Source organism: Durio zibethinus, chromosome 18, assembly GCF_047325235.1.
Source record: "Durio zibethinus cultivar Kanyao isolate XHJ-2024 chromosome 18, ASM4732523v1, whole genome shotgun sequence".
NCBI lineage: Eukaryota > Viridiplantae > Streptophyta > Magnoliopsida > Malvales > Malvaceae > Durio > Durio zibethinus.
In genome coordinates, this window is record NC_143179.1 from 12,892,514 (window position 1) to 12,946,795 (window position 54,282).

At 30.6% G+C, this 54,282-nt stretch overlaps 4 protein-coding genes and 3 pseudogenes across 17 annotated transcripts; 5 read left to right on the plus strand and 2 right to left on the minus strand.

Moving 5' to 3' along the window:
* Positions 1 to 1,172: 1,172 nt before the first annotated feature.
* Positions 1,173 to 21,397, plus strand: LOC111300961 (cyclic nucleotide-gated ion channel 2-like; annotated as a pseudogene).
* A 992-nt stretch (positions 21,398 to 22,389) lies between these two features.
* Positions 22,390 to 24,997, plus strand: LOC111299642 (RING/U-box superfamily protein). 3 transcript variants are annotated; one of them, XM_022894955.2, is made up of 3 exons: positions 22,437 to 22,518; positions 23,495 to 23,569; positions 23,654 to 24,997. In XM_022894955.2, exon 3 carries the CDS (start codon positions 23,757 to 23,759, stop codon positions 24,561 to 24,563), a length of 807 nt encoding a protein of 268 aa, XP_022750690.1. In that variant the 5' UTR covers positions 22,437 to 22,518; positions 23,495 to 23,569; positions 23,654 to 23,756; the 3' UTR covers positions 24,564 to 24,997. The 3 variants fall into 3 exon arrangements, with proteins under 3 accessions (XP_022750688.1, XP_022750689.1, XP_022750690.1); XM_022894953.2 differs by lacking the exon at positions 23,495 to 23,569 and having other exon boundaries at positions 22,390 to 22,518; positions 23,610 to 24,997; XM_022894954.2 differs by lacking the exon at positions 23,495 to 23,569 and having other exon boundaries at positions 22,390 to 22,518.
* A 6,112-nt stretch (positions 24,998 to 31,109) lies between these two features.
* LOC111299643 (uncharacterized) lies at positions 31,110 to 34,645 on the plus strand. 10 transcript variants are annotated; one of them, XM_022894958.2, is made up of 5 exons: positions 31,110 to 31,163; positions 31,304 to 31,374; positions 31,943 to 32,047; positions 32,240 to 32,303; positions 32,409 to 34,645. In XM_022894958.2, the coding sequence occupies exon 5, from the start codon at positions 32,452 to 32,454 to the stop codon at positions 34,216 to 34,218; it is 1,767 nt and encodes a 588-aa protein (XP_022750693.1). In that variant the 5' UTR covers positions 31,110 to 31,163; positions 31,304 to 31,374; positions 31,943 to 32,047; positions 32,240 to 32,303; positions 32,409 to 32,451; the 3' UTR covers positions 34,219 to 34,645. The 10 variants fall into 10 exon arrangements, with proteins under 10 accessions (XP_022750693.1, XP_022750691.1, XP_089603744.1 ...); XM_022894956.2 differs by having other exon boundaries at positions 31,110 to 31,374; XM_089747618.1 differs by lacking the exon at positions 31,943 to 32,047.
* Positions 34,646 to 38,282: 3,637 nt separating this feature from the next.
* On the plus strand, positions 38,283 to 41,544 carry LOC111299645 (EID1-like F-box protein 2). Its single transcript, XM_022894970.2, has 4 exons — positions 38,283 to 38,390; positions 38,537 to 38,575; positions 39,807 to 40,614; positions 41,193 to 41,544. Exon 3 carries the CDS (start codon positions 39,849 to 39,851, stop codon positions 40,593 to 40,595), a length of 747 nt encoding a protein of 248 aa, XP_022750705.1. The 5' UTR covers positions 38,283 to 38,390; positions 38,537 to 38,575; positions 39,807 to 39,848; the 3' UTR covers positions 40,596 to 40,614; positions 41,193 to 41,544.
* A 900-nt stretch (positions 41,545 to 42,444) lies between these two features.
* Positions 42,445 to 45,431, minus strand: LOC111299648 (uncharacterized). 2 transcript variants are annotated; one of them, XM_022894971.2, is made up of 6 exons: positions 45,303 to 45,431; positions 45,029 to 45,181; positions 43,839 to 43,912; positions 43,624 to 43,703; positions 43,241 to 43,392; positions 42,445 to 42,674 (listed from the first exon to the last, which is right to left on the minus strand). In XM_022894971.2, exons 1-6 carry the CDS (start codon positions 45,304 to 45,306, stop codon positions 42,592 to 42,594), a joined length of 546 nt encoding a protein of 181 aa, XP_022750706.2. In that variant the 5' UTR covers positions 45,307 to 45,431; the 3' UTR covers positions 42,445 to 42,591. The 2 variants fall into 2 exon arrangements, with proteins under 2 accessions (XP_022750706.2, XP_022750707.2); XM_022894972.2 differs by having other exon boundaries at positions 45,029 to 45,178; positions 45,303 to 45,336.
* Positions 45,432 to 46,102: 671 nt separating this feature from the next.
* LOC111299647 (pentatricopeptide repeat-containing protein At3g29290 pseudogene) lies at positions 46,103 to 47,351 on the plus strand (annotated as a pseudogene).
* Positions 47,352 to 47,416: 65 nt separating this feature from the next.
* LOC111299646 (chaperone protein ClpB3, chloroplastic-like) lies at positions 47,417 to 54,027 on the minus strand (annotated as a pseudogene). The gene is made up of 10 exons (XR_016329897.1): positions 53,655 to 54,027; positions 52,975 to 53,193; positions 52,408 to 52,645; positions 51,599 to 51,794; positions 51,115 to 51,169; positions 50,784 to 50,939; positions 50,220 to 50,528; positions 49,651 to 49,916; positions 48,518 to 49,435; positions 47,417 to 47,953 (listed from the first exon to the last, which is right to left on the minus strand). The product of XR_016329897.1 is annotated as a chaperone protein ClpB3, chloroplastic-like (transcript).
* Positions 54,028 to 54,282: the final 255 nt, after the last annotated feature.

Below are 54,282 nucleotides of genomic sequence, written 5' to 3' on the forward strand. Positions count from 1 at the left end.
TTAGCAGTTAGTTTAAATCTTACGCTTAAGCAACTTAAAGTTAAAACTATATTTTTGCATGGTGACTTGCAAAATGATATTTATATGAATCAGTCTAAGGGTTTTAAAGTGAAAAAAAAAAAGAGCACTTAGTTTACAAACTGAAAAAAAAATCTTATATGGCTTGAAACAAGCTCCACAATAATGGCACAAAAAGTTTGATTCTTTTATGGTGAGCTACAGCTATAAAAGAATGACAGTGGATTCTTGTGTGAATGTCAAAAAATTTTTTGATGATAACTTTATTATTCTCTTATTATATGTTGATGATATGTTAATTATAAGATAAAATGTTGGTATGATTTGTAAGTTGAAAAAATAATTGTCTAAGTCCTTTAACATAAAGGATTTAAGTCCAGTAAAGTAAATTCTTGATATAGATATTATTCAAGATAGGATAACTAAAAAGCTATGGTTATCACAGGAAAAGTATGTTGAATGGGTGCTTAGTAGATTCAGCATGCAGCATGCTAAATCAGTTAGCAATCCACTTGCCAACTATTTTCATCCGAGTAAAAAATCTTGTTCGATGACTAAATAAGAGCAACTAGCTATGTCTAGTATTTCTTATTCTTCTATAGTTAATTTTTTTATGTATCGTATGGTTTGCACATGACCTAACATTGCTCATGCAGTTAGTATGGTGAGCAAATTTCTTTTTAAATCAGAAAAAGTTCACTGGGAAGCAATAAAATAAATTTTTAGATATTTAAGAGGCATTTCAAAAATGTGCTCGAGTTATGGAGTTTCACAACTAATTCTGGAAGAATTTACCAATGTTGACATGATAAGTAATCTTGATAGTATAAAATCTACTTTAAGGTATTTATTCATTTTTGCAGGAAAAATTGTGTCTTAGTAGTCTAAGTTACAGAAGTGTATTGCCTTGTTAACTGCAGAGGCTGAGTATATTGAACAAATAAAGCAATAAAAAACTTTTTGGATAAAACGTTTTCTTCTTGAATTGGGGTTGAATTAAAAAGAGTACACGATACTATGTGATAGCTAGAGTACTTTAGATTTGAATAAAAATGTCATGTACCATATTGAAACAAAACTCATTGACGTTAGATATCACTGGTTATATTCGGTGATTGAGGAATAGTAGATGTAATTGAAAAAAATTCATACTGATGAGAATACAGCAGATACAGTTGAAGAAAATCCATACTGATGAGAATACAGTAGATATGTTGACTAAGACACTTTCTAAGGAAAAACTTGAGCTTTGCAATAAATTAACGAAAATGAGTTCCTTAGCCAAGGTAAGTTCCAAATGAAACTAATATGGTGATAAATCTCCTCATAATAAGATTGGAATGAAAGATTGTTAAGAAGTGTTGGGTTCAGCCCTATATGTTATTTGACCAATTAAAGGCCATAAGCTTCAGTTTTTTTTTTACTAAGCTCTAGATAATAAATAAAATAGTAAGAGCTTATTTAAGGTGTAAGTGTGGTAGCGCCAAAAAAAAAGCCAGAAAAGATAGAGAGAAATGAAATAGGGAGAGTTGATTGAATAGAAGTCAATCAATGGTTCGATTAAGCTGAAATTTCATCAACAGGTTTATCATTCAGAGTTTTACATTCTGAATGGTGGAGATTGAGTTTGAAGCTTTTTAGAAACAAATCCATAGTATTTTTGTTGAGTCACCTATTTGGTGAAATTTCTGCAATTGTCTTTGTAATTGTTGATTAGCTTTAGTTTTAGTTAAAAGAAAACTTTATATATCTATTATTTGATAGTAGAGATTTTTCTGGTGGTCCGTAATTTTTTTTTCTACATTGAAGGATTTTTCACATAAATCTTAGTGTACTTTATTTTTCTTATATTGTTTATTATTAATTATTGTCTATTACTATAGATTTATTGCGATATATTGCTTCTACATTTTTATGTTTATCACTTCAGACCCAACAATACATTATTAGAGAAAACTCTTTTGTAAACAAAGATTTTCGTGTGAGCTACTCTAATAAGTTCAAATTGATTAATTTGGCTTCTTTTAATCAACAATAAAAATACAAAAAAAAAGCTTAGATTGACAAATTCAATTAATGAAGGTTAGGATTGGTTGCCCGGTCAATTTCAAATCAAATGTCTTCAATAATTGCCAATTAAACAAAAATTAAAAATATAAACAAAATGAATGATTTGAGATTATGAACACATGTTTATATACTTGACAAAAAAAAAACATAATTGCATAGACAAAGAAGCCAACATGGGACGCAATATTATTTTCCTCCATCATTCATGATTAGTCTTTCCTTGCATTATGCTTGACTTACTTTTATATTTAAAATTGTCAGAATTTTATTTTTATTCATTAAAATTAAAAGTTCAATACTTTATCAAAATATCATATAATTGTTAAATATAAAGGTATAGATTGTTTTCATATAGTGGTTCATTTGTTTTCTCATCCAATTCTTCCCAAAAAAAGAAAATTATATAGAAAATGTTGTAATTGAAGTTTATTTATTAATTTAATTATCATCCTATTATAATATTAGTTTTTTTTCGTTTCAAGAGTCCAGATTCTTCAGTTGGTTAGTGTTTAAAAATTTTCGATTTGGAAGTTTCATATAAAAACTCCATGATAAAAGGAATGAGAGAAAACACTTTTGATTGTGTTTGAGCACATTTGCATAAACGATTGGTTGATCCAAATGAAAATTATGGTCTATCATCATTGTTTTTTGAAAACATAAAAAAAACCATTTATGTTAAATTCATTCATAAAAAAATAAAAGAACTAACTTATCCTATTGTAAAATCTTTCAATGCAAAAATTAAGAATATCCCAATCCTCCTCTGACTCTCAACAGCATTATCCCACTTCTAAAATTCCATGATGGCAATATTTAAAAAAAAAAAAAAGATTAAAAGTGGTGTTTTCGTGTTTTTACTTGGGCTTAATTTAAAATAAAAAAAATTAAGAATACATTTTATCATATCTAAAATAGACTCTTGATGGATAAAAAATAAAAAAAAAAGCTTTTTACTCCTTACCAATGTGAATTTTGTTAACTTATTAACTGATTTTACTCTTTGGTTGATCGAGAAAAAGACAAACTACAACATATTTTGTGTACGGTGTGGCTGGACTCCTATTAAAAGACCCCACTTTACAATAAAGATTGTTGTCTGTTTCAATTATTTGAGGAATTTAGATCAGCATTGGTGCCCATCTAGAGTTTTCTTGTCTTTTAAAGATTTTTCCTTTTTATTTTTTTTACTTCACTTCCAAAAAATCCTGGTCCCCTTACTGGGACCAAATAATTTTGTGGATTGATGTTGATAAGCTTTTTTATTGCTGTTTTTTCAAAATTTTCACGTGAAGAAGCCATGTGAAGCTTTACTCTGAGAACGCAAAAAGAATGATTTAAAAATTAATTTTGTGTATATATATTGTATTTATTTCATAATAAATATGCATAAAATATAAAAATTATGTTATTAAATTTATATCGATACATCATTTTATGAATATGTTTTTTTAATTTTATTAAATTTATATATAATTTTTGTTAAAATTTTAAATTATATTATATTTATTTTTTTTACATCATTTTTATATGATGCTATTATTTCATATTTTAAAGTATTAATATAATATTTAAAATTATCGAATCTAATTTGTAATAATAAAAAAAATACATATTTTTTAACTTTATGATAATAATTTTTTAATTCCTTCTTTGTTGACAAATTGGGAGGTATCCACGAAGTTCAAAAGTTAGCAATACAATTAATTATGGTGAGAAACTCAACCAACTAATTATGATTAAACTCGTTAAAAAATTGGGACAAAATATTTAACTCGGAAACCCATTCTTGCACAACAATTGGGGAAATGGATCATTGGGGGTCCAATTTTCCATATCAATTGGAAAAATTATGAATTTTGAAGTTAAGACTTACCCCAAATTTCTAGAGCTATGCATCTTTTTGTTCAAGTATCCAGCTGTAAGAAGTTAGAGTTTAGTTTAGAAATCTTGAGTTAGAATTATGGGAGAAGAAAATTAGTGTTTATAAGACCAAAAAAAAAAAAAATCATCTTTTGTTATATATAAATGTATTTATGAATCGGATCAAATATAATTTTTTATAAGTTTTGTTGTCAAATTAAAGAATTTTGAAAATTTTAAATTATTAATTAAATTATTAAAAATCAAATTGATTTTAATATTTTAAATATATTTTTAAATTAAACTTAAATTAAAAATACTTTTATTAGTAATTTAATATTTACCAAGTTATCAATTCAAAAATATTTGTTCAAAATTTAAGTCAAATTGGGTCAAGCCTATGTATCGGATGAATACTCCCGGCTGATAAACAAATCTAGTTATATAACTCAAAGTCCCAGAATTTTTATATATGATAAAAAAAATTTTATATTTAATATATTTTTAGTATATAAATTTTATATATTATCAATAAATTAAATAATAATATTTTATTAATAAAATAAACTATATAATATTATTTTATTAATTATTAAATTTAAAAAATATATATTTATGTTAAAAATTAATATTTATTTATTAATAAAATAATATCATTTAATTTATTAATAATTTATAAAAATTATATAATAATAATACATCAAACATAAAATTTTAAAATAATTCCTCCCTTTGATGGCACAATAGAGTAATTTGTCTGACATTCATGACGCTACGCACAAATGATAATGGAGATAATATAAAAAAATATTATGACCATTTATTTCTTATAAAAGTGAACAATCAGATATTTGGACTGTTAGACATTTCTATGTACCTCACTCTGTGCTTTAACTAACCTTTGAAGGTATAAAATTTTTAGGTTTGATTCTCATTATAATCATTTATTAAAATTATTTTAAATGCATAATTAATAATTATTTATTTTAAATTATAAAATATAATTTATTTTATTTTAATTTAAAAAATTAAATAATTTATTTATCTTAAATTTTTTATCAAAAAAAGTATAAAATTTATTGGCTCCAAATTTGATATTCTTATACAAATTTATCGCGATTATCAAAGGAAATTATCCTCTTTATTATTTTTTATGAAATAAAAATTTTTATGATTTTATCTTAAATGATAAATGTGTTTTCAATTAAATTTATGATTAATATTTATTTCAATTATATTTATTTTTATTAATCTTATATTTAATTTAAAATTATTATATTTCAATATAGATTTAAGTTAAAATTACATTATTCACAAAGTAATAGAAACTTTGGTTCCATTTGTTTTATAAAAATTAACTTTCAAAAACTATTTTTTGAAAGGTGAAAATTTTTTATTGTTTGAATGAGTTAATAAAAAAAAATTTTATTATTTGCTTGTTTTTTGGAAAAGTTGTTTCTTTTTTCAAATAATATTAATACATCTATTAAAATATTAAAAATTATTTATTATTAAAGTATATTGAAATTATTTATTTTTAAAGCTATTAATATTCAAGAATAGTTATATTTTAATAATAATATTTAATATTAAAAATTATATTAATATAAAAATTACTTAAAATAAAACTATTTATTATTCTTTATATTAATATTTCAAAATATTTAAGATAGTATTACTATTTTTAAAATATTATTTTTATTAATATAAAATAGTAATATTATTTTTAAATATTTATTCTTTTAGAATATTTCTATTTTATATTTTATATTGAAAGTGTCTAGTATTAAATCATAATAAAAAGTAAAAAATCTTTTTTATTTATATTTATTATGAAAATATTAATATAAATACCATAATAAATAAAACATAAGATTATATATTTTAAACTAAAAAATAATATAGTATAGTACTATTTATTAGTGAAATATTAAAAATATTTATGTTTAATATTATATAAGATAAAAATATTTAAAATTAAAATTTCAAAAGACTTTAAATGCTAATATTTTAAGTTTTTAGTTAAAACTTAAAAAATTATTAGTATTATAATATTTCAAGTTAAATCAAATTTAGTTCGAGTTTAAATTAATATATTTAAAGTATTACTTGTGTAGAATTATAAAAAATTTAATATTAAAATATTAAAATATTTTTAATATTAAAATATTAAAATACTTTTAATATTAATATTTTAATTTTTAAAATTAAATAAAAATATTTTTATTAATATTGTAATATCTTGGGTCAAAACAAATTAAATATGAGTAAAATTACGCTCAAACACATTAATAAATAATTATGCTCATAGATAATTATTTTCAAGAAACTATCCTCTTTTTTTGAAAAGGTAAAGAAAATTTTCAAAAAAACTATCTCATTTTTCATTGATCAACAAATTATTTTGACCAATCAATTTTTTATCAAACAAACATTTAAAAATATAAAAATCATTTTTTTTATTAAACAAGGGAGTTTTTAATTAAATGGCTAAAAACATCTTTTCCTGAATGGATAAAGTGAGAGTATCGATTGAATCAACTAGGCAGGTAGAGGAGAGGAAACTGATATTTTGGTTTTGAAGTGTTTGGGGAGTGGAGGAAGCAAGGATGGAGAAATCAAAGATGAATAGAAGAGCGCACCAACAGTCAGTAACACTGCAGTTTGCTCAAATGGTCCTAATCCATTCCCCTTTTAAGCCCACATTTACTGATCTTTCTAGCCAAAAAGTGAGAGAGTGATAGAGATGTACATGATGCAGCAGATATGAACCGAAGCAATTTTGATTGTAGAAATAGAAGGCGTGAGTACACCTGCCACTTTTGTTACGACTTAAGAGATAGTGATAGTGATGAAGACAAATTGGCCTTTGTTCCTTTGTTCTCATCTGATCCATCCCTCAACCTTTATGAAAATTCTAATATCTAGATCAGTTTGGATTTTTTTGTTTTTCGGTTCGATTTAAATTTAAATATTTTACGATTTGATTATTTGATTTGATTTGATTTTTAAATAAAATGTAAAAAAAAATCAAAAATATTTGAATGACAACATCGGTAAATATTTTTTATCCTTGAATTGCAACTTTTTTTATTAAAAAAAAAAAAAAAAACAAAACAAATAGTGTCTGAAACGTTCACAGTGGAATTTAAACTTTGACTTAGGAGATTAAACATTCAAATATTGTAGTCTAACCCCAAAAAACGAGGCTTTTGATTTGTATCAAACAATATACAATAAAATGTAGCATGCATATCATATCCAAACAGTTACAATTTAATCCCACAAAAATCTGACACAAATGTGTGGCAAGTTTGATGAGATATTATTGAAATATGAACACTAAAGAAGATATGACATGTCTTGTTTTTTTATAGAACATATAATTAATAACACGACAATGCAGTTTCTCATGGTCGAAAAGTGGAATTCAACCCCCCAAAAATAAAGGTATTATTGGAGGATTATAAGCCAGTGGTGACCCGCAGCCTTGTTCCCACATGCTTTTAGTTCTACCCATCAATTGTTTTGTTTTGTTTTCGACAAAGTACTTTGGCTGCATTTGTAATAAAATTTAAGGATTCAACACATTTTTTAAAAAAAAAAAACTATGAATAAAGGTATTGGCATTATAAAATTTTTAATATTCCGACAGCATGAGAAATATATACAACTTTTTTTTATTAAACATTTGAATCAATGTTAAATTCGGGTGCCATCCAAATTTTTGTGCATACAAATTCGAGTAAATCCTCTCATAGCAGACTCTTTTTCCAGCCCATTGGGAACAAAACTGAAGCTGATGATACTGATTTTTTTTTATCAAAAATGATTGAAAGCTTCAATTAAAAGAAAAGTTGAAGAGCAAATAATTAAGCACATGATGACACCTATTGCTGATAAGTTTCCAACTATTCCATCCCACCCGAAACCCTTCCCCCTTTTTATAGGAAAATATGAGACAAAGGCAACAAACTTGAAACAATCTTTTATGAAAATTGTTTGTTTGCTTTTAAAAATTTTCCTTTGCTTTACACCTTTATAGATTCAGTATTAGAATAAGATTCCTAATGGGTCATATATGTTTTTCTGTAAATATACATATATATATATATATGGCTGAAAACTATCACCACTACATTCCAGCTTGAAGTTAACATCTTAAGCTAAAGGATAAAGCTCAAACTTCAGGACACCCGTGACTTCTTCCACTTTATATGTCACATTTATATGGAATTATCAGTTGACATCCTCTTCATTATTTTTTATTAGAACTCTAAACATATCCATGCCTGTGTTATACAAAAAAATAAATAAATAAATAAAGTTAATTTTATCATTGTATTATGATTCAATGTTAAATTTTATCATTATAGTTGAATTTTATTATTAAATTTCAATTTCTTTCGTTTTTAATAAAAAGTAACGACGAAGTTAAAACTTTTCATAAAATATTCTGTTAATGTAAGTGAAAAAATTTCATAAATTCCGTTGCTTATCATTCAAAAGTTAACAAAATTGAAAGTACTGAAATACAATGAATAAAATTCAATAAATATCTGTAATACAGTGATAAGTTTGACTTTATTCTGTAAAAGAAAAAAAATTCAGATTGATATACTTTTAAAACTATTTTGAATCATGCACAGTTTCATTCTTGGATAATTGTAAATCGTGTATTTGCAAGAAAACAATGGATTTGTAGGGTTTGTTTAAGCTTGAAGGAACCTTCCACACTTTAAACACAAAATTAAATAAGGAAAGAAAAATAAAAACAACCCTTTGGGAATTTTACAAGTGATTAAAGACTAGCTAGCGATACGGCAATGTCTGGGTCGGACTGAAAGATGTTAAAGAAAGATTGTGAACAATATATACTGTGGTCAACGAGTGATGGTGATGGTGATGAAAATAATAATGATGACGATACTGAAAAAAGCTCGAAAGATTTTTTTTTTTTTTCACGATGGCAATTGAATTATATGATATGAACTTTTTTTCACTAACCAAGATGTTAAAAAACCAAAAACTTGAAAACAAAGCTTATAATATTTTCATTCTTCACTCAAATCCCATTTGAAGAATTAGTCGACCTTCAATTCACAAGGGATCTTAGACACATTCAAGCTGCCTCTCTAACGCCAAAAAAAATTTTAAAAAAAATTCAAAAGTCAAAAGGATGGTATGGTATGGTATTTTTTATTTACAAATGAGGATTCAAACCCTACTAAAAGGTTGAGATTAGGAGTATAAATGATATATTAATACTCACACGTTATTCGGATTCGATTCGAATAAAACTTAAATTTGGTTCAATTATTATCGAGTCGAGTTCGAGCTCAAATAGCTCTACTCATCGATCGAGTAGAGTTAGAGTATTCTTATACCTGGTTCGAATAGCTCGTGAGCCTAATCGAGCTTTTATATTTAAATATATTTTTATTATTTTAATTTATAAAATATCTCGAATTCAAATTCAAGCTCGAGCACAAATAATCAAACTCTTGTCGAGTATACAAATCAAGCTTATTTTTATATATTAATCGAGTTTAATCGAACGAACTCGAGTAGCTCGATTTCGATTAAGAATCGAGCTCGAAATAAAAAAAAAAAAATACGATCGAGTTCGAGCAACGAATTGAGAGTCGAGCTCAAGTTCGAACTTCTCACTATATTGACTCGACTCAATTACACTCCTAGTTGAGATGAATTTACAATGAAGACAGTATGAAAACTGCCATCACTAAAATCCTAAAATCCCTTATATGTATATTATAAAATTGATAAAATTTTAATATTTTATATTTTGCCCCTTCTAAATTGAAAAAGGAAAAATATAATGGGAGGATTTAGAAATATTATAGAGTACTATGGATGTACTTTAATAAAAAAAATACTCACTTTAAAACAAAAACAGAGTGTTATTTGTAACTATAAATCAATTTTGGCTTGCAAATAATTATTTTATGTAAATCTCATCTTAGCTGATCATAATCTAGCAGTGCTTTTCTTCCTTTTGTCCCATATATCAATAGTATCATCTCTCTTCATTTGCATACTTCTTTTTTAACTTGTAAGAACTCATTAATTTTACCATAAAAATTTTCAAGTATAAAAATATTTGTAAAAAGAAAAAAGCAAAGATTAAAGCTAAAAAATTTTATATAATAAAATATAAATAATGTGTGAAATGGAATTATAATCATGAACCCATGATATAAAAATATTTTTATAACATGACAAAGTACTTCCTTCTCTTGCTATTTTTCTTTTATATTGGTAATTTGATAGGGTGTTTATTTAATATTATTTAAAATTTTTAATAATATAATATTTAGTTTAAAATAATATTTTAGAAATGTAATCTAACAAAATCTAAAATTTAAAAAAAAAAGCATCAATTTTTAAATTATTTAAAAAGTTGAAAAAATATAAAGTTAATAAATTGTTGGTCTAATTTTGTATTTTCATACCTTATCTTATATTTTATAAAGTACATTAAATTAGTTAAAGACAAATATCTTAGTAAGAGAATGTGAATTTTAAAGGAAATATCCAAAAATGAATAAATTTATATATATATTAATATTGACAATGAAAAAATTCCTACATTTTCAAATTATTAAAACTATTGAACCCAATTATAGAGTATTATTTTCAATTACAAAATGAAAATATATATTGTTGTGATTGTATTTATTTGATATTTAAATTTTTGGTGTATTCAATATTATAAGTTTTTGTTATATTTGTGTTAATTTATATTTAAATTTTTTATATATTTGATATTGCAATAAATATTTCGAATTCTTTCGTTGAAAGTTTTTTTACATTTACAAAACATTATTTTTGCATTGAATAAAAAATTTTAAATAAATATATTATATAGTAAGTTGTCCCTCATTGAAAAAAAAAATTATAAATCTGACCCTATTAAAAGAAATACATAACAATTATCATTGAGTTAAATATTCAGGTGAAAGGGATAGTGTAGTTTTAATTCTTGATCTATATACCAATATATAGGGTTTTTTTTTTTTAATTTAAAGCTGTAAAGGTTTGATCTCTTAATGATTAAAATTAAGAATCTAGTATTCATGCTACCAAAATTCTCCAAAAAAAAAAAAAAAAATACAAAGTAGAGCAAGTTTCCTTCCTTTTACTAATATGAATTTCTCCTTCCGAAGGCCGAAAACTAAAGATTCACTTGTATTTTAATACCTACTCCAACTATATGTTTTGAATTTTTAGTAACTATCATTAACGATTGGTAATAAAAAATCCAACTTGATTTTATATAAGATAAACAAAAAAAAAAAGGAATAACTTGAAATCGGTCTAACACTCTATCATGACTTGACTCGAAATTTATAAAATAAAATGTGATAAAATTTTACTCAAACAAACATATATATATATATATCAAATTCGAGATTTAATTCAATTCATTCATATAATTTTTTTTAAATGATGATATTTAACTTATTTGATATTCAAATTACAATTTTTTTATATAAAAAAATTATATTTAAAGGATGAATTTGAATTGATTGAAAAAGATTAATTTAATCTTAATTTTACTATTTCAAATCTAAAATGACATGAAAATCAAATTTGAAAACAGAATCATATATGAACATACATAAAAAGAGAAAAGGAAACTTCCTTAGAAAGAAATAAAAAGAAAAAAACAAAGAAAATTTCATGATTTATGAAGGGTGGTCCTTGTTAAATTCCTAATTATGGCATAAGGGAAGTGTGGCTTCTCTTCTTATAGCCAAGACACCCCTCTTCATGCACTACCCGACACCACCTTTTCTATAGTACTCCTTTTATAATCCCACCAAAAACACCCCAAAATCCCATCTCCTCCAGCATGCCTTCTGTTCCCCTCCTCAGTTGGCCTCCCGTTTCCTGAAACCATGTTATTCTACGCACAGAAACACACACGGACATATATCCACAAACATATATATTTATATTTATATGATGTCAAAATAATATTACATGCTAGCTTAAAATTTAATTTAGTTAATTTATATAATCACCCCTAAAAAGTGACATTTAATAAATTTTTAATATTTACAATCATTTCTCTTATTCTTATATACATAAACATAATCACAGACACACACAAACATACACAAACGTATAAGATGACATATATTTATGACTAGCAGGAACCTGGGACTTGAATGATAGCAGGACTGCAGGAGCAGCAGTGAACAAGATGGACCTGTTTCCAGCTCTTTTGAATCCTATTCTTACACTCGAGTTGGAGTTCCAGTTTTCCATTCCACCAGTTGTGACTGTTGATAGTTTAGAATGTGATATATTCCATGTTAGATAGAAAATTTTAATTATTGATGAATAAAATTAATTTTTATATTAATTTTATTCATGTTTTAAATAATTATCATATGACAAATAATCATAAATATATTATTATTTATAAAGGTCATAATTATATAGAAAGTCATAACCATCTAAATAGAAGTTTATATCTATTCATTCATTATAAATAAGTCTTTTAATATAATTATTTCATTGCTTTTGATTGAAGAGTTTGAGGTTTTATTATATCTTAAAGACATAATTGCTTTTAAAAAATATTTTTTATGCCTCAAAACCAAAATTATTTTTTATTATTTTTCTTCTTTTATATTTCGCATGAGGAAGATATAAGAAAAAAAAATTGATATAATTTGGAGATTAATATTAGAAAAGGCTCAATATCTCAAAGGATTAATATTTTTATAGACCAAACTATTAATTTTCATAAAGATCTTCATTATGGGTATATATTTTATTTTTTACATAATTACTAATAAAAAATTGACTGAATGAGATAAACACGTTAACAATTTATTTCATTAGTGAGTAAAGTTAAAACATAATATACAAAATATTGATTACATTGCATAAATCAATGCATATACTGAAATTGACTTCATAGTTGGGTTTAAAGAATTGTATTCTATTTATTTGAAAAATAGATACCTATAAAGACTAAAATGGGAAATAACCTAAAAACATAAAAAAGAAAGACATGAATTGATTTATGACTAAAAAAATTATCATTTGTTATCAAGTAATAAATTAAATTTGATTATAATGGAATGGTCGATTGTTTAATTATTATGTCTTGGTTATATATAGAACAGGTAAATTGTCCTATAGTTTCTATGAAAATAATCAAAAATGGATAAAGGAATTTACTATGAGAAATTAAATATAAGTAGAGAATATATACATAGAAAATAAAATTTGGCTACAAGATTAGTTTTATTATTAAATCATAGCACCAAAATTAAGATAATAAGTTGAGTTAAGCTTTTGTATGGTTCTATCTTTGTTGGTTATTTATAAATCCAATGTTGATATATATATATATATATATTTTAAATTTATTATTGGTTCAAATTATGACTAGTGTTCAATTTTCATAAAAATCAATTAAAATTAATTGATATATGTGAATAAATATTATTAAGATATAGTGTTTCATAGATTAATTGGTGGATAATAAATCAAATAATTGTTATTATTAGAAATATAGGCAGTGTGACACGTATTTTGCCTGCTGGGTGTATTACACTAGAACTGATTGTATAAAATAAAATTTTATTATGAACAATCATAAAGTAAAAATTATAAATAGTCATCACAAAGTTAATCAATGATTACAAAAATGTATTGTTGCTTTTTATATATAGAATATTGATTAAACAAAAAGGCATGTCATTAAAAATATTGAAACATTTGTTGGTTACTAGCATTTTGAAGGATGCTTATCAATGTCTAGCTAGCCATATTTATAAATTAGAAAAGAACATGCAAATTCAATATTTCAAAGGCACTAATACATGCATGTGATTAATTTTATTTTGTGATGGCATAAAGAACATCAGTACAGTTTGCTATATGTTACGAAAATGAACTAAATGGGATAAAATTTTCTTTCTTATACATATAAGAAAGATATGGACTATGGAGATAAAATGAGAGCATCCAATTAATACATTATTAGTTAAAGACAATAAAGATATTTTTACTTCTTATACTAAAAAAAATGGCCTTTTGGAAGTTGTTAAAATGAAAAGTGAATAAGTTTCCAAGGTTTTCAATAGTTTTATGACAATGACAAAGATGTGGCTGGTTATACACCATATTAACATATAGGCTTAGATAATAATATTAGCTTGTGAAAGCTGTAAGCTTTAAAGTTAGTCAATCAATTATTTAACCAATGCAAATTCATCACGAATTTTTGCATGAAATATAAGTAGAACTCATATTATAATTATTATTTATACCATTTTATGAAAATGATTCTTTGGATTCATGTTTCATGACTTACATTGATATGGTGATCTAGATATGAACATATTAATCATAAAATGATTGTGAAAGTATTTGAAATTGGTGTTAAATATACTATGGATTCTTATTATACATAGGCATATTGGTCCTATGAGTAAAGTTTAAATTTATTATATATCCAAAAATCCTATGACAAATTAAAATTGATAAATAACAGAGATATATAGGCTGCACAATTGTGGAGAAATAAATTTCTCATAAAATATTGAAATCAAGTTTAAAAGTTTTAATAGTCATAAACTTGCAATTGGCCATTAGGCAATTAATATATGCATTGAAAACTCATGATAACATTTGAGATAGTTGGTTTTTACTAAAAGCTATCATTACAAATGAGATAACTTCAACAGCCAAATCTACATGATTTGTAGGTATGATGTTGATTATTATGGTTGGCTTAGAATAACTACAAGCCAAAATTGATGCCACAATCGTGATCACATTGTCGTAATTTTTTGTTATGTATATGGTCTAATTCATGGATTATACAAATAATTTATCATCTATGGTTTTATATAGTGAAAATTTCAAAGTATATTTATTTTGGAAGCCATGAGTGATTCAAAAATCTTGTGAATATGAAACTTTTATAATAGCAAAAAGAATGTCATTTGATCTATTTGGGTAATGAAAATGGTTTTGTTCATGGTAATAAAAATTATTAATAGTGTCCATAATAAAATAGATTCATATAAGTATTTATGAATTGACATAAAAAGTCTTAAAAAAAGACTATCGAAACATAATTATATTTGAAATATGCTTCTTGATATAAACTCTAATATTAAGTTAAAATATAAATGTTTTAAAACTTTTATAGAAATATTAAGATATTTGCTAGTTATTTTTCATTCAAGATGATTTGGAGGCCTTCTACTTAAAAAAAATATATAAATAGTGAAAAGATAAATAAAATGGTAATTTTGAATAAGTATATATGATATCTTGACCAATTGAATGAGATATTCTTTAATAAAGAATGCATACTTACACATGATGAGGTTGATAAGAATAAAATAAAAAATAAAAATTGCCACTATAGTGTTGTAAGATTTTAGTATAATTTTATGAGCAAATTATACAAACTAATAAGTTTAGACACTTATTAAAGTAAAATCATTAAAAAGTCCTTAAAAATCTTAAAATGACTAAAATGGTTTGGTTTATTTATTGAGTTTATTCAATTGTACTAAAAGTATAATTGTTTGAAACTATATAAAAGTATGAAAATAAAATGGTTGAAATTAATGAATATAGAATTGTGGCCACAATCAATACCAACTACTTCTTAAAATGATAAAAATGAGGCAATAATGTTTGGAACTTATAAATGATATGCAAAATAAAAAGTTTGGATATATTAGCCTAAAGTAATTATATGATAAATTCAATCTCAAGTGGAAGAAATTACTATAAAGAAAATTAAATTTCAAGATATTTAGTTAGTAGTACTATAAGTAGAATAGATTTAAATCTTTACTATTAAACACCAATAATGAAAACCCAACTTTGAATTAGTAACCTCTAATTACAAAATTTAATGGATAAAAATAAGTTATTGTTATGTGTCTATTAAGTCCTAGTAAAATCTATTCAAATTTTAAAAACTAGTGTGATCCATTGTGTGAAGAGGATAAGTTTTTATACTTTTAATAGAGTTTTAAAATCTAAAGCAATGAAGATATAATAAAAACTCTACCTATATAAACATAAAAGTTGTGCCACTTCAACAAGAAAAATTAAAGTCTCTCTAGTAAATATTTATGAATAGGATAAGTACATAGGCATAATAATGCTGAAAATAGTTATAAAGCTCTGACAGAAGAATAAATAAGTATTATATGTGTTATATTTTCAATTCTAATTTAAGAGTTGAGGTTTAATTTGCAAACAGCATCAACCTTGTTAGAATTCTAAGATATATATGTTAATTGAATATTTAAATTGAAAGATATTTTCTGGTATTCATAATATTTATTTATGTGAAAGATAAAAATTAAACACCAACATCCTAAAATAATGGAAGATTGTTAGTAGTTTAGAATGTGGTGTATTCTACGCTTGATAAAAGGATTTAATTATTAATGAATAAAATTAATTTTTATATTAATTTTATTTATATTTTATATAATTATATTTGAACAAAAATAATTATCATATGACAAATGATCATAACTATTTGAATATAAATAAATTATTATTCACAAAGATTATAATTATACAAAAAATCATAATCATCTAAATAAAAATTTATATACATTCATTCATTATAAATAAATCTTTTAGTACAATCATTTTAACTATTTCTAATTAAAAATTTTGAAGTTTTATTATAGTCTAAAAATATATTATTTAAAAGAAAATTATTCACACATCAAAATCAAATTTCTTTTTTATTATTTATCTTTTCCTATTTATTTTTTCTAACAGTGACGGTGTCCACCAGCCTCAATGGGAAGCTTTTGCCGGGTCATCACTGTTCGCTGTCCATGCTCCAACCGATCAAGGTATTCCTCAGGCCCGTTCGGAATATCCTACACCCACGTAGTGTATTAATTCAGAGGTGAAACCGGGTTCTCTTGGTGGCTCGTTGCATTGCCATGGCTGTTGATCCCTTATTTTTCCATACGCTGACTTTGATCGTGAGCGATGCGAAGCACAGTGTGTCTGCTTGGATGGCGGGTTGGCAGCGATCGTGACCGTTGTTCGCACCCGTTAGGAGGCGGTGAACATGTGGTACCTATGGCTTCAGTTCAGGTTAGCATACGTGTCAGAGGAGTCATTGGTTGTCGGATGCTGGAAACTCGTGTGGCAGCACTTGCGATTGCCTCAAACTATGTGAGCTCATCAAAGGGTTTTGATTTGATGTTTTCAATCATGCACGCATTACCTCATCATAGACTAATCTAATCGTTTAATTTGGTGGACTAATGATCATGTCAGTCATAAATGTAAAGTCATTAACAAATACATGGTCGAATAGTCTTACATAAACCAACGGATGCCGACTAAAGTAACAATGAAATTTTTTTTTTTTTTAATTTAAATTCGTTCAAAGAAAGGATAATTTTTTTATTAATTTAATAAATTCAATTTAAATCAATTTATTTAAATCAATTTTTAAAGAAAGATATTTGGACAAATCTAAAAAAAACCCTCTTACCACTAAAAATATAGCTTTATATAAAATAAATGTGGATAGTTGAAAGTATGGTGCATACTTCCAACATATGTGCAGCAAAAGTTGTCATTATTTTTCTTACAAATATTTGTACATGTATTTGTCAATTTGGATAAGAAAAAGGAACATATTGCCCCAAATGTAGGGGGAAAATATAGTAGAGCTTGAGAAAGTTATTAGATTACTAGCTCTTGACATTGAAGTTTTCAACTAGTCTTGAACATCCCAAATTGCCTTAGAAAGTTCACTTTCCTAGATTGATTGTTCATTAAATGCTGAGGTTCTAACAAAAAGTGAAGGGAAAATGGCCTAGATTTTTATCTTCTTGTGTTTGCCTCCAGTGCCATTTGTAGTTGCAAATTTGCAATGATGATGAACATCTGCTGAAGTTTGCTCCTAGTGCCATGAATTGTTAACAGAGTAGCTTTTATATATCAATGGCCTTTGTTCAATTCTTCACAAGATTTAGATGGAAAGCAGGGCCACCACTGAAAATTGTTTTCATTGCTTCAACAACTTTTTTTCTTCCAGTATTGTATAGCCAACTAATCATACCTTCGATGGATTGTTTGCAACTTACTTGGGGTTGAAATCACACAGCTCTGTCAATTATCCTCTTTTGGTGGATATCTAACTCAAGGAACGAATGTCAGTCCATTTCAAATTTAGTAGCAATTCTTAAGAATTAAATACTAATAAGCAAATAGACATTGATTGTTTAGAATAGAGAACAACAACAAAAGAAGGTGTTTGGCCATTCATTTGCAATGGCAACTTCGAGTTCTTGTGGGCTATAAGAGCCACTATCTCTTACATTTTATGTTCTTCGTGCTCAAAAGTAAAAAGGAGAATCTGACTATATCATGAAAACAATACTAGAGGAATAATCATTACAAGAATATCATGCAGAAACTAATCTGATAGTAGTTGGCAGGGCCATGTAACTCTTGAAAATCAGGCTTGTAAAGAAAACAGTTAAAGATTTTTTTAGTACAAAAGAAGCCGCGAGGATAAAGGAAGAGCTTGTAGATGCTAGGATTTGAACCCCAATTAGCAGCAAACTTGGCAATCTGTTCATTGCATGTCATGTTATCAGGGGTTTAGGTTTTCGCTGAGGGGACCCTTGTCTTAGCCGCTTGTTTTGTTGAGTGGATGTTCCATAAGCTCATCAATTTAAGTCGTACATTACTTGAAACTTTCTAAAAGAAAATATTGGCTAACATATCAGCTCCCTTGTTTGCATCACAATAGCAAAACTGAATCTTTTCAACTTGGACATCAGAGAGAAGCATGAGATTTGGGGCTTAACCTCAAAGTGTTTTCCTTCTGCAAATAGCCATTACAATAACAAGAGAGTTAGATTCAATTAATATTGACTAATTAATCTATTTGTGCTGTGATAGCATTAGCCATATATCTGAGAGTTCTTACAAAGTGTGGAAGTATGAACTATAAAGTCTTACTTGTGACTGTTAAATTTGCCACAACATTGTTATTTTAAGGAAAAAGAAGGCTGCCTTGTAGCAAATGCAAACTATATTTTCATGTTTTTGAATTTTTTTCATTCTTTCTTGCGGGCAGTATTTTAGTTAATGGTGACAAAACTGCTCGGAGAGGAGCGGTATTAAGCTAATAATGATGATACTTTTATTAATTTTCTTGTTCGAATTCCTCCCTAAGGTGTACCACAGACTTTGTTTGATGAGGAGAACGAGGAAAGTTACAGGTTAAATATTTGGTTCCATTTGGTGGGATTTGGCCTTAACCTGATTGCCTACTTAATTGCATCTCATGTGAGTCTACTGCTACTTCCTTCTGCATACAATTGTGTACTAAGCTTTCTTCACATTGGACAGTACTTAGAACTTCTTGGGACAATCTCTTTTATTGCTGCAGGTTGCTGGAGGATGCTGGTATGTCCTAGGGACACAGCGCGTTGTTACATGCCTCCGGCATAGTGTGAAAGAAGTTCTTATTGTGATTCATCTTCCTCGTGCTCAAAGAGGGTTTGCGATCAATATCTGTCACCTGCAAATGTGTTCAAAAGTCAATGTGGAGGGAACTCAACAATGATGACCAAGTAATTTTGCTTTGATCCCGATGGACCATTCCATTATGGGATCTATGAACCCGTCCTCCTAGTCATTTCTAGCAATTCTATTGCAGTTAAGATCCTTCATCACATATTTTGGGGTTTATTGAACCTGAGGTAACCAACAAAAGAATCAAAACTTATGACTTCAATATTCTCACAAGATTTTCAATGCATTTCTGCATTGCTGTATGATATATCTTGACACTGCCAACAATCAAAATATATATATGACTCAAGTTGAGTTGATATTTGTTTTGGTATGCTAAGAAAAATACCTGGATTTCTGTGTTTTAGAACCAGCTTTAAATTCATCAAATGACCATGCTGTAGGATCTCATTTGGCAACAAGCTTAGCCCTACAAGTAACCCTCTAGAGGTGGTATTCAGCATTTGCACTGTCCTGGGGTGCTTACTTCTCTTGACTTTACTGATTGGGAATATTCAGGTGAAGAACTACTCTCATTACTTTGTAAAAAAGGGGGATTTTGAATTTATAGGAGAAAGTGGCATTGACAATGGCTTTGTGATTATTATACAGGTATTTCTCCATGTGGTTATGGCAAACAGGAAAAATTGCAGTTGAGGCGTCGAGATGTTGAATGGTGGAAGAGAAGAAGGCAGTTGCCTTCTGGTTTAAGACAAAGAATAGGCCATTTTGAAAGCCAAACCAAGGGAGGGGAAGAAGAGATGAAATGGATTGAAGAGCTTCCACAATGGCTCCGGAGGGACATCAAGCGCTATCTTTGCCTTGACTTGATCAGAAAGGTAACAAAAACATCGGAAACAAAATTTCAAAGAAAATTATATCTGATATACAATTTGACAGTTAACTTCATCTCAGTAATCCTTATGATTGCAACTTGTTCTCAGATACCACTTTTCCATAGCCTATATGACCTTAATGTTGACGACATCTGTGATCGTGTCAAGCCTCTTATTTACTCTAAAGATGAAAAGGTCCAGAACGAACAGATTACTTCACTGCCCTGCTATAACATCATGAAATTTGTTGAACAATTTTTTGTCCTATATTTAATGAAACAGATAATTAGAGAAGGGGATCCGGTACAAAGGATGGTGTTTATTGTTCGCGGACATGCTAAACGTAGTCAAGGCCTCAGCAAAGGGATAATAGCCACCAGTGTACTTGAACCTGGTGGATTTCTAGGTGATGAACTCCTCTCCTGGTGCCTTCGTCGCCCATTTATAGACCGTCTTCCAGCCTCATCAGCAACTTTTACCTGCAATCAACACACAGAAGCTTTTGGTTTCGATGCTGACGATCTTCGGTACATTACTGAACACTTCTGGTACAAAATTTAACTCGAGAACAGCAAGATACTACTCTTCAAGTTGAAGGACATGGGCAGCTGTGAATAAACAGTTTGCTTGGCGCTGCTATAGGATGAGGACTAGATCAGGTCCATTGATTCCTATGACAGCAAATGAAGGAATTGGAGGTCGGCTTAGAAAATATGCAGTAATGTTTTTGTCATTAAGGCCAAATGACCACCTTGAATGGAAAGCGAAAATAATGCTACAAATTTTGGTTGGTTCAATACTCCAATGCCCCCCACTCTTTCTACAATAAAGTTTAGTTTCTATGAACCTGAATCCACTCCATGACAAATATCTTCTTTGTAATAAAACTTCTTTGCCAATTATGACATGTTGTGATTTTTCCTAGTTTTCTTTTTTTTTTTAATTTTCTTTCTATCAAAATGAATTATCGGTAAAGTATTGAATTTTTAATTTAAATATACAAAAATTTTATTATCTAATCATTAGTCAAGGTAGATTAGATATAACATTTTTAAAACAAAATTTGACTCTTGCACCTATTTTGTAAACTCAATAAAAAAAATTATCACTATTATAAAAAAATAAAAAATAAAAAACTTATCACATTAAATCTTGCTGATCTAACGTATATACATGTGAAAAAAAAAAAAAATTGGTGATTTAACTAATTTTTGTAAGAGTATTCTTTCTTTTACTATACAATTCCACTTTGTTAAAGTTTAGAATTTAGAAAAAAAAAAAAAAAAAACAAAACAAAAACAAAAACAAAAAACAAAAAACAAATTTTAAACTACATTTACCAAGCATTCAAGACAACATAACAACATAATATTTGGATATTATCCCTAAATATTAGAGTGGGCATAAGCTTTAAGCAAAAAAACAAAAGACAATCATTAATAAATCATAAACATTTTATGTTGCAGTTTGCAAACATCTTTTCTTTTATTAGTTGATAAGGTTCGGTAAGAATAATATAGTCAATGGGTAATAATTTCATCTCACTTTGAAACCTAAATCAGTGAAAAAAGTCTGACCAATTAACATAGTATGAGTGTCACGGATCGAGACTTAAGCTTCGAATTTGTGCGGTTCCGGGATCCGGACATTCACCATTTCGGCTTCCCAGATCAGTTTGACCGTCACGGTTCACACCCTTGTGAGGTATTGTCCGCTCTGACCCCTCTGGCTTCACGGTTTTGTCCTACAAAAGGCGTCTCACAAGACGGAGGTGGTGTGAACCTTTTTATACCCCAGTGACCTTCTTATTATGTTCGATGTGAGATTCAGGACTCCCCTTTGAATCCGTGACACGAAGACCCAGCTGATAATGGTATGACAAAAATATTATATTTAATTAAATTAATTTATATAATTACTTTTATAATATGATATTTAATGACAAATAAAATTAAAAAGTAAAAACCCAATTTTACCCTTCTTTTCATTTTTAGAAGACAAATCAAATTCCAGAGTCAGAAAAACTATGTATATATATATAACAGAGAAAAAAAAGTAAAATGCAGACAGAAAAAAGAGAGAATGGGAGCTCGCAAACTCTCCTTTTCTCTCTTTGTTATCATTAAATCAAGATACCCAATACTCTGTAAGATCAATATTTCAAGTTTCCATCTTCTTTTTTTATTATTATTTACTGTTAAAAGATGCTTTTAATTGTAAAGATCATACCTTTTTTAATTATTTTCTTCTTTTCTGGGTTTTTTGGGGTTAAGCTTTCTTTGAGTTCATTGTTGGGTTGTTCCCTGACTTTTTTCCTTATTATTGTTTCTTTCTGGGTTTCAGTTGTTTCTTTCTGGGTTTCATGTTAAATGATTATTTTAAGTGTGTTCCTTTATTGGTTCTTTCATTTTCGTACCTAACAATTAGTGATTCAACTTGCACTTGATTGGTTCTTGTATATATCAATTGTCAATAGTAGTTTTCGAATGAAATGGCTGACGCTTAAATTGATCAAGAAGCTTTTTTTTTTTTTTTTCCTTCTGCTGTAATTTTGGAGGAGGTGTATTTATTTTTGGTTTGTCGCTTTTTTCTGACTTTAGATGATCTGTTATTCTTAGGAGTTGGGCTTTTATTTGTGATCTTTAGCATCTAAAGATTTGATATAAAATGAAGTTGTATGATAACTTATATTAGCCTGTCTTAGCTTGGATGTGTTGAACTTGAACTTGATCTTGAGTCAAGGCAAATTTGCATGGCTGCAGCTGTAAATCTAGTGTCAATAGCTTGATGAAAGACAACTGTGCATCAAGCATATGGTTTAGAGGACATTTGTTGATATCAAGTAGTCTTCTTAAAAAGAGTAGACAGAATTGGTTTTCCAATGAGATTTTTTTTAAGATGAGAATTGAGGCATATTTTGTCGAATTAGAGTTGCTTCAAACTTAGAAGGCCAACAATCATCTTAATTGGTGTAGAATTTCCACTTTGGTGCATACTAACCACCCTGGATTTTAGTTTCTTGCTTCTTTATTGAAGATCTATGACTGAGTAAATCGTAGAGTTTTCCCTTTGAATTTGTAGTGTTATACGCATGTGTACTGATAGTAGGTTAACTATAACAGATTGCTAGACTGATACGTTAGCAATAGTTGCATGCAGTCAAAATGGAAAAGCATGCTGAAGTATTTCTGTCTATGGTAGGGGATTGTCATGCTTGCTTCTTATTTTTCTATTCAGGTTGACTTTTGGTACTCAGCACTGTTGGTATATGTAATTGGCAGATGGACGCTCTCAGTTTTGACGTTACGTTGTAATTATCAAGGCTTAATTCCGCTATTAGAAAATGGTGTTCTCTGTGTAATTACTTGCGTTCCTCCTATCAACATGTGGAGTTTTGCATCCAACTGCATTGCTGGAACTGTTGGACTGAGAAATGATTCACTAAAGCAAACTCATGCTGCATCAGAATGTTCAGATGATGAAGGTTCTTCTGTAGTTAGCAGGGATGAAGGTTTAGAGTGCCCAATATGCTGTGAATCCTTCAACATCATAGAAAATGTGCCCTATGTTTTGTGGTGTGGTCATACCCTTTGTAAAAACTGCATTCTAGGACTTCAATGGGCTGTTGTGAAATTTCCAACTCTACCAGTTCAACTTCCGCTTTTTATCTCCTGCCCATGGTGCAATCTCTTGTCTTTTCGTCTGGTTTATAGGGGAAATCTCAAGTTCCCTCGTAAGAATTATTTTCTACTTTGGATGGTTGAGAGCATGAATGGTGATAGACTGAAGTCTCATTCTGCTTTCTGTGAAGATCGTCAGCCAGACTGGCCATCAAACAACAATTTAGCCTTAGGAAACCAAGTGACTCGGAGTAACCTTCAAAGGGGACAACATCCTCATCATTCCGAGTCATCAGTAGCAAGCCACAATGATACTCATCTTGCCAATTACTTCAATGCGGATAGAATACAGTCTTTCCTTCGGAAATCTCTGGTGTTTTTTATACATTTGACAGCCAAGTTCCCTCTGGTCATCATATTTCTCTTAATAATCTTGTATGCAATACCTGCCAGTGCAGCCATTTTGGCCCTGTACGTTCTTATTAGTGTTCTGTTTGCTCTCCCTTCATTTCTCATTTTGTACTTCGCATATCCTAGTCTAGACTGGCTTGTGAAAGAGATCATCACTTGAGATGATATCAGTTTCGTGGTCAGCAATCATTGTGAATGTAAGTTTGCACCTATAGCATGATGCATCTTTGCCGCCATTAAATCTCCAACTCGACGACTTTACAGTGTCAAAGTTATGGGAGTTCTGCTTCAAAGCTTCTCAACCTTTTCTTCCGTGATAGGTTTCTCCTAGTCAGAAACATTTTGGCTTGTGTTTAATGTAGCAAAGAAGCATGATTGTATTGATTCTTATTTCTGGGATTTGCTCATCTGACGGCAACCAAAGTTCCCAGATTCAGTGCGAGTGCTCTTTGTATAACAGAGCTCTTGGTTAGTATACAATTGAAATAGTTATGTAAAGTCTTTGAGAATGCTTAAGCACGCATGTACTTGTCCTTAGACTGTTAAGGCTGTTGTTATTAGATCTATTTTATAGATATGTGATTTTTCTGCTTATGCTTGTTCTTCTCCTTTCTGGTTTGGATGAAAGCAATCGACTATGGATCAACATGTCATGATTAAATCTTTGAACTTCATATGTATGGCTTTAATATTTGGGCATCGCATTCTTGCAAAGCTTGTCAGTTTGAGTGATCATGATTTAGTAGTAACTGATGTACATTTACTGAATTGCAATTTTGAGCTTTGAGCCCTTGACAGATGAATTTTGTTTTGATAATTCTTGATGTGGTTTCTCTGGGTTCTAATGTCAGTGAAGACTTTTTGTCAACAGATCACCCTCAACATTTGTTGTCACTTCATTTTGAGGATGATGTCTCTCACTTCTTCCTACTTCCTCCTTTCACTTCTAAAGATTATAAACAGTGACTAGGCCATCATGCAAACTGTGGATTTTTAGTTACAATTTATGGCTGAAAAATGAGCCAGATGGGTCTTGGTAATATTCAAATCCAAGATCACTCACCATTAAAGCTAACCAACTTTCCACTTGAGACAACCGGTTATAGCGCTATATGCGAATTAAATTACTCATTAGTTATTCGGGCCAAATTAAAAACCGAAAACAAAACTTGAGTTTAAATAGTTTATTATTGAGTTAAGCTTGAGTTATTCGCGTAACTAATTGAGCTTGATATTCGTGTAATTAGTCAAATCTATATATAAGTAAAAACAAAAATATAATGTTTAAAATCAATATTTACGATTTTATTAATCTTAGTCCGAGTCTATCAAACTGAGTTTGAGTGAGTCAATCAAGTTATAAATTAAGTTCAAACACGAAAAATGAAACTTGATCAGATTTTAATGGAGCTTTGAGCAACAAATTTTTCAATGAGTTACTTGAATCTGATAATGTATTTACTTAATTCTACTCCATTATGCCTTTGTTGATTTATAATATATGTAATTTTTTTATTTTTTGGCCAAATCCTTGCACACCATCCAAAAGAAACAATCATAAAGACCATTCAGAATAAACAACAATATTGGTTTATCTTTTCAGAATAAACATCTGGAAATCAAAATAAACAACCATATACCCCATTCAGAATAAACATCTGAAAATCAAATTTTATTTTACCTTTTCATGCTTTCTAGTCTTGGTTGTAGACAGCACTTTACTTTCAGATATATCATTTAAATTTTTAAGGACTTTTCCTGGTGTTTTATACTTATATTTTGACAATGGAAAATCAGTATTTTAAGGTCATGCCCATATAACTGTGTAAAAAGTATTTCAAGATTGATCAGCTTCAAGGGATGTCCAGTAGTTCAATTAGAAAGTACTTGCTTCAAGGGATTACTCTAGCTTCTTCTCCCGGGAGGAGGAAAGGAACGCAAACAAGAAATGATTAATTTGTTTTTCACTTTTGAATGTTATATGAGAATCAACATTTGTTTCCTTCATTATTTTCCTTTTCTCTTTATTGCAGCATTCTCTCCCCCCCTCCGGTCTTTCCTCTAAATGTTGTTTTATCGTATTGTCTTTTACATATTTTTCAACTGAAATTGCATTCTCTAATAAATTATATCTTTATTTCAAAATATTATTTTAATCTGAAAATTTTACGATTTTATCTCATAAAAAATATTTTTTAAATATAAATTTAAATATTATAATAAAATATTAAAATATCTTAATGTAGAATTAGGATGTTACATATGTCATATGCAATGTCACGATTCTTCAACATGGTTACGATTTTAAAGAGAAAAGTAAAGCATTGATTACCCCCTCTTTGACTCTTTCACAATTAAATGGAAATGAAATGCAAAAATATGAAGTGAAATAGGAATTCTCATATGCATTATTATTTCATAGAATGTTGCATGTGCAAGAAATTTCATCTCTCTAGACCTGGCCCTTCTGGTTTTCTTCATGTTTGTTTTTCTTAACAATGAAGCAAACAAAAAAAAAAAAAAAAAAGCTGCAAGCACCCTACATGAGTTAGAGTAAGGCCCTTCTCTCAATTTCATGGAAAATATATCATTCCGCCATCCAAAAAAAACATAGTCTTAACAAATTATAAGATAGGGGAAATAACAAAGAGGAGAAAATATTTCCTAAATATTTGAGAAAATAATTAAGGATAAAAAAAGCAAGTTTGGGGTCTAATTATGGAAAAATATAAGGCAAAGAGTCCAATATTTTATCCAATTGATCCACACAATCACTTTAAATATTAAAAAGTAACATATAATAAGTTTAGAGTTAAAATTTTAACACTTTCAACCCTTCTTCTCTCTTTATACTATGCAAAACTTGTCTTGTAGAACAAATTATGATCAAGAAACCTATGAAGAAGCAAATTTTCACACCAAATAGAATGAAAGTATTTGATTTTCACAAACATCATGGACCCAACTGTTTGGTAGGGTGGTCAACTTCCTCAACTAGAGCTACCAAATTTAGAGAAATTAAAATTTTGGTGTTTTTTATTTGTGGCCCTATAGTTGATTTCATATTGAATAATTAGATTTAATAAAGGAGATGCTAGATCAGAAGCATAGAGCATGGGTGGGGATATTTGGAAAGGAGAATCCAAGGTGAATTTTTCCTATTACTCAATTGTTTCTTTCTCTCTTTTGAATTTATCAGCCTTCTAATCTGGCCATAACTCTGCCAAAAGCCCTTTTATGGTGTGCTTCCAAATATTGATGCAACTTTCACTTTCTTCTTTTCTCTATCATAAAGAATTCAGCTTTTTTTTTTTTTTTTGCCTATAGCAGAAGCTAGGCTTTATCTTGGAAAAGCCAATTGTCCCTCCTTCAAGTTTGTGAGATGCCAAGGCACAAACTAATATAAAATTCCATTTGTTTTTTTTTTTTTTTCTCTTGGATGCGGTGGCCAACTCTTAGCCAAAGCTAATGCTTAAAGAAATAAAAAAAAATTATAAACAACTGTTGGACAAAAAAAATTTTATAAATTGAAACTTATAAAATTTGTGTAAACTATATTATAATTTAGTTAGATTTGGGTTGCCCACTTCCAATGACTATGATGATTAATTGAAGTTGAAATATATCCTGCATATTGTATATCATCATAAATAAATTTATTTGAATTGATTTAAAAAATAAATACGTTAAATAAAATTTAAAAAATTTTTAAATTCAAAATTTAATTAAATTACTTTATATAATTATTTTTATAAATGACATATAATAAATTTTGGATCCTAATATCTACTACTTTTTTTATATTTTTAAGCTATAACCTTTGTTGTAAAGCCTAAAACCCTTAACTAAACTATTTTAAGAGGGCCTTATCTTTATGACAAAATAAATAAATAAATACTATTTTTTAAAAATAAAAGACGTTCTTTTAGTTGTTACTAATATTTTTAAATCTTATAAATTTGTTCATTTATACAAGTGAAAATCAAGGGATGTCTCCTTTTGGTTTAAGGCACTCAATTATGGTCGTTTCAATAGACAAAAGATAGGAGTTGGGGTCCCTAGCCATTGAAATAATCCCATCAAACCGACCAAACAAAACAAAATAAAATAAATATGGTTGAGATCTTAGATTTGTATTTTATAATTAAAAATGATTGTTGAAGAAGCCCTGGGAGGATGTTTCGAATTAGTCAACAAAAATATTAAATACCCAAAATAAGAGAAAAGATGATATATTGTGTAAGATCTCATGCTTGGGTAAAATATATTATCAAAATCTGATCTTAACCAATTTTTTTATAATTTGATAAAATTTTTTATTAATTTACAATTTCATTTTTCTCATTTTTTGTTTTTTTTTTCTTTCTAATTGAGATTTTTCAAAGTTTACTAGATGGGATTTTTGGGTATCTAAGATTCAAGATGTTATGACAAAAGATCTCATAGAAACCTTAATTTTGATCTAAACTAATTTAAGTCAAAAACAAATTATCAAGATTATTGTTGAATAAAAGAATTAAATATTTTTTATTTAAAAATTTTCAGAGATTGTACATGATAAATTAGAATTCCTTATTTGACTCTAAATTTTTTATCTTATTTTTCAAACATGACTTATTTTTCACAAAATTTATGTTTACATTTGGATTTTTGAGTTTGAATTTTAGATTTTATTAAAATAAGAAATTATTAGCATATATATATATATAAAATTGAATATAATTTAAAAAAATTTATCAAATACACTGAAAGTGAAATTTTTTAACTCTACAAACAAAATTAAGATAATAAATAACATGTTCTTTATATGTTTAAAAAAAATTAAAAAAATTGGTACATATATTATCATCTAAACCTTATTTATAAAATTAAAAAACTCAACTATCACTATATCAAATAATTTTTCAAAGCTTAATAGCCAATGAATTTTCATATATTTTAAAAGATATTTAAGACCAATACTAAAATAATTTTTAGTTATTTCTTGGGCCTAAATAAATGTATCAAAATAAATTTTCCTATAGCCACCCTATATTAGGGTAATTTACCCCAATGATGGATGTTATTGAAAAATAAAAAGTACAATGATTTTGCACATTAGTCATCCACACATTGCAATTTAAGCTGTCGGCAAATGCATTGAGCTTAAGATTCACATCACCTGTATTATTCTCTTTACTATTGAATTTTTGTAATTGGTCAATTATAATTAAGAATTATTTAAAAGTATAAATTTTACATAATTTTTTATAAATCTAATATAATATTAAATTATGATTAATTAATCACATCATAATAATTATAAATGATATATTTCATGTTATTATTAATTTTCACATTGCTTTATTTATATGAAAATTAGTCAACAAAAATAAAAAATTTATATATATATATGGATGTGTCGGAAAATTATAAAATACTATGAAAAAGTAAGTTTTAGTAAAAAAAAAAAAAAATCATCAAATTCATTATATTTTATATATACATACATATTGTAACTTAAACAATAAAATATTATTTTGAAAAGGATTGTGAAATCATCAATAATAGAGATGACCATGAAATAATGAGATTTTCGTTCATTTGAAAAGGGATAGATGACGGAAATGATGAAATTCAAATCCATATCTTTTTTTTTTTTTCAAACATTCTTAGTTATTAGATAAAAATTTTCTTTTAATGAAGTGAAAATGATGAGATTGAAACTTATTCACGTGTTCAATCAATTCTACCATTGAATCTTATTTATTTTTCCAATCAATTCTCTGTTTTCCTCTCTATCTAAACCATTTATCATTTGCCATTATTTGGTAAGATGGGATTAAGAACAATTGATCTTCAAACGTAAAATACTTCAAAAAAATGAACATGTACCCAAAAAAATTGATTTTTTTTTCCAATTGTTTTCAAATGAGAATGACACCAAAGCAATAAAGACCAAAAAAAAAAAAAAACAATTGAAAAATATTTTTATTTTTGAAAACTTTCAATGACATGCAAAAGTTTCATGTTCTTTTTGTAAATGGTGAAAAACAATCTATCTTCAACTTGTCCATTCATTTCCACTTCCATAACTTTCAAGGCATTTTCATTTAATTAAATATAATTATTATTTATTTAATGTCATATTTAAATGAATATTTTTAAAATTTTAACAATATTGAGGTGTAAAATATATTAGTTAATAAAAATGAAAATATTTTAGTTTATATATTTTAAAATTTATTTTTTCTATTAAAATATTTTAGTTTCATTTCCATGAGATTGTGAGTAATTGCCAACATAATTGTGATATGTTAATAAAATATTAAAATTTTAATTTTAATAATTATAATTCAAATATTGATGGCCTAAATTAAAAAAAAAAAAAAAGAGTGTGAGTAATTGGAAATATTTTTTCACCAAAAGGGGAATGGGGAAATTTCAAACCAATACTATAAATTTCAAATTGATTAAATTCTTTTAAATTATTCGTTTAGGAGTTTCAGTTTTTGTTTTAGTGGGACCACGCTCTTTTTCCTTTCCCTCTATTGAAATCTGCAAGAAACCAAAGGAGGAAAGCAAAAGCCAAACATAGAAAAAGGAAAAGGAAAAAAAAAAAAAAACCCCTGACAGTTGCTTGCACGATCTTCAACAAGCAAAGAAACAACCTTTTTGTGAGCTTCCCATTGTGAGCCCAAAACCTTCTTTCACTTCATTTTTTTTCAGTTACCTTTTTTCTTAGCTTTCTGGTTAAGCACAGAGAGAAATAGAGAAAAAGGTAGAACTTCCCCTTCCTTCTTGTCAGCGGTTTCTAATCCTTCGTTTTTAAGGACTGCTTTTTTTTTTTTTTGCTTTTTTTGGGTTTTCTGAGAGAAAACGCAACATGGGTTTTGGTTTTTGTATTGTTTGGAGCAATAGGTTTCTTGGAAAATGTGATTTTTGAGCTGGTTTTGGGAGCAAACTTCAGCTTTTTCTTCCTCTTTGTCTTGGTAGGTTTCCTGTTTTATTTGTTTCAAACATTGATTTTTTCTTCGATTTTATCTTCAAAGATTTTTTTTTCTTTTTTTTGTCTTCCTTATATAGTTGCTTTATCATCAAGCTTCCTGATTTGTTTTTTATCATTTTTTGTTTGGTTATGATCATAATGAAATATATTGATGAAACTTTGATTTGGTGCTTATCTTTGGTATGATTTTAGGTGAGACATAGTCTTCATTTATGGGTGATTTATCAATTTCTAATATTAGTAGATTAGAGAATTTTTCAACCCCTTTTATTGCTTTGCCCAACTTGTTTGTTGTTCTCTTCAATGCAATCCAAATATTTGTAGTATGACGGTCTTTTTTATACATGAAAAAAAATGAAGCTTTTTTTTTGTTGTATTTGTTCATATAGTTATTAAATCTTTGATGAACCTTGTGGTACTGTATATTTGCTGCTTTATTTTTTCAGATATTCGCCATTTTGATAATTGGTAATGTATATTAGACAAAAGAAATTCCTGAAACGTAGTTATCTTTCTGTTGTATAGTTTGACAAATGCTTTAATTGTTACAGTGAAAAATCAAGCTGGAGATGCCAATTGATTTTTCATGATATTTCCAAATCGAAAATGTATGGTGAAGTGAAGCTCTTTGTTGTCCAGATCGATGTGAAGTAGCTGTATTTATCTCTTTCTTCTTTGTCTTTGTTCTTATCTGCTTTCTAGTTTATGTCTATTGCTGTAAAACTGTCTTTCCAATGTTCCAGTTAGTCGTCTCTCAAAGTTAATGATATTTAATTTATTTGTTAAATTAAATCGATCATTAGAAGTAGTTTTTAACGATCTTTAAATCTTTCTGTCTTGTTCTCCAGGTAGACAAATTTTATATTCACTCCAACCTAAATAATATCTAGTATAATACCAGCATAGAACTAGGTCAGTGCTCTTCTATGCTTTATTCATCTAGCAGTCCTTTACTGTATGTATATATTTAATCTAGTCTAAATGATGACCATTAATGTAGTTTTGGTTGGTTTCCAGGATTGTCTGTTCTAAACTTTTATTCTCTTCTCCTACGTATTTCATGGCTGAGGAGAGTATATGTTCACCAGTGACACCGGATATTAACTTGCCAGATGTGGGTAATTCACGAAGAAGCTCCTTGTCTGGAGCAAGTTTTGGAAACAGCAGGGAAAAAACTCTTCCTCGGTATCTGAGAGCTCCTACGGGTTCTTGTCATGATTTCTGCAAATACGGGAAGAAACATGAGTCTGAAGAAAAGGCTAGACATTCCTTTCTGAAGAGGATTATGAAAAAGCAATGTGATGAACCAAATTCTCTTGAGAGCTTGGAATTGCCGCAAAGGAAGAAGACATCCGCAGTTAAGTCCAAATCTTTCCCCAATTCCAGAACTCATACTGCTGGTACATCTGAGGTCATCAAGCCTCAAGCGTCCACAGACTCTCCTGATGGAAATAATTCTAGGATGCATATTCTGACAAAGAAAGAAAAGACATCAGTGGCAAAGATCAAGCTGAAAAGTTCTCCCAATTCCAGAAGTCATTGCCATGATCCCTCTGCCATCGAGCTTGAAGTGCCCACAAACACTTCAGAGAGAAAAACTTCCAGGAAACATGAAAAACAGTCAGAGGAGAAAAAGACATCAACAGAAAAGGTCAGATCTTCACCCAATTTAAAATCCCGCCTATCTGATGCCCATAAATTCATGCAGCAGGATGGATCGTCATATTCTGAGAGAGTAGGAGTTTCTTCAAAAGAAGTTGCATCAAAAGCTAAAGAGAAGAGCTTTTCTAAATGGCGCACTTCTTCTTTGAAGCTGAAATCTCAGGCAGAAAACCTTCCTTCTTCTGTCCCTTCAGAAGGTTTAAGTGTCAGGAGAAACAGTGGAATCAGTGATATGAAGATGGGAAAAAGGACTGTGACCTCCAAAGTAGCTATAAAGAAAGCATCGGCATTGCCAAGAGCTTCATTGTCCCCAAGACCACTAATTAGAGCCACAAGCCTAAATGCAAGAAAGAAGAGGAACCTGAAAGTTGTGCCTCCACAGAGAAATCAAAACAAGATAAAAAAGGCTGAAACAGAGCAACCTGTCAATGAACATGATGGATGCGACAATGACACACTTCAGGAGAAAACCCTGTATGTTATCAAGATGGAGACAGAAAATATAATGTTGGAACCTCATAAAAAGGAAATTTGTGCTGCTGAATTGTCTCGACCTGTTGTTTCATCTCCCAAGTCTGTGTCTCCCCCTATATCTCCATCTTTTTCATCCCATAGTGGAAGAGATCAAGATGAATCTGAGTATATAGTGACTGATGCTGAGGATGACTCTGACTCTGAATATGATGAAGATGAAACTGCAAATACGGAAGTAGAAGTTTTGGACGGGGAAAATGGAGGAAGGCCCAGAAAGGCTGGGATGGTTTTCTCAAATGATAAGGATTGCCAACCCGTGAAATTATCTTTTAGGAGAGGAAAGGTTGTTGACATTCAGTCTGAGAATAATGGTCCAAGGAGGCTCAAGTTTAGGCGAGGAAGAGTACTGGGGGAGAACCAAAATGTTAAGGGTGAAGGCCATAGAACTTTTAGGAGGAGAGGAGTTGCTGGTGACATGAATGACCATAAACATGATGGGGAAAAGGTCGTTTTGAGACACCAGGATGTGCAGGGGAAGAAAGATGAAAAGGGTTTGTTTAATAACGTCATTGAAGAAACTGCTAGTAAACTTGTTGAAACCCGAAAAAGTAAGGTTAAGGCCTTGGTTGGTGCATTTGAAACTGTGATCTCCCTCCAAGACACCAAACCTTCAGCAAACACTATCACTTGAGTTGGGATGAACTTTTATGTTAACAATTGGTTTTTCGGGGAACGGTAGGAGAATAAAACTAAGCTTCTGAGAGGTAACACAATGCTTATGGAGTTGCGGAAATGTAAAAGTAGATTTGACCATTTTGACTTTAAAAATCCTAGATCTTGATTTCAATGGTTGATCCCGAGTGTGCCGATCTTGACATGCTTCACAGACAGTGTGTAAAGGGTATGCTTCTTTTTGTTTTTGGAAATTATGATATGATCGATTGTATCATGTGAATAAAACAATGTACTCAGGAGTTTTTGTACTTTCAGAGGTAAAGAGAGAGCTTTATAACAGTGTGCATTGTAGGTTATTTCTGTCTTTCAAGCATGGATACCTAATTTGTTCGCATGAGACCAACCGCTGAATGAAAGTTTCTAAGTTGACATCTTTTTGGTTACGCACTGCCTTGAATACCTTCCCCTGTGGCTTTTGTCATTAGGCCTTCTTTAGTGTTGTTGACTCCTCATTTTGCTTGATGTTAAACCAGGAAAAATATCCCTTAGTGCACAGTTGTTTTTATCAATGTGTCTTAATTGCACGAGCCAGAATAAAGACAATATTACATTTTGTTAACAACTCTAGCACTGTGGCTGAAAGAGCAGGAGAAAAACTGAATAGAAGAATGTGGTATCCGATGTAAGTCAACTGTACGCTAATTTAGGATATTTTGAATAGGCGTTGAGATTGGTTTTGGAAAATTAAAATTAGCAATAACGATAAAATTAATTACCATACGATGAAATTGAATAATATAGTATTTAAATTAAAATCAATGATAAAAATATATGTTTCGAATGCAAATACACCAATAGTAATAAGATTGAGTATGTCAGTTGACTGTCCAATCAAAAGCAGTCAACTGTCACGATTGAGAACTTATCTTTTTATTTCAAATTTACACGAAGACAGTCGATTGCCTAAACAAGGAAATCAACTGCCTAAGGTTCAGTAGCTTACCAGACCTTTCCTCCTCCAGTTGGATTGGGTGGCAGTGCAGTTGAAAGCCCTCGCTGGTTTCAGATTAAGGTGAGTTTTTGTAGGAAAATAGTTGGCATTTTGATAGCAATGTTTTCCACAAATCTTGATGGTTTATTATTTATTGCTCTTGGGTAGTAAAAGCAATAATGGATTGAGGGTGCAATCTTTTTTAATTCATCAGAAATACAGATTCATGATAATCTTCAAACAAAAATCTACCTTGCCATGTCATATTCCACAGGTTGTTCTTGTTTCATTTTTCTATAAGTAAATGAAGATGTAATTATATTGTTCAACTTCCGAGACAGCTGAAGTTCCAGGACTATTTTCTTGTGAAGCAAAATTGGAGAATGTTCACTATACGACGTTGGTTCAAGTGGTAAAAAGAGTATTAATTTTTGTGTTATTTGGGTTTCAATCTGATGAGAATTGTAGGAAAATAATTTTTCATAAATATGTTAAATTCGATGTATATAAATTTATTTAAATTAATTAAAAAAATGAATTGGCAAAGCTCAAAAACCCTTTCATCCTAAATTTAAAAAAAAAAAAAAAAAACAAACACACAAACAAACAAACAAACAGAGATTGTCCGGTTAGGAAAAATCTAATTAGTTGAAATTGAAATGTTAGTAAGTCCATAAGGACTTCATTCCCCCGTAGGGCAAACTGCAAATTTACCCAAGTCCTTCCTAGTAGGGAGAACGAGGGGATGAAGAACAAACTTTATCCAAGAGTCAAAGCCAAATTGGATAGAGTGAAGGCCTAGCCTAACATGAATGATGCCAAGGCCATAGAAAAAATGGCGGACTCATCCATAGGTCCCAACTTATATAACCATTTACTATTTTTTTTATTTTTTATATATTCTTTTACGAATGTTTTCTAGTTATTCAATTAAAAATAACTTCTTTTATTTATGATTTTTTTTTCATTCTAAAATTCATCTTTCAAATTTTACGGTCAAATTTTAAATGATTGAATTACATTTTTTTATACTTGAATTTTAAGAAATATACAAATTGGTAAAAGAATAAAATGTAACAATTTGTATTATGAACTTTCAAATAATATATAATTTTAATTATAATTATAATATTATTAATTTAACTTGTTTATATGATATCTAATCAATATAATTTTATTATACGTATATTATCTGTTAAATAAAAATATTAAATATTTATAAAAATATCGTACGAATATCATGTGAGAAATAATAATTGACTAATCCTAAATAATTTTTAGGATTCAAGTAAAAATATATATTTTATTTATATTGAAAAAAGATGTTGATAGTATTTATAACGAACACATAACATGATAAAATTTGATAAATGTCATTTATAAACTGATATAATTATTAAAATTAGAATTTAAGTTAACATGATACATAATTTAAAAGTTTAAAATTTAAATTTTACATTTTTTAAATGCTAATTTATATATTTTTTAAAATTCAAATACTAAAATGTAATTAATTCATTTTAAGTTATGTCTTAAATATCTTCCTAACAACTTATAAATTTTTAGTTAAGAGAAGGAATATGTTAAATAATTATCAAAATAAAAATTTTAATATTTTATTAATAAATCTTACAACAACGTTGAATTTAAATTTGAATTTAACATAACTCCTTTTATTATCAACTTCATTTTTTATTGTATGCATTTTATTTTGAAAAATAAATATACAAAAAATAAGATGATCCAGCTTATTCATTAATATTAAATAAATATTAAATGAATGTAAAATTATTATGTAACCTTTCAACTTAAAACTGATGGATATAATATACGAATGATTGATTAGGAATTTAAGATTAAAACATTGTTCCACCAAAGCTAAAAATAACTTAAAGGTGATAAAAAATTATATAAATGATATATTAGTACTCGTAAGTTATTTGAGTTTAATTCGAATAAAATTCGAATTCAATTCGATTATTATCGAATCGAGCTCGAGCTCGAGTAATTCAACTCATCGATCGATCTGAGTTTGAGTATTTTTATACTCAGCTTGAGTAGCTCGCAAACCTAATCAAGTTTTTATATTTAAATTTTTATTATTATTTTAATTAATAAAATATCTCAAATTTGAGTTCGAACTTGAACATAAATAATCAAGTTCTTATCGAATATAAAAATCGAGCTTATTTTTACATATTTTCGAGCTTAATTGAGTAAATTTGAGTAGCTTAAATTTGATCACGAATCAAATTTAAATTAAAAAAATAAAACACAATCAAATTCGAATCGAATATTGAACCGCGAGTTAAAAGTTGAGTTTAAACTTAAGCTGCATCAACTCAATTTCAAGGACATTATCTTCTTGTTGAACCAAAAGAAAAAACAAAAAATTACACCAACAGTATAAGAAAAAAAAATGATTGAAGTTGTATTTTATAATCATTATATCAATTTGTTAAAGTGTAAATAAATAAGATCTTCAACGAATATTTTGTGAATAAATTTAATATTTTTTATTTATATTATTTATTAAACTTAATTAATAATTATAAATAAAATATTAAATTTATTAATTATATAAATAAATTATGAAAATAATAATATTCATTCATAATTTTTTAAGCAAATTTTATTTTTTAAAAATAAAACAATTTAATAAAATAGAAGAGTTAGAAAAGAAAAGGAAAAGCTCTTCGGAGTTCAGACAATGGAAAAATGGAACAGCCAATGACCAGATGCCACCCAAGCAAAAAAAAAATCACTTCACCACGTGGCAAAACGTGAGTGTTTTAGAATCTTTCTGTGGACAGTGTACTACCATGTCATTTTACCTTTTTAGGTCCCGATACGAAATTTTAAACAACTAACAGTAAAATCTCAAATCCCTGATGGTCTCCGTCCCTTAAATGACCTCCAACCTCCAATTAATTAACGCCACGTAATTAAAAGCTGGCAAACAAAAACTATTTACATTTCCTAGTCACACGTGGATTTATATAATTAGTCGTTGAAGTAAGGAAAAATACCTCCATGTAGGATTAACCTTTTCTGAAAATATTTAATATTTATTATTTGCTTCACCAGGAGTCTTCTATCACCACCGTTTCTCTAGAATTTGATTGCAAAAAAATAGATATTTTTGTTTCAACAAAATGCCCATCTAGAGATGTTCAAACCCAGATTGAATTCCTCATGTAAACTTTTATATTCATATTTTTTATATTTTAAATTTTGTTTTGTAGTTCATTTTTTGGGCAGGCTTTTTTAGTAAATTCAAGAAAACCCTAATATTTTTGTCATTTTTTTTTTGTTGTTTGCGGACTTTGATGTATCTTTAAAGGTCTAAAGACTATGTAAGGAAGATTCTTTCAAGCTAAAGGTGAGAGTTTTAGTTTGATCTTGTAATTTTTTGCCCGTGCTAATTTTTCTATTTAATTTTGTAATGGGTTTAATTCTTGGTTTTTTTTCCTTTAATTTATAATGTTGATTTTGGAGAATTTAGTGGAGAAGTTAAGTCGGTTTTGATTGGATTAAGCATTTGAGTTGAATTTGCAAAATGGGTTTCTTTTGAATCTGAGCTTTGACAAGTTAATGGCAGTCATTGATGGAATAAATTAAGTGTTAATATATTGTTGTTTGATCTAAGAATCTAAGTTATTTTTCATTCAGAAGAAAAAGTAGTTACTTGGAAAAAAACTCTTAAAGTGAACAAGTTCTTTAACTAAGATGGAAAGATATGTAAAAGTTGTGATTGCTGGGGTTATGAATTATGGAGATTTTTGAAGTTGAAATGTAAAGTTTAGTGTCATTAAAGTATTCATTGTAATCCATTGTCCAAAAATCCATTTCCACTTCTTACATGGTACATTATATTTCTTTGTTTTGGGTTTCCCACTGTCCTTCCGATAGGACCTGAAGCTAGGACCTTAAGTTAACTTTCTGCTATTGGAGCATCCGACCAGTTTAGAGTTTACATTTGACATGTGATTAAGATAAGAGATATATTCCTTCGTTGTTTAAATCTAGGTTTGAGAGCTCTCAACGATGTTGTTATGGCATCTTAATCTCTCTATCTCCTCTTCCCACCCCAACTCTTCCTTTGCACAGAGACAAAAACTAAAAACCTTTAGTTAAAAAGTAATTTGATCCTCCATAGAGCAGATTGTGGATCATACCTAGACATCCTCACTTTTTTGGCTTAGAAAGTATATAGTCTGGATTTGAAATTTAGATTGGGAGCCAGAAGTAGACCTCACTCCCCTGAGTTTCCTGGGAATTGCTGCCTGGGCCGCCTGGCTAGAATATATCTTAAGGCATGAATCTGCAATGAAGCCTTAGCTCTTCTTTGCTTTATTTTATTCCAAGAAAATGATTTATACTTTATGCTGTTAATTTTCAAGTCATTTATGATAACACCTTTTGTTTTTGCTCTTTCCTTCGCTAAGTAGGGGAAATTGGTTTTTGAGCTTCTAAGCCATTTTGAGAAATCTTTCTTTGTAGTCATCCTTTCAGAATATAGCTTATGCCAACCTTTCTGGTTCATAAACTGGATATTCAAGATACTAAAACTTTGGGTCTAAGTATGATGTTTTATTGGCTTGTATAACCAGGACATATGATCATTGTTTCTTTGCTTGTACTGAGTGGAGACAATGATTCTAACAAAGCAGTATCGTTGCATACACTCATCTAGTTGTCAATGCACAAAAGGTCATCTAAGTGAAGATGTGATGTTCCTAGTGTTTCAACATCTGAACTGGAATCCTAAGTTGATTGCCACTTTTTCATGTGCATGCAAATGGTTCGATGATCTTGCCAAGAGAGTACTATGGAAGGAGTTCTGCAAAACAAGGGCCCCAAAGATGATGCTTGATCTGCAATCTAGTGGAAGTCACAGTGTTGATGGGAACTGGAGAGCACTTGGAAAGCTGCTTATTTATTGTTCAGGAAGTAGCAGTGGTCGCTTGTTCAATAATATTCAAATCCCTGGCCATTTTGTTTACAGAACCAGGTTCTCTAGGACCTCAGGCAAGAGTTTCCTTTTACCACAGTGCAGGACAGATATTCTATATGTGTCTGACCCTTGTGAACATCTTGACCAAGGGGATGAGGGCGATGTGGGATTTTTCCGAGGAGTTTTCAAGTCCTTCTTTGTTTCAAAGGTTCGGAAGTTGTTGATTGACAGGGGTGCCAAGCTTCATCCAACAGCTGTGTGCCCTTATTGTAAGGCAAAGTTGTGGGACATGCTGCAAGCTAAAATGATACCACAAAGTGCAAGCTGTAGGTTGGGTGCTTATGAGGATTGCGTTGAGTATTATGTGTGTCTTAATGGACATATGCTTGGCATGTGCACCCTTTTACCCTTGTCTGATTCTGAAGAGGCATCTGAACCAGAGTGATAGTTTGAATGCGAACCAGGTAATCTCTCGCAGCAAGCATTCATATTTTTCAAAAAAGAATGGGTTAAAACGTTTGAGAGAATTGCAAATGATTGTTTATGGTTCATTCACACCCAAATTTCTCAATGGAAACTCCGATCTTGGGTGCTGGCATTGAGGCAAGTATTTTGGTTCCCCCTTGGCAGACGGGGTTTAAAGTAATTGTTAACGTTCGTACATCATCCTTCATATTACCTGCATTTTTCATTATTTGGACATAAGAGAGAAAGAGAGAGAGAGAGAGTTTGGAGGAAATAAATGTTGACAGTCTATATATACAATGATACTGTTAGGCAAGAACCATAAGAGCCTTCTTTTTCTCGAGCTAGTCATGATGTAAAATTCGGTTACTTTCTTAAACACCTTTGTTTCCTCGGGGCGAATATACATTCTTAGTAAGCTTACTTGGTTTTTTTGCTAAAATTATGTAGTTATACTTTCTGATATAGTCAGCAAGCATATGGTGTAGGGTAATTAACTTTTTGTTGGGGAGTTTGTACGAGTTCTTAGTTGACAAAATATGCCTATATCTGACTACATTTATCATGTTGTTTGCAGTTGGTTTATCATCTCATGTGTGGATTGATCTTCTGGTGGATCAGATATAGATAGGGTGGAGACAAGATGGGGTATTCCAACTTTGTTTCTCAGGACCTGAAATCAACCATCATAACTTGGCCTCTATTCAGAGGTGTTTTGCTGCTTGTCTAGCCCTCACCAAGTGTTTTCTACGAGGGCTAGAATCTAGTGCTAACCATTTGCTATTCAATTATCCATTGGTTAACAGTGGTCACTGTGAACATGTAAATACCTACATACCATGTATTTTGTACATTTATGTATTGCTCGTGTTTGAATAGCTGATTGGTTTAGGGTTTTCGAAAGAAATTCATCTTGATTTTGAAGGTTATCTTCCGTTGATCTTTGAAAAGGGTTTCTCCTAATCCGATTTGCAAGAAGGGAGTTCCATAGTCTAGGAATAGAAAAAGGGTTTGCAAAGTAGGATTTGAATCTCAAACCTGTTGAATGCTACCTTTTAAAGCTGCATGAATCAATTGGATTAAGTCTCCAATCTATCATGCATTCCCTTTTGCCAAAATGCTAGTTTGTTGCTACTTGAATTTGAGTTGACTTGAAATTGGCTCATTGGCTCAAGATCATGTTATAAACTTGTGTTTACTTACTCACCCTATCCAATAATTGGGATAAAATGGTCAATGGGAAAAAAAAAAAAAAAACTTGCTTTGTATGTTTTTATATAAAATTATAAATAAATTTTACTAAGAAAATACATAGTTAGAATGACTATGTCAGACAGATGTTAATGAACTCCTAACTCAAAGCTACTTCAGCCATTTGGAAGTCAAATCAGGTTTTTGTAAATGGTGAGTTGAGAATGAATAATTTTCAAGTAATTGAAGTTAGAAATATTATTTCATACACCGTTGTTAAAGTTTACAACTCCACAAATGAAATTAGAATGTTGTCATGTGTTTATTATAATACTACTTTATTAAAACTTTTTTAAGTACATCTTAACGAGTCTGAGTATGCTATAATCTTTTAATTTGGCTGTACAATTTAAAATTTTCACCATGTATTAGATAATTTTTCTTCAAGTTAATTTTTTTCTCTTTTCTTCCCTGAAAATGTTCATTCAATCTTTTGGAGTTACCATCCATCAATGTTCCCTCAACTTTGAAAATCTGTTGGATGATTGTAGCTTTCTGATACATCTCTGAAGCACCAAGTTTACAATTAGAAGCCTTAGTTCTCATAATAGAAGTCATTTGGGAGTTGGATCCAGGAATGGCAGTGAGATATTGAATATTTATTCATGAACTCATCTCATAGACAGAAATCAGATATAAAAAAATATTCACCTCAACAAAAGCAATAGATTAGATTGCTTTCATATGTTCATATTCTGGTGAATTACACAAGGAGAATATACATCTTAAGCAGTTGATAAATCCTGCTTAGAATCTGCTTCTTCTGCTTCAAAGTCCAACCCTGATATGCTCATCCGTCCAATATTAACTGCAATCCAAACTATAGTTAGGGTGTTTAACATGCATTTCAGGCACACATGACACTAAAGCTGCATCATAGGAGAACATTTTGAGGTTGTTTCAAAACAAGAGGTAATTTCAGCTAGAAGTTTGGACGATAGAGAAAATGAAAACAAAAATTTGAGTAGCTGAGGTTATATTGAAATGGGTTAATGTCTTGAACTTCCTAAACTATAATGAAATGTTCAAAATAGTTCTTAAATTTTAAAAATCTTTAATGTGAAATTTTTTAACTAATATGGTACTTACCTTTAATGTAATTTACTCCAAATGATGACATATGATTGATAAATAATTCTTCAAGTACCACATTAGTTAGCAAATTCATAGTTCGGATACTGTATTAAATATTTTTAAAGTTTAAGAATTATATTGAAAATTTCATTATAGTTCAAAAGCCGTTCAAGACATTAACCCAATTGAAATTGCCATGCATCTAAGACATAGTGGCAGTTTGAAGGAGCCAAATGCAGCATGGTCAAAGAGTTTCCTCATATTTGGTAATTGAAAATAAGGAAAAGGGATTGATCATACCAACAGCATCTAGCCCTGATAATTTAGGCATGAACTGCTTTATATGGTCTTCAGCTGCTTTGTCAGATTTTAGTGTCTCACACTCAAATGAGATCAAAACCTTTTTCTTCCCTTCTTTTTGTTCAACCATATCCTCAATATCCTTCTCCCAACTGTCTCAAAAATGAATTACAACAAGAGATGGCATTTGTTATCCGTGTGCTCATTGCAGGGAAAATTGATTTGAACAGAAAACACTTAAGCTCAGAAACTTATACTTTATGAAAGTAGAAACCATCTAAAGCTCAAATGTCTATGTCAAGGGTGTTTAAGGGTGGAGTTTGTTACTGATGTCTTTCTTGAATTTCTCTAACATTTAGCAAATTCATCCATGGATGGCTTACCCATGAGCATGGTCAATGTTACGGAACCGAGCAGCATCATGCCCTCTACACTCCACTACAACAGTCTGCTCCTTCTTACACTGTCAGACACTAAAACTAATTAGAGAAAAATGAAAAGGAGAAGTATTATTTTTTTAAAAAAAGAGGTTCTTTTTTGGAAGACAATTACTGGGACTGTAAACAAAAAAGAAAAACTCAAGGCATACAGCTCATACATTGTAGTCTATGATTGTGAGCTTGATCAAGCGGTAATCCTCACCCCTGCTGCACTCCATCTCACAAGCCAACTCTTTAATCATGGAAGGATAAAGATTGCATAAAAAGCATCAAAACCAAAACGATTCCGAAAAAAGTTTCAGTAATAGCTTACAAATTGATCAAGGAACCCAATTTTCTGGTGAAAAATAATTAAGGTAGAGAAATTTACTGGATGATATCCAATATCTTAATCATCCACTACAAGTACTTTTTTGGTGGTTTAAATATCCTCCAAGCTAAACAATGAAATACACAATATCATATGCATCCTTCAGTATCTAAAATACTGAATGACTCTGGAAAATTAAATTTAAACTCTGAAAGATACTAGCTTATACATTTCATTTTCTCCATTACTTTGTGCCATTTGCGATTACAAGTCAATCACGTGTTAGAATATAAAGCAATTAAGAAATTTAAGTAGCTAAAAGAAATTTGTATGACTAATGAACTAAAACTTAATCAAACCTAAGGGTGTAACATGTACTCGTCCGCTATTCAGGTTCAACTCAAAAAAATTCAAACTCGACTTGTTGATTGTTAAGCCAAGCTCAAGCTCGATCTCGACCTACTCCAGTAACAAGTTGAGCCAAGTTTAAGTAGTTTAATACCCAACTCGAGAGATTTGCAAACCTAATTGAGCTTTTATTTTTTAATATATTTAATATTATATATAAAAATATAATATTTAATTTCAATATTTATAACTTTACCGAACTTAATCGAACCTACTAAGTCGAGCTCAAGTACTCAATTAAATTACAGTCTGAGTTTGAACATGAAAATGACGCTGGATCCAGGTCAAGTTTTCATATTGAGTCAAACTCGAGCTAGGTAGAGTTTTCATATGGAGTCGAACTCGAGCCTGCCATTGTATGGACTTGATTCAGCGCAATTACACCTCTAATCGAACCTAAGGAAATAATAGTAATAAACAAGCAATTTACAGGCAGACAACTTTCCACAAATTGATTATAGCCTGAGACCCTCTTATTTTTCCATTAGTTCCTTACACAAACCCATTTATATGAATAGACAGGAAATAACTGATTTCCACATGAAATTAATGACAAAACAAAACAACCAAAAAAAACCCAGTTACTAGCAAGCTCAAAGAAAAACACAGATGAAAGAATTGAGGAAGTACCAGTGCCATTAAGGCCATAGCAGATAGATTGAGGAAGCTGAATGAAGTGGCCTGAAAGGCTCCCACTTGGCAATAATGCTATTGATGCCACTCCTTCCTTCACTTCCCCAACTCTCACTTCCTTTGATGCTTCTCCCACTTCTTTTTCTTCTTCTTTAAATCATTCCAATCCAAAAAATGGGAAAAATCAATTCTCAAAAGGACGATGAACAACAAACATAAAATAAGAGAAAAAGGAAATTTTGCCGAAAGAAAAAAAAAGAATCAACTTTACCCATTTGTTCAATTCTTGGGAAAGTGAAACTGTGCTCAGTATTCTCTCTACTGGGCCGGTAGAACAGCCTATATTAGAATTAGAAGAGCTTCAAACGGTGCGTTCAAGAGCCTTTCAAAACAGTGCCGTTTTGGCTATTATCTTAACATAAACAGTAAAGTTTCTTGGATCTCCCACTACCCACTCATATCTTTGGACTCACTTCGCTGTTTGCTGGTAACTCTGCTTCGTTTCAACTCGCAGTTTCTCTGTTTTTGCCTTGACAAGTTCTAAACTTGAACTGGGTCTTTTCTATTTGCTTATATAAACCTCAAAGTTCAAATCTTTTTTATGGGTAACCAAAGTAATATACTTTCTTGGAAGAACTGATAAGGGTCTATTGCATAAATAGTTATGCTTAAAGTTTATCTTATAATTGGTTAAATGCTCTTGAAGTTGGGGCTTTTGCTCGAACAGTTTGAATTTTGAGTGAAGTTTTTATTATTTGTTCTGTTTATTGACATTCTTTAGTGTTAAGTTATGGGAGAATTGTTGACTTATTCAGCTTCATTTGACATAACATCTACTGGGTTTGGATGCCGATATCAATCATGTAGTCAAAGTAGAGGTAGAAATCGTTGTATGTTATAGGTGTCTTTATGGCTGCTTTTATGGCGGGTTGGCTGTGAAGATTTATAGAAGGCGTGTGGTTCAATGGAGGCTAAGCTTCCATCGATGTGTTTGGTTTGGCCCGAACGAAAATGTCAAGAATGAATTTGCCATTTGAGTCAAATAGGATAGATAATGGGGTTAATGTACTGAAGATGGTTGCTATATTGAATCTGAGATGGTTTGTGAAGATGATGATGAAAATAGTTTGATTCAAAAAGTCAAAGAAGAATTTCTATTGCATTCTTTGGGTCAAAATTTGCATCATTGGGGAAATTTGGCGGTTGATCAATGTGTGGATTTTGCGCCCAGAAATGTTGCCTGCTAAGAAATGAGCTACTTGATGATTCGTTGACAACTTTTGAGTTCATGAAGACAAATGAAATTAGTACAGAGCATTCTTATAGCTTAATACTGAAAGCCATTGCGGATACTCAGAGTTGTCATGCAGCCCTTGATTTGTTTGAGGAATTGGAAGAGGATTCTGAACAGAAAAAAAGGTTTTGATGTGATTGTTTGTAATGCAACAATATCTATTTGTGGAAGATTGAACAATTGGGTTGAAACTGAGAGGTTATGGTTAAGAATCCAGGAAAATGGCTATCTTGGGACACAGATCACTTATTCCCTGCTAGTTAACATTTTTGTTTGGCGTAATCGGCATGAATTGGCAGTTCATGCTTGTAATGAGATGATTCAAAATGGGTTGGAACCCCGGGATGATACAATGCACGCCATGATTAGCGCATGCATAAAGGAAGAAAAATGGGATTTGGCATTATCTATTTATCTAGATTGAAGCCAAATCCAATAGCATGCAATGCATTAATTAATTCACTCGGAAAAGCTGGAGAGGTCAAATTAGCTTTTAAAATCTATGATATTATGAAATCCTTGGGTCATACACCAGATGCTATCACATGGAATTCACTGCTTGGTGCTTTGTACAAGGCAAATCAACATGCTGATGCTCATCACCTCTTTTGTGAGAATAAGAGAAAAGAGCTCACTAGTTAATGTTCATCTGTACAACACTGCCTTAATGTCATGCCAGAAGCTTGGTTCATGGGATAGGGCCTTGCAGCTTTTATGGCAAATGGTAGCTTCAGGATTGTTGGTTTCAACAGCATCCTATAATGTCATTGGTGCTTGTGAAACTGCCAGGAAATGGAAAGTTGCATTGCGAGTCTATGGCCACACGATTCATCAAAAGTGTGTTCTGGACGCATTTACTCATTTGTCACTAATATCAGTTTCTAAACAAAAGGGATGACATATTAATGTTTAATTTCTAACTCCTGCCTTAGACCTTATGCCAAATATGCCACAGGCAATGATATTTCAGTTAAGCAGTAACCCAGTGGAAACTAGATTAGCTGCAAAGAATATCAGAATGTTCCATTGGCACCATTTTCTCTGAGAATGCATTAGTCATATTGGAACAAAGACATTTGAGCCAAAATGGATTTAGGTAAGCATTGGAAGCATAGTGAGCCATGATTACTTTAAAGAAACATTACAATCATCAGTAAAAGAACATAACGGATATAACTTGTGAGTTGTGACTTGAAAGAGAAGTCATATACAATATGAGATTCAAGAGTGAGCTATGGTATTCCTTGCACAAAATTGTGTAAAACCTATAGGATTTAGGTTAAACTTACGTACAACTGTCAGACAGTCTGTGGTAAAGCTTCTTGACTATCTGTTGCTTGAGTATCTGAATCACTCTCGAGTCTCCCGAAGGCTAGCTTTTGCTGGGGGAGCTGGCCATTAGCAAATGCTGTTAATTCTGTGTCTACTAAGATAGTATACTCATCCTTGAACTCCCCTCTCAAGATGCCCTTGGCAAGTTCATTTTCGACATTCTGCTGAATCACTCTTTTGACTGGTCTAGCACCATAGTTTGGATCATAACCAAGACTACCGAGAAGCTGAACAGCAGTGTCTGTCACCTGAAGTTTTATTTTCCTATCTGCAATCCTCTTTTGCACACGTTCCAGCTGTGAAACAAGCACAGAAAAAATGGTAAGGGAGTGATAAACTATATAAGGCAGATACTACAGAGAAACAATGTGAGCTTTGACGATGTGATACGGACTAGTATTTCTCTATTGCAACAGGAACAGAGATCTATCATATGAGTCCTACCTTAACACTGTAGAGCATAAATTGATCATTTAAAAGAAAATTATCAATAAAGGGCACAATTAGTGACTTGCTGAATCAAAATCTAGTCTAGAGAAGAAACCCAAACCAAGCAATATCAGATTCAAGGATGACCAACAAATCAACTGTATCATTCTTACAAAGACCGTTTAAGAATCAGCGGCAGCATCATAATACAACTGTAGTCTTTAGTTATTTATTTACCATTGATATAGTAGTTCTTTTTTTAGATTATTATCATAATTAAATAATGTAATTATTATCCCTATTACATCCTATAATGGATATGAAATGGTTTGAGAAATTGAGAATATCCCTTGCCATCATAATAATATCCACAGAATGTAAATGCACATGCAAGCAATTATGCGACAATAAATTCATAAAAAGGACCTTACCTGTAATCTCACAATACTGTTTGTTTGCAGTCCAAAGGCTGGAACACTATATACTCATCAACACGATTCATAAACTCAGGTCAAAAGAATTCTCTTGCAGCCTCCATCACCCTCTGCTTAATAGTTTCATAAGCTATATCTTTTGGTGTGTCTTCATCCGAGTTAAGAATGCACTGTGAACCCACATTTGAAGTCATAATGACAACGGTGTTGGTAAAGCTCACAGTACGACCCTGTGAATCAGTGACTCTCCCATCATCCAAGATTTGAAGGAAAACATTAAATATTTCAGCATGAGCTTTCTCTATCTCATCAAAAAGAATTACAGCATAGGGCCTCCGGCGAACTATCTGTCAGCTGTCCTCCTCCTTCATACCCTACATAACCAGGAGGAGCATCTATAAGTCTTGAAACTGCATGTTTTTCCATATATTCACTCATATCAATGCAAACTAGTGTTTCTTCTGTATTAAACAAGTAGGATGCAAGGGCCTCAGCAAGTTCTGTTTTCCCTACACCAGTGGGACCCATAAACATGAAACTGGCAATTGGACGACGGGGATCTGAGAGACTGACTCGAGATCGCTGAATGGCCTCAGCTACAGATCTAAGTGCAGGATCTTGACCCACAACACGTTTATGCAACTCTTCCTCCAAATGTAATAGTTTCTCCTTCTCTGATTGTTGAAGCTTGGAAACTGGTATGCCAGTCCATTTACTAACTACTTCAGCAATATCATTTCCTGTAACTTCTTCTCTCAGCATGGATTTTCCAGATTTCAAGTACTCATTTAATTCTTTTTCTGCATCAGCAAGTTGACACAGCAAAGAGTTCAAACTCCCATACTTCAGCTCAGCAGCACGCTTGAGATTGTACTCCCGCTCAGCCTGCTGGATCTCTACATTTACCCTGTCAATCTATACAAGTAGAACAGTTAGTGGACTACCTCCTTTTGTCTTCAATTGATGTAAAATAAAGGTCAGCCCCATCATCAGCTTCTACATTAATATTAGTAGGGGAAAAATCTGGGAATATTCAAAGAATTGGTCTTCATTCTCGCAGATGACAAATGATATAACATGGTGGAAGAAAATTAAACTTTTAAATAAGTTTCTAGAAAACACTTGCATACCTCTTCCTTGATTGACTGAATGCGCATCATGACAGTCTTCTCATGCTCCCATTGGTCAGTCAATTCAGCTTGTTTCTCCTTTAAGAGGGATAACTCAGCCTCAAGGCGGCTAAGTCTATCTCTTGAAGCTTTGTCAGTATCATTTGTAAGAGACAGCCTCTCCATCTCCAGCTTCAATACTGAACGATTAATCTCATCAAGGGCAGTGGGTTTTGAAGTGATTTCCATTTTCAATTTAGCAGCTGCTTCATCAACTAGGTCAATAGCTGCAATTTGAAACCATATATTAGTACTCAAAATGATTTCAAAAAACTAAAAAGGTGGTGTCAGAAAAAACATACAAGATGTTTAAGAAACTCAAGCAGCTAATTGTCTTAAACCTAACAACCAACCACATAACAGGGAAAATAGAAAATATAAAGACAGTTAAATTGGTTAGCGGTACATCACAAAATTATTCCAACTCTTGCCATGATAACCCGTTAATCAATAGTGTTTTATACTCTCAGGTTGCAACTTGCATTAGGGTCATCAATTCCCAGTTATTAGATTTTTGTTTGTATATTTACCTTTGTCAGGTAAAAATCGGCCACTGATATAACGGTCAGACAAGATTGCAGCTTCCACGAGCGCACTGTCAGAAATAAGGACTCCATGGTGCAGCTCATATCTCTCACGAAATCTCCTGAGTATAGAAATTATATCTTCTACTGATGGCTGATCAACATAAACCTGCTGGAAACGACGCTCCAGGGCTGGAACTTTCTCAATGTATTTACGATATTCATCCAGTGTTGTTGCCCAAATGCATCGCAGTTCTCCCCGACCAAGCATTGGCTTCAGAAGATTGCCTGCGTCCATTGCACCATTCGTGGCACCTAAAACAGAGATCATTTCCATAGAACAGGAATCAATTAATACCAGCCTATCAACCTTAGAATTTCATCAGGAGAGAAACACATAATTTCCATGAAGAACAATTATGTCCAATCAAGTAGAAGAGGTAAACTTTCACAAACTGATACAACCAATAAACACCAACACAAACAGACAAAAAAGCTTTGACAGTTCAGCCAGCTTTACAGATATTGGATAATCAACCTATAAAATTGGAAACTCAATAAAAACATTACCTGCCCCCACAACTGTGTGAATTGAATCTCATCAATGAAGAGAATAGTTTGGCCCTCTGATTCTGTTACTTCCCTTAGTACAGCCTTCAATCTATCCTCAAATTCTCCCCAATATTTGGCCCCAGCTATGAGTGCACCCATGTCAAGGGATATAAGCTGTAGAATAAAACCGGATTTGATCAGCATCCCCCACTAGCTCACCAGCTAGGATAGAGTAGCAACATTATGACTCTAGCACGCCCACCCAACGCCAATCCCCAAAAAAGAACAAGATGACATTTGATTTTTCCTGAAAAAAAGATTCTAGTTAACTTCAAGGCATAGCACACACCTTACGGTTCATTAAAGCTTGAGGGACATCCCCTTGCACAATTCTCTGGGCAAGCCTGTTAAAAGACACAGTAAGATCATGTAGATAATGTCCTCATTAAGCTAACACTAATTGCAAGGATGCTACTTACAACAAATGGACTTCATCATGCCAACCTAAGAAAAAGTGCATACATAACAACCGCCTGCAGCAGAAGTGCTGGAGCTGGCCATTATAAGTGGTTATAACAGCATGCCACTGACCACATTCAGGGCAACATATTAAACTGAGGCTTAAATTAACAACGAGGACACCAAAAAGTTCATAATATTGAAAGTTAGAAACATATTGTGGAATTATTTATGGAATTATTTACATGATAAGCCAGGAATTTGAAAAAAAAATTATAATAAAGAGAAGCATTTCTGATGCATTCATTATCCTGTTTGCTTGTAGGGCTATTTAAATGACCATGCATCAATGAAGCAAAAACCTGAGTGCTTACCCCTCAGAGATTGCAGTTTTCCCAACACGCGGTTCACCAATCAGAACAGGATTGTTCTTTGTTCTCCTGGAGAGGATCTGGATGCACCTGCGTATTTCATCATCTCTTCCTATCACTGGGTCAAGCTTTCCTTCTCTCACCATTGCTGTCAAATCTTTCCCATACTTTTCCAAAGCTTCATACTTCCCTTCAGGATCTATAATCAAATTCAAGGTGTCAGAAAAACAGTGAAGTGAAGAGAAAATATACCATTAAAACCCGAGAAAAAGAGAGCAATTAAATACACTGAATCAGCCTCAAGAAGCAAGGTTATGACAAGGAGCATTGAATTACTCCCATAATTCACAAAACAAGATGCCTAAAATATAACAGACCTAGAAGAATTAAAATATTTCAGCCAAACAAGCAAAACATTACATTATTTGGCCCACCTGCTTCTGGATCAAACACCTGGTTCAACTTTGTATCCAGAAACCTTAATAGATATCTTACCATAGCCTCAACCCTGTCTCCACCCAAACCAACAGTGCCCCCCCACCCCCCAACCCCGAAATAAAAAAATAAAAAAAAGGGTGAACATGAAACCAAGTAGCCAGCAGCTACTTTACATTAAAAAAATAGGCACCAAAACACAGGATCTACAAAAAGTTAATGCAAGTCATCCATGAAGGGAAGAAGAATATGCTCCACTCCCTTCAACACAAAAAACTTGCTATATTCTGAACGTGCCAGTTTCATTCAACCAAGCCAATCCCATCAAGACATTCCATTTGGTTAACATAAAGTAGAGAAAGGCAAAATTCTATCACCTTGGTCAATAACTAACTGACGTCCCCTAGTGGATTCTATAGCAGATTTCAATGATTGGTTGGAGATCTGGAAATCCCTTAATAACTGCTTCCCAAAACGTTGATCTTGTGTAAATCCAAGAACCAAATGCTCAACAGAAACAAATGAATCCCCATACTCCTTCTTGTACTCCCTAGCTCGCTGGATCAAAGCTTCCAGATCACGTCCTAACATTGAACCAGCTGACTCACCCAAAACCTAGCATGGTTGTGCAGCAGAGAAGAGATATAATCAGGATTCAGCACTTCATAATCCACAGACGAAACATAGTTAACATGGTCAAGCATTAACTAAAAGAATCAAAACTTGTAATTAAACATGGTTTTCAAGAAGGTAAAAGTTTCGCCAATCAGCACTTCAAAAAAACAATACTGCCTGTCATGAGCCATAGAGGCAAACAGTGCACCAAAGTTCAATTGACTAAAATCAAATGTACCAAAAGCATAAAAAAAAAAACCACTAAAATCAATGGTTAAGGTCCTGTATAGAACATCTAGAATAATATATTAGAATGTGGTAAGAGTTACCTTTGGCTGGCGTTGGATGAATTCATCAGTGGCTTCAAGAAGGCGAGTATTGTCAACTCCAACTTTGGAAAATATCCTACGAGCAAGACCATTTTTCTACTCCAAGAGAGCCTTCATCAAGTGTTCTGTCTCCACTATCTGATGTTTGTTCTCTTTAGCCACATCTGGAGAAGAAACAATGGCTTGCCAGGCCATTTCAGTAAACTCTTGTTGAGTAATCTGTCACAAATCCCAACCCCAACTTAATACAAAATTCACAAAAGAAAATTACAAAGAAAAACAAGCTCCTTCACATTATGATACAAAAGATCAAAATTTTCAAAGCATTATAAAGTAAAAAACCTTAACAAGACCATTGCATAAATAAGGCAGCACAAAAGTAAATTTTAAATTCATATATTAGCAGCATTGGCTTATATCAAAACTAAACAGAACTTCAAATAACAAAGAAACATACAACATTGGAATTGAACAAATGAAAATCACTATAAAAAAAAACTCAAAATATTACAAATTCAATCTCCTCAACACCAACAAAACAAAACCCATTAAAATTCCTTTTTCTTATACAGGATAGGCTCAAAAGTTGATGAAATTACTATTAAAACAAATATCTTCAGTCAATGCATCGAAAACCATCAAACTGTCGACTATTAATATTTTCATAAATAAAAGCTTACCTATCCCGTTGAGGCTTCGCAACGAACAATGAAAGACCTTGAAGAAGTCCTTGAAAACCTCTCAAAACACCCATTTTTCTTTAACTGAAGCGGTTTAAAGGATTTTAAGGAATTGGGTTTTGAAGGAAAACTCAAACAAAGGCGTGAGTGAGATAAAAAGATACTGTTTTTATTAGAAATGAAACGTGTAGCACATAACTGACCCACTAAACGACGCCGTTGAAAAAGAAGAAGCAGCCATTGTTGGTCTTTAAGTTCAGAAAGACAACTGATTGTAACGAATTGCGAAAGACGATGGCTTTGCGTGGGAATAAGGGAAAATGAAGAGAAAGGTCTCTTCTTTCTTCTGTCTTCTCTCGGCTTCCTCGGACTTTCTCGTTTGTGGTTTTTTATCGTTTTATGTAGTTTAAAGACGTCGTTTTAAGAAAACTGAAGGAAACGATTGGGTTTTTATTTGTTTATTTATTTATTATTTTATTATTATCACTTTTTTTTTTTTTTAAGAAAAGAAGCTCGCCGGAGTCCTCGGGGATTTGTTTCGTTCGGAGGTTTAAGTGGAGAGAGGTCGGGAAATGTCGCGAAAAAAGCGGCCGTCCTTTATCTTTGCGGAAATAACTGAAAAGAAAAA

What these genes read in the sequence shown, in the direction of transcription:
- LOC111299642 (XM_022894953.2), top strand. Translation starts at nt 23,757, where the DNA reads ATGTGGAGTTTTGCATCCAACTGCATTGCTGGAACTGTTGGACTGAGA.
- LOC111299643 (XM_022894956.2), top strand. Translation starts at nt 32,452, where the DNA reads ATGGCTGAGGAGAGTATATGTTCACCAGTGACACCGGATATTAACTTG.
- LOC111299645 (XM_022894970.2), top strand. Translation starts at nt 39,849, where the DNA reads ATGATTCTAACAAAGCAGTATCGTTGCATACACTCATCTAGTTGTCAA.
- LOC111299648 (XM_022894971.2), bottom strand. An exon ending in AACATTGACCATGCTCATGG is followed by an intron (nt 43,393 to 43,623) that starts GTAAGCCATCCA and finishes TTTTTGAGACAG; the next exon opens with TTGGGAGAAGGATATTGAGG. An exon ending in ATCAGGGCTAGATGCTGTTG is followed by an intron (nt 42,675 to 43,240) that starts GTATGATCAATC and finishes TTTGGATTGCAG; the next exon opens with TTAATATTGGACGGATGAGC.